General features: G+C 36.2%; 2 protein-coding genes across 2 annotated transcripts; one reads left to right on the top strand and one right to left on the bottom strand.

Moving 5' to 3' along the window:
- The first annotated feature begins 13178 nt into the window (after window positions 1-13178).
- On the top strand, window positions 13179-37600 carry SLC6A14 (solute carrier family 6 member 14). The gene is made up of 14 exons (XM_053579642.1): window positions 13179-13360; window positions 14320-14485; window positions 17411-17542; window positions 18910-19071; window positions 19896-20034; window positions 21196-21328; window positions 22875-23015; window positions 27116-27344; window positions 28958-29083; window positions 30297-30415; window positions 30876-30975; window positions 31258-31367; window positions 33282-33449; window positions 34889-37600. Exons 1-14 carry the CDS (start codon window positions 13313-13315, stop codon window positions 35033-35035), a joined length of 1920 nt encoding a protein of 639 aa, XP_053435617.1. The 5' UTR covers window positions 13179-13312; the 3' UTR covers window positions 35036-37600.
- A 180-nt stretch (window positions 37601-37780) lies between these two features.
- Window positions 37781-38918, bottom strand: CT83 (cancer/testis antigen 83). Its single transcript, XM_053579081.1, has 2 exons — window positions 38844-38918; window positions 37781-38080 (listed from the first exon to the last, which is right to left on the bottom strand). The coding sequence occupies exons 1-2, from the start codon at window positions 38916-38918 to the stop codon at window positions 37781-37783; spliced, it is 375 nt and encodes a 124-aa protein (XP_053435056.1).
- Between the last annotated feature and the right edge of the window lie 33171 nt (window positions 38919-72089).

Below are 72089 nucleotides of genomic sequence, written 5' to 3' on the forward strand. Positions count from 1 at the left end.
TATATCTGGAAAACCCCAGGGAATCAACTACAAAACTCCTAGAAGTGATCAAGGAATACAGTAACGACTCAGGATACAAAATTAACACTCATAAAAATCTATAGCCTTTATTTACACCAATAGTCAAGGGAAAAAAGCAAAGATTCTATTTCCTTTACAACAGTGCCAAAAAAGATGAAATATCTTGGAGTGTATCTAACTAAGGACGTGAAAGATCTCTATAAAGAGAACTATGAAACTCTGAGAACAGAAATAGCTGAAGATGTTAACATATGGAAAAATATACCATGCTCATGGCTGGGAAGAATCAACATTGTTAAAATGTCTATACTACCTAAAGCAATTTACAGATTTAATGCAATCCCTATTAAAGCACCTCTCTCACATTTTAGACGTGGAAAAATTAGTGCTTTGTTTTATGTGGAAACAGAAAAGACCTCGAATAGCCAAGATATTACTCAGAAATAAAAACAAATTGGGAAGAATCATGCTTCCAGACTTCATAATATATTATAAATCGATAGTGATCAAAACAGCATGGTACTGGCTCAAAAATAGAGAGGTAGATGTATGGAACAGAATTGAAGACCAAGAGGTGAACCCAGACACTTATCGTCATTTGATTTTTGATAAGCCTATTAAAAATCTAAATTGGGAGATAGATTCCCTATTCAATAAATGGTGCTGGATGAATTGGCTGGCAACTTGTAGAAGTCTGAAACTAGCCCACACCTTTCTCCTCTAACAAAAATTGACTCTCACTGGTTAAAGGACTTAAACTTAAGACATGAAACTATAAATATGCTTGGAGATAGTGCAGGGGGAATGCTTGAGGAAATTGGCCTGGGAGAATACTTCATGAGGAAGACACCCCAGGCAATTGAAGCAATATCAAAAATACATTACTGGGATATGATCAAATTAAAAAGCTTCTGCACTGCCAAGAACACACTATGTAAAGCAAATAGACAGCCCTCAGAATGGGAGCGTATTTTTGCAAGTTATACTACTGACAAAGGTCTAATAACCAGAATCCACAGAGAACTCAAATTTATTACTAAGCAAAAAACAAGTGATCCCATTTCATTGTGGGCAAGAGACATGAACAGAAGCTTCTCTGAAGAAGATAGGCGCATGGCCTACAGACACGTGAAAAAATGCTCATCATCTTTAACCATCAGAGAAATGCAAACTAAAACTACTCTGAGATACCATCTAACTCCAGTAAGAGTAGTCCACATCACAAAAATCCCCAAACAATAGATGTTGGCGTGGATGTGGAGAAAAGGGAACACTTCTGCGCTACTGGTGGGAATGCAAGCTAGTACGCTCCATTTGGAAGGAAGTTTGGAGAACACTCAGGGATCTAAATGTAGACCTGCCATTTGATCCTGCAATTCCTCTTCTAGGTGTATATCCAAAGGACCAAAAATCATTTGGCAATAAAGATATTTCCACCAGATTGTTCATTGCAGCTCAATTCATAATTGGCAAGTTATGGAAGAAGCCCAAGTGCCCATCGACCCATAAATGGATTAATAAATTGTGGTATATGTATAACATAGAATATTATGGAGCAGTAAAAAAATGGAGACTTTACCTCCTTTATCTTTACATGGATGGAGCTGGAAAATATTCTTCTTAGTAAAGTATCTCAGGAATGGAAAAAAGTATCCAATGTACTCAGTACTACTGTGAAACCAATTTTTAATCACTCACACTTGCATATGAAAAATGAAACACAACTTTAGGCTATGATGAAGGAGGGAAAAGTAGGGCGAGGGATGGGGAGGGGTGGGAGGGATAGTAGGGGGACCACAACTATGGAGCACATTGCAAGTACAAGTTGGTTCTATCATGTGTAGAAATCAAATGTCCTAATGCTATAATTGGGTAAATGAGATGAAAACTATGCTGATTAGTATGATGTAAGCACTCCAATTTGTACAAATAATCAACACACTAAAATGGGCATAAATGTATTTATGATCTATGTACAAAAGACTTATTAAAGTCTTTAGTAAAAATAAAAATAAATAATAAAAATAAAAAATAAATAAAAAAATAAGCATCTTTGTACCAAGCGAGGGCATTTAGTGGGATCTCACCTGATGTGTGCAATGCAAGGGTATTTAGTAAACTTCCCTCCTCCAAAGTGAGGGGCTCTCCTAGAACTTGAACTTTACCATGGAAGTGAGAACAATGTAACTTAAACATTTGTTCCCTCATATTTATTTGAAATAAAAAAGAAGTACCTTTCAACTTCTTAATCATTGAACTGTACCTATAATACAATCGACAGCAAATTTAAAGTAGGCAAAAAGAAGATAGAAAGAGCTTAATTAGACTCTACATTCAAGTGTCAAACAACAATGTAGACAAACACTCAATATGAAGTTCCATAAATTCTAAACAATTGAATTGCACTTCAGCTAATGAGCTCTGGGAGTGACAAATCAAAGCAGGTAGGTGAAGTTTACTTAAACATTCACAGAATGTTTTGACATTCAATGTATTACTAGGCTTTGTTTTTGTTTTGTTTTGTTTTGAGTTAGAGTCTCACTCTGTGCCCTAGGTAGAGTGCTGTGGCATCATAGCTCACAGAAACCTCAAACTCTTGGGCTCAAGCAATCCCCTTGCCTCAGCCTCCCAAAAAGCTGGAATGACAGGTGCCCAACACAACTTCCGGCTTGTTTTTCTATTTTCAGTAGAGCCTGGGTCTTGCTTTTGCCCAGGTTGGTCTCAAACTCCTAAGCTCAGGTGATCCATCTGCCTTGGCCTCTCAGAGTGCTAGGATTACAGGTGTGAGCCACTGCAATAATTTTTTTCCATGTCTTTGTTTCCTTAGGGTAGATTCCCGGAATTAAGAACTACTAGGTCAAAGGGTATGAATGTTCTTCATATTTTTAATACATGTTGCCAATTGCCTTCCAGAAATGTATACCAGTTTGTAGTCCCACAGCTATGTGAGTGAATGTAAATCTGGATTGTCAAACTACAAGAAATTACACAAGTACTGCAATAAAATTCAATTCTCATGACAGCCCAAATAAATAGAAATGAGTGCTACGTTGGTCATCTCTCAGCATTTTTTCATGTGCTGGGACTGAACATTTGCCCTTATTTATTCTGAAATATCCTCAGATACAATGAGGGTGTAGAATAAAAACTGTATGCAAAGTAAATTTTAAAATAATGCTAAAGGAACCTTGGAAAATTCTCAAGTGATTCTGTTTGTGATTATAACCCTGAAGGTTTCCTCTTACCTATAGAATGAAATCCAGATTTAAGTATCTCTATATTCAGGCTCAGCAAGCAAAAAATATCTATTGAGCCTTCTATGCTCAACATCACTCTTGAAGCTTGAGTCTGATAATCTTACTGTAGTGAGCCAACTGTTTATTCTACCTCCATCCCCACCACAAAATCTTTTGCTTTAATCAAACCTGTATTATGCTGCTTTGTACTCATTCTTGCCTGATTACAATTATCTTCTGTCGCAAGCCCTAATCCTTTAGCCCAGCTTTATCCTAAGTCCCCTGTGAAGCTCTCCCAAGCTATTACAATTACAACACTTAAGTCTTATAATTTAGTACTTGATTATTCATTGTCTTGTTTAAAATTTCTAATACCCTCTTGAGGAAGACTACAATATCTTTATGAGCAGCTTCCTCACAACACCTACTGTGGTGTATACACCATGTAGTCAGTCCTTTCTTTACTAGAAGTTTGATTTCATATGCAGGATGAGATTCTGAGTAAGGCTTCTCTGTCTTAGGTCAGCTCTGACTGAGGTGATTTCATTACAGAATTTCCAAAGGTCTTCATGTTATTCTAGTTGCAAGTATTAGTACAGGAGTCCCGAAGAGAGTATTACAGTGGGACTCTAGCAAAAACTAGAATTTGTTTCTGGATTTGCCATTCATATAGGGGACACTTGAAAGCACAATACCTCAGAGAATCTTATATTCCTTGTGTTTTAGGTTCTTCTTTTGTAAAATGGGGACAGTGACAACTTTGCTGTATCTTTCACAGTATTGGGAGAAATATATGCTAAGTCATACGTGAAAAGTTATATATGTGAAATGTGATAGTTTCCCCCTTTCTTCTTAAAGGGGGAGAGCAGTGCTCTAAAGGCACATAATAGTAAATGGGGCTCCAAGATAACTGCCTGGCAGAAATTGCAGAGGTTGGCAAAAAGAGAATACTGACATATTTGTGTTTTCTTTTAACCTCTGCTTATCTAGAGACCATCTTATCTGTTATTTGAGCAATAGCAGAACAGAACAGAGATGTCAGTGGAACAGCTTGAACTCTTTGTTTGGCATAGACATTATGTACATATTTTCCATTGGTCAAATGGATGCCACTAAGGATAGCCAGGCTTGAGTCTTCTTGCCAGTATGCTATCCCAGAAGGCTGCCAATTCATGAAGCTGTTCCCAGCAGCCAAAGGCTTTGATATGTACTACCAGTGGCAGGAGCTGAAGGAAGCTTGAAAGAGATTGAAATTCAATGTCATAACAGTGCAGGGGGAGCCATTCATTCATATATCTCCTGATGACCTCACATACACCCATGATTTGGATACCTGACATGTACAGGGCATTGATGGCCAGTCGTGTATTGGCAGTATTAGCTGAGGGCATATTATACCAGTAGCTCTTCCCAACTCCAACCTTGCTGAAGAGAAAGAGACTCTGAAGAGAGAGGGAGAAGGGAGGAATGAAGATCAGGTGTTATTCCCTCACTATTCCAGGTCCCTGGGATGGGGGGAGAAGATGAAGAGTAAATTGGCAATGAATTAAAGTTTTAAAAAGTTTTAGATTAGGCTAGACTTTTTTTTATTAAATCATAGCTGTGTGTACATTAATGCAGTCATGGGGTACAAATGCTGGTTGTATATACAATTTGAAATATTTTCATCAAACTGGTTAACATAGCCTTCATGGCATTTTCTTAGTTATTGTGGTAAGACATTTATATTTTACATTTAGTAAGTTTCACATGTACCCTTGTAAGATGTACTGTAGGTGTGGTCCCACCAATTAGGGTAGACTTTTTAATACCTAAATCTATCCAAAGAGCTAGGGCATAAGCCTAAGGTATTTTTAGTGGTCAGGAAATAGAGACTGAACATATTATGGTTGATGGATATAATCAGAAAACACAAGTCTTATATTTGTACCTATCACTGTTCAATAAATTGAATATCAATATAGATGCTTTCTTCTATTTTCTAAAGGGTATCCCAATCAGATTAGTTAATAGGATTTAGTACTAACATTAGGAAAAATTGCTATTTTTCTGGATTCACAGCCTTCTTTGCATCAAGAAATTATGTAGCAGCAATGTATTTTTTCCTTACTACTTAGAGAAATAGGACTAAGACACACTGCACCTATTTTACTTGGCATACCTCATTGGAATGAGCAACTCAAGTTGGTAAAATGATTTAATGGAAAGATCTTACGTAAGAAGTTGTGTTTTAATTTTTACTGAATTTCCAATGATATTTGCCAGTAAGTCTTAATCACACAGTTCCCTTCGTTCCTAGGCACAAAAGTTCTAAACAAATGAGTCAGACTGTAACTGAGGCATTAGCCAGTGTTGTGTAATTATAAGATAGGTGTTATCACCACTCATAAGTCTAAAAACAACAGTATCCCAATAACAGAAGGTCATGGGAAGCCTGAAATCTTAACCAGAAGTAACTTGTTGCTGCACTCCACTGATGTAAATCACTATACTCAATTATATAGGTGAATTCAACTTTATTTTTAGGCCCTCCTTCCCATGAGTATTGGTGGAAGTCCTGGTGTTGGTTTCATAACCTTATCTGATTATAGGTAGGAAAGACTATGAAACTAATCCAATTAGCTTATATACAGACTCAGCTCTCCTGTTTTCACCAGTCTCCAGAAAGGGACCCCCAGCTTAGAGCAGTGAAATATCTGGTAGGTGGTATAAGGTGTTTTCTGTTCAGTGTACTGACTAATGCTAATTTCCCTTTGTGTCATAAAGAGAGCTTGGCCAAGAGGGGGAGGGCTAGAAGAAGAGGAGACTCTCAAGATGAGGAAAATAGTTTGGAAGTAGGAGTGGGTGAGATATGACATAGCGTAGAGGAAGGAGAAATATAAGTAAACATCAAGAAAGAATAATTCTGAAAGGGGGCAAAGAAATAATAGAATAATCAAGAAAAGCTCAGGTGGGAAGCAGAAGCCCTTTTTTACTGAAAAAAGCTCAATTTTTTTTTTTTTAACAGAACTGGATCTGAATGCCAGTGTCTACATTTTCCAGCCCTATGACCTTGGACAAGTTATTTTGACTCTCTTTGATCGTTTGTTAATTTGTAAAATTATGATAAAAATGTTAATAGTACTTGTTTGGTAGGGTCATTGTCAGGATTAAAATTAACACACATTAAGTGCATGCCATAAGGTAGCTACTCAAAAAAGGAGTAGCTGACTTCGTCATGGTAGTTACTATTGTTAGAGACAGTCATGTTATTATTATTAGGGACAATTATTTGACAGTAATAAGCACAAATAAATCAGTTTCCATGATATTCAGCAATAAAATAAAGTACATCAGCAAAGTATGCCTCAGATAGTCAGCCCTCTAGATTTCAGCAAAAAAAAAGAAAGGGGGAGGGTCTAGAATGTTGCTGTGGGTGGTCAAGTAGAAAAGAATTGCATTATATAATTCACATATTGGGTATTCTCCTGCACATTTACTTTTACATTAAAGGACTTCAGCCAAGCAAGAAAAAATAAATGCTATATTTATACACATGATTGGTTTTGCTTGTAGCATTGCCCTTTCCAGTTCTTTAGAAAATGTAGTGATAAAATTTAACCTTTATCAATTAGAAAAAGATATTGAAATGCCTGCATACAAACACAGAAAATATTATCATAATTATTTTTTTATGTATTTTATCTCCCCAAAGGACTCCAACACATTTGCAGTTAAAGTTCATAATAAAACAATATTTTTATGCTTGCTTTTATTTAAGAAGTTAACAAGAGTAATTATTACATATGAATCATATGAGGTGAATGATTTCCTAAGGTGGGAATGCGAAAGATTTTGCATCCAGGTTTCTAAAGGACAGGAAGTTTAAGAGCTAAGGCACATAGTTCTGTTAACATATATATTTACAAATGTAAATCAGCAGCAGCGTACCTTTACAGCAAGGCATTTACAAGGAGAAATGTCAGTGTATTAAGAGTTCAAGAGTGAGGTCTAAATACAAGCATACTTGTCTTCACTTTATTGTGAGTTGTGAATATTTTCTTTAAAACAAATTAAAGGTTTGTGCCAACTCTGGTTGACACCATTTTTTCCAACAGTATGTTTTCACTGTGTCTCTGTGTCACATTTCGATAATTTTGACTATATTTCAAACTTTTTCACTATTATATCTGTTATGTGATCTATGATCAGTGACCTTAATGTTGTGTGTGTTCTGACTGCTCTATTGACTCTTTGTTCCCCTGTCTCTCTCCCTCTCCTCCGTCCTCCCTACTCTCTGAGACAAAACAATATTGAAATCAAGCCAATTAATAACTATACAATGGTCTCTAAATATTTAAGTAAAAGGAAAGGTCTCAGGTCTCATATCTCTTACTTTAAATAAAGAAGTAGAAATTAAAAAGCTTAGTGAGGAAAGCATGTTGAAAGGTGAGATAGGCTGGAAGCTAGGCCACTTGTGCCAGTTAGCCAAGTTGTGAATGCAAAAAACAGTTTTTCAAGGAAATTAAAAATGCTATCATAGTGAACACACAAATGAGAAGAAAGTTGTAATAGCCTTGTTGCCAATATGGGGAAAGTTTCAGTGGTCTAGATAGAAGACCAAACCAGACACAGCATTACTTTGAGCTGGGAGTGTCCAACCTGTGGTCTATGGGCTGCATGCTGACGTTGTGAGGACATCTTTTGCTTATCTCGGGTGTTAGATACCATAAAAAGTATGCATGGACTTTTTTTTTTTTTTTGCTAATTAGCTTTTTTAGTATTTGAGTATTTATTGTGTGATCCAGACAACTCTTCTTCTTCCAATGTGTATCAGAGAAAATAAAAATGTCAGACACCCCTGCAGGCATAAACTAAAGCCTAATCTGAAGCATGGCCCTGATTTTCTTTCATTCTGTGAGGAATGAAAAAGGGAAAGAAGCTGCAGAAAAAAAATTGGAAGCTAGCAGAAGTTAGTTCATGAGGTTGAAGGAAAGTAGCCATCTCTATAATATAAAAATGCAAAGTGAAGCAGAAAATTCTGATGTAGAAGCTTCAGAAAATTTTCAAGAAAATCCAGCTAAGATCATAGATTAAAGTAGCTATGCTAAGCAACAAATTTTTGTTTTAGTTAAAACAGCCTTCTTTTGGAAGAAGACCCCATCTAGGACTTCTATAGCTAGAGAGGAGATGTCAATGCCTGGTTTTAAGGGATATGCTCACTTGTTAGAAGCTAATGCAGCTGGTGACTTTAAGTTGAAGCCAGTGTTCATTTATTATGAAAATCCTCAGTCTCTCAAGAATTATGTTTTTGGGGTTTTCTTTGAGATAGAGTCTCACTCTTTGGACTAAAGTGCCATGGGATCACTTTAGTTCACAGCTACCTCAAACTTAGGGATTCAAGCAGTCCTATTGCCTCAGTCTTCCCAGTAGCTGGGACAACAGGCGCCTGCCACAGGCTGTTGGCTGTCTTTTCTCTTTTTAGTAGAGGTTGGATCTTACTATTGCCGGAGTAGGTTTTGAACTGCTGACATCAAAGGATCCTCTTGCCTCAGCCTTCCAGAGTCCTGTGATTACAGGTGTTAGCCACAACACCTGGCCTTCAAGAATTGTGTTAAATCTCCTCTGTCTATGCTCTATTAATGAAACAACAAAGCCTGGATGACAGCATATCTGTTTATAACATCGTTTACTAAATAAATATTTTAAGCCTACTGTTGAACACTACTTCTCAGATAAAAAAGATTGCTTTCAAAATATTACTGCTCATTGATAATGCACATGGTCACCCAAGAGATTGATGGGGATGTACAGGGAGATTACTGTTATTTTTATGCCTACTAATATACATTATGCAATCTGTGGATCAAGGAATAATTTTTGACTTTCAAGTTTCATTTAAGAAATTCATTTCACAACACTATAGTTGTCATAAAAAGTGATTCCTCTGATGAATTGGGCAAAGTAAATTGGAAATCTTCTGGAAACAATTCATCATTCTACATGTCATTGAGATTATGATTCATGATAAGAGGTCAAGATAGTAACATCAATGGGAGTTTGGCAGAAGTTGATTCTAAACTTCACAGACGACTTTGAGGGGCTCAAGACTTCAGAGGAGGAAGTAACTGCAGATATGGTGGAAATAAGAAAAGAACTAGAATTAAAAGTGGATTTTGAAGATGTGACTGAATTCCTGAAATCTCATGATAAATTGGACAGATGAAGAGTTGTTTCTTATGGATGCTTTCTTGAGATGGGAGCTATTCCTGGTGAAGATACTGTGAAGCGTTGTGCAAATGATAATGAATCAAGTGTAACATTCCATAAACTTAGTTGATAAAGCAGTGGCAGGATGTGAGAGATTACAATTTTGAAACAAGTTGTACTATGGACTATGGGTAAAATGTTATCAAATAGCATCTCATATTATAGAGAAATTTTTGTGAAAGGAAGAATCTGTTAAAGGGACAAACTTTATTGTTGTCTTATTTTAGAAAATTTCCATAGCCACCCCAACCCTGATCAGTCAGCATCCACTATTAGAAATGTGGTAATGTTGTTTCTTGATACTAGTGCATGGGAGTGGGTAGTTTGTAAACATTCATCATTTGTGTATTTTTGGTATGCATATCACACTACAGTACAAAGTTTATACTTAAAAAGCTTTATGGTATGATGTAGCTAATTTAATAAAAACATGAAACTTAACAGATTTACTTTCCTGGTTAAAAAGCACCAGTATAAAATCATGCATACAGAGTTATCTTTTTTACCCAAGATTCTTTAGCATGTTTTCCTCTATGTACTATAAGAAAGCAATGTGTGCATTCTCTGTTCATTCACTGGTTGATGTAGTAAGAGAATCATTACCTGCTTGGTTTACAGCAAGATTATGTATATGGTTGTCTTTCTTAAGTCTTCTTATAATCACAGCAAACATTTTTAGAAATAATTCACTAATATTTTAGTTAAGCATATAGTCTGATTTTTTAAGTATAGTGGCTAATGTCTTAACCTATAGGTTCTAAAGGCACAATTTATATATATATAAATTTTATTATGAAAATAATTTATATTATATTTACAATAGACAAACTACAGGGATTCATTTGCTCAGATTTTTAGCTGGTGAAATTTAAAAGAGTTCTTCCAGGAGAGGGCTAGAAAACAATATGGTCGCTCAATATGATATTGCGTTTCATGAGAATGTTCAGATGTCTTCTCATTTGTGTAAGCTTGCCAAATCCAAATAGCTAGAATAAATCTTTAAGTTAGGAATCCTCTTTTAGACACTAAAATGAAGACCAAAGGGATTTTCATGGTTAATGACATAAACTTAATCTCAGAAGATAAAAGAATGGGATGGAACTATTGAATCAGTTTTTATCTTAACTTTGTTTCCTGGAAAAAATCATAGTTATGAGCTGATTTCTTTTCTGCTACTTATGACTTATTAACAAAAAAAAGTTTCAATTGCTGATAATGCTTTTTTGTTTTTAAGAAGTGAATCAGGTTCATGGCTATGGTGTGTGTGTTCTGGAAGAAATAGTCCATATTTAAAAGACCACCAATAAACAACTCAGTGCACGAAGGTCATTAATTAAAATTTTGAGGTGGTTTTGCAAAACTAAAGCAGAGCTTGCCACATGTTATCCCCAAGGTAACAGTGAGTTTAGTATTACCTTTCAGACCATTGCCTAAGACTGAATTGCAAGGCATATGAATGGCCGTACTTTCTCTCTCCAATCTTGTTTCTTATGATTCCAATAACTAGCAGCTTCTTCTTTTGCTCTCTGATAGTATGCTTATTCATGTCTTTGTGACTGACTTTATGTAGTTCCCTCTTTCTTTTGCCTATTCAACTTCTATACCTCTTCCAAGTTATAAATACAAAAATAATTCAGAAACATAATTTGTTCATCAGTTAGTAAGTCAGGGACCAAAGAAGAGACACATGGTCCTGATATTTCCTGATATTTTGGAATGAATTCTAGACCAGTTGACCTTTCCCTTTTTTGGCAATAAAATCGCTAAATGGCCTGTCATTGTCAAATGTTCTAACAAACATTTATTGAGTGCCTGCTATGTAAAAGGTTCTGTGCTAGACCTTTAGAAAGTTTAAGACAGTGTCACAGCCCTCTAAGAACTCACAGTCTAGGGGACTATAAGCACAATATGAAAATGAATATAGGGTAGTGTAGGAATATGAAGGAGAGTCATCTCCACCTATTCTACAGTAATAGAGGAGGAACTATTGTGGAACAGCCTGGAGGAGGTGCCACCTAAGCAGAGTCTTAAAGGATGAGTAGTAGCCAAATGAAGAGGAGGGTGGGAATTTCCCGAAGAAGAAATAGTATGAGCAAAGGCACAGAAGTGAGAAACAGCACATTTGTGCACACACAGGAAAAGATACACAAGCTTGAGAGTTTGAGGCAGGAGCCAGGTAATAAAAAGACATGCTTGGCAATGAAAATAATATCCCCACAAACAAACAAGGAAACAAGTATATTATCTAAAATCTATCTTAAATTTTATGCCTCAGATGCCCTAACTCAGAAAGATGTTAGAAATTGCTCTACTGTATAGCAGGCAAGGAAAGTTGCTGGTTGTTCCCCCTACATACTGCCTACATCTGCCTTGTGATCTCCAGAATCTCTCTATTCCTATGATTCCTGTTCTCTTTTTATTCCCTTAGTTACCAACTGGTTTGCAGTACCCCTTGATGAGACCCTTTTATTTCTATGGGATTTTGATAGTGTGGTAAATGTTATTAGATTTGTTTTTCAGCTCCCCTGGTTTCTATATCTAAGACAGGCTAATAAGTCTTTCATCTTAAAGAAAGTCATACCAGTAGTATATAAGACTAATAGACAGATACTTATGTGTTGACACTGACACACACACACACACACACACAGACGCACTAACATGTCAATCTTTGTTATGTTCAAGACAAAGTTAGATCAAACGTATTGATACTTTCTTACTTCCCTTGTAGACTTTCCTCTACCTTACCTGCCTATATTCCCCAGGGCATACTTATATTTCAACTGGGAAATTCTTTTCAGTTAGTGGAAATACAGTACAGAATTTGGCTATCTGCTTGTTACTCTGTGGGCACAGATTTGTCCTGTGTTTAAATCCTATGACTTTTCTGATGGAACAGTACTGTATTTGTAAATAGCAATATAATAATTATTTCCTCCTTGTTTAAGCTGACATAGTTCCTCATAGTTTACTTTACAGACCTTACCTTTCTTGTAGAATAGAGTCCTTTGTTTGAGCTAGAATTTCTCATAAACCTGCTCAATAATTTGTTTGTGTTTGGCCTCTTTGAAATACTAAACAAAGCAATCCCTGTCAAAGGCAAATCTGTCCTAAAGGAAGAGAAAGGAGCCTGAGACATAGGCTCAAAGTTGCTCTTTTCAGGCGTAGCCAGCTGGGTAACCTTATCTCAGCTAGCTGCTTTTCAAGGTGCCCAATTCAGGGGCTTTTCCTCTGGAAGCAGCATTTGTCCCAGGGGATCAAGTGCTTTGTAGTGAAGGGCATAACTTTGGGAAATCCGAGGGCCTGAGGTAGTATGGTCCATTCAGGAGAAGCCTGGGGAGCACAACACTGTGCCCCTCCTCCTCCAGCAAGAGGGAAACCAGCCCTTGACCCCAGGACAGATACCAGACCTAGAGGAGAGATTAGGAGGAAGCTGGGAACCCAGGAAAGGAGACGAGATTGCAAAGGCACCTGCAAAGCTCTGAGTCAAAGGCTGTCAGTCATCTCTGCTCAGGCTATTCTGCTATTCCGCAGCCCAGCCCTTTCCTGGGGCCGGGATAGGGGATTGCTACATGTAGGCTTACCCAGGGGAAAAACCAGAGTCTCACTTTGGTCTCTTCCGGTATTTGACACGACTGGGTGCCCAGGAGGGGGAGGAGAGAGCTTCCCTTCATAAATGGTCCCACCCCTGGGCAAGGTGGCTCATTCTGGCAGGTAATAACAGAGGAGTGTGCACCTGCCACCAGTCAAGCTTAACTAGACTTCCAGAGGAGGCAAGGCGGATCAAGCGAGGGAGTGAGTGAACCATGGACAAGTTAAAGTGCCCGAGCTTCTTCAAGTGCAGGAGGAAGGAGGTAGGGATCTGGGAATTGTGGGAGGTGTGGAGGGCCTGAGAAGGGAAAACTTAATTGGGGGAGAGGTTGTCTGTTTTTGCTCTTTGTGGCTGTTCCTTGTTTTCCACATTTCTGTTCAACTATCTTCTGATGTGCCTGAGATGTCAGAAAAAAAAAGAGAAGAGTGCTCATTCCAGTATCTGGAAAACATAGGGCAAGGCCACCTCATCCTCTGCCTTGGGAGTACCCACAAAATCCTATTCTCTTTCCCTCTCCAGACTGTGTCCATATACTGGGGGTAAGTGAAACAGCACAGGTCCTTGTCTGACCTGAGCAACTCTTCATACCCAGGAGCTGCTAATAGTTTGGAAGAAAACCCTTGCTCCTCCCTCACCCAAAAGTGGCAAGAGAACTGCTCCACCTGGCGGGAAGGAGAACTTGTTTCTGTATATTATTCTGTGGCTTTTAGAAAAGCACTGATTTTACTCTCCAAGACAGAGAAGTTAAACTTCCCTTAACTCAAAACATCCCGAACTATCAGCCCATGAGATAATTCTATGAATTCTTTCTTTTTCGAACAAAAGCTACATTTGATTTTTCTTCTTGAAGATCTGTTATAATCTCCAAAGCATTAACTTCAACAGTAATTAATCATTTAGACTTTTACATTTAGAAGCTGATTTGTTCACTTACATTTGCCCTTCAAGCTGGTGCAACATTTAACGTTTTCACCAAAATGTGGATGATCTCCTTTGAAGAAGTAGTAAAAATATATACACATAGAACTTTTCTCATTCAAATGTTATAAATAAATGAAAAGTAGCTGTCATCAGAAATCTCCCTAACTTTAGAAAGAATTCCTTTTAGCCATTATTTTCAAAGTCTCCCCCTCTTCTGTTACTCTGTGAATTTGTGAAATTAGGCTTCTGTGGCATTTATAATATGTGAAAGACAAGGTGTTGACATTTTCTCTTTCCCAGAAAGTGACGGCTTCATCAGAGAACTTTCATGTTGGTGAAAATGATGAGAATCAGGATCGTGGTAACTGGTCCAAAAAATCAGATTATCTTCTATCTATGGTTGGATATGCAGTGGGATTGGGAAATGTGTGGAGATTTCCGTATCTGACTTACAACAATGGTGGAGGTATTCTCGTCTCTTTCATTTTCTCTCTAGTTCCAAGTGGGGTGTTGTATGGCTAGTGAGGGTATTTTAAGAGCTTAAGAAAGGTTTATGATAATTTTGTTTAATGGGAGGATGATAAAAAAGAATATTGCATTTATTATTAGTCTGGTCTACTAGCTCAAGTTAGAAAGATAGTTTCTAACTCAGTTTCATTCTCAGATGTGAACTTCATAAAAGTTTTATATTTAGCACTTGTTAGCTTCTGATGTTAAATCCCATGTAATCTTCAACTATAACTTATTCTGCCTTATTTATGCATGTTCCTGTGATAATGTCAGACTCAAGTTGTGTTTTTCTTAATTTATTGCTGAATCTAAGAAAAAAGCAGGGGAATCTAGGTTCTTTTATAAAGCTCAAATACATTGTTTGCTTAACTATAATAAGGCATTACATTTTGGTGACTTAAGTATGGAAAGAGATGATTTAAAGTAAAGGTTTAGTATTTTAAGCCACAACATGTGATTATATGTATTCCAAATTTGATTGACCATTTAGAAGATCCTCCTAAAATGCAATAGTTTAGTTCAAGGCTAGATGTTTTATTCCCATTAAGTAGTACTGTTTATACCTTGTAGATCATTGAGGTAGACTCAATTAGAAGAAGGAGGAAAAATAACTCTGAGGTGACACACAAAGGGACACAGAATGAATTGCACGATTCTCTAGCAATGTCAAAACAACTTTTCACTTACACCATATTTTATTTACTTGTAATTACATGTTCTATTAGAAGCATAGAGGTGACATGCCTATATATTTCATAACCAGGTACCAGTGAAACTGTGCCACTATAATTATTTTTCTTGGTACAATAGGATGTTGTATGGTGATATTTTAATCTTACGTTTCTTGTTAATTGGTTGCATTAAAACATTCACAGTAGCCTTCAGAGACTTAAGAAAGGAGCTATGTTTATTAAACATTTTAAGTGTTGAAAGCATAAATTCCATATCTAAAACCCAAGTTGTCAAGTCATGAATTTTGTATAGGCGTTAACTGGGAAATGTGTCAGAGATCATATTCTTTGTGGTGTCTATCTCCTAAGGTCCAGAGTGGTGAAGAAAAGCAGTCAGATTCTTTTCAAGCCCCTTGTACTCATGTCAATAATAAGAAACTCCTTCATATAGAATTCCTGAACTTATGTATGACTTGTGTACAATTGCCATATATTTTTGGGAATTATATTAAACTAATTTTAATAGAGAACTATAAAATACAGTCAAAATTAATATTATTTATTGTATGCTATTGTCTTTTTCAATGACTTTCTCTAAAAGTTAATATGTTCCATTGGTTCTCAGTTTTTAGAGATCACATCAATTGGGTAATGTATCATCTAGGAGCTCACAGTTGCTTCTTTTGTCCCAGGCTAGAAGAAGAACATGAAATTCAAATTTGTCAAATGTTAAGGTTTAAAAATATAGTCATATTTGAAAAACTATTGCTAAAATCTGGAAACACCTTTATTTGTAGATTCCTTTTAACTGTTTATGAAAGAGAAGTGTGATACCATTTTAATGTCTAACAGTATTAACAATTTGAGGCCACTATACAAACAACTTATCAATCATTGTTAATAATGAAATAATATAATGGATGAAATCCTGAAGAAAATAATCTTTTTCTTCTGAAAATACCTGTCCATATGCGATTGGTGAAATATTATTATTGTAGCTAAGCAAGATATTTGTATTATTTTTCTTCATATTTATCATTGGTAGAACTTAAACTTCTATTAGTCATAGTAATGATGGTATGTGTATTGCAACATTTATACTAACATATTTGTCCTTTTAGTCTAGTGACTTCCAGGATTAGCATCAAAGTAAAGTCACTTAAGTATGGGTACATAATAAGTACTTTATTGTCTCATTTTTAGTAGAATATATTTTGTAGGTTTGGAAAAATATAATTCCTATGTATGATCTTGTAGTATCACATGTAAAAAATACACGAGGAAAAACTGTAGCATGGGTAAATGAAATGTACATAATCTAAAATCCCATTTTTATCCACTAATCCCCACATTTCTTTTATTAAACTTTGCCAAGACTTTTAGAATATTTAATACGTTTAATATTCTGCCCATGCTTCAACCTATAAGTTAATAAAGGTTCTAATGAGCATTATTATGCCTCGAAGGTGGGAAAAATGAAAAATGTTTATAAATGGGAGGTCTGAATAACATGAGTGAACTATTCCATATGAATTTAAAAGTTAACTATGAGTATGTCTCAAAAATTCAGTTTCCTAACAAAACCAATAACTTATTAATATTGAGTAAAGAGTTTTGTGATAATTTGAGAATAATAAGGTTTGCAATAATTTTTAATCTGAAACACATTTAGTATTGACACCCTAAGTCTTAAAAATACACTATTCATTTTTAAAGAAGAAAGGTGGAAAACTAACATTGATCGTGGGCTATGTGCCTGCCATTTTGCCAAGTGTTTTCACATAAGACCTGTATTTGAACCCTTACCACAAACTGAGTTGGTATTATTCTTTCCTTTTATGGGGATCCCCAGGTTTAGAGGTTAGGTAAATTGCCCTAGGCCACATAACTGGTAAATGATGGAGCAGGTATTTTAACCTAAGTTCATCTGGCTCCAAAGCCTGTTATCATTCAGTTCTTCTGGCTCACTTTGTATAAGCTATTGATTTTAATAATCAGAGCAACTTCATTAGGTAATACTAGCAACCCATCATAGTTAAGAATTCCAAGGTTCAAATAATAAACTACTTTTTCAGAAAAAGTAATTTTAGGTCCAAACCCTGTATCTGATTCCATGATTTCAGGATGCTATTAAATGCTATGCTGGTTGTCAAAGTGTCTTCAGGGTTTTGAGACATAGTAGTGATTTGGTTCTTTTTTGCCTTTTGTAGGGGCCTTCTTGATACCTTATGCAATTATGCTAGCATTGGCTGGTTTACCTTTGTTCTTCTTAGAGTGTTCACTGGGACAATTTGCTAGCCTAGGTCCAGTTTCAGTTTGGAGAATTCTTCCATTGTTTCAAGGTTGGTATTAAAGTGTTTTCTTCAACACGTTTATCGGCCTACTTGTACATTGGCCTACTTGTACATCTTCGCTATGTAGAAGAAAAATGGGCTTAAAATACTGACATACTAAGGCAAAGAATCAAGCACTGTTGTTTTTCTGTATAGTCTGAGATGTAGAATTTCAAAATCAAATGTTAATTTTTATTTCTGTTTATACTGGGCTGCAGTTATAAGAAGGGATGGAAAGAACACTAAAGACAGTCCCAAGGGTGTCACTATTTTCCTATTTTTACTTTTTAATTCTTTTGGCACATAGTTCTGTTGTGCATTAATTTCAAGGGTTTGCCTTTTCTTCTGCTTCACATCCAGTATTTGAACTATGGCCTTTGCATATCTTTTACAATGCCTCAGTTAGAAAAGTTGAAGGGGAGGTCGCTATTTTTTCTTGGATTCTCCTAATAAGATAGGACACTGGTAAAGCTCTAAAATGCCTTGATTGTTCTTAAATATCCAATTGTCTTTTTTTCTTGAAGATTAGGTATAATTTTGGTATATGTTAGCTGCTGAAAACTATTTGTAAAAGCTTCATTGCATCATCAAAATAAAATTCATAAAGAGATGAATAGAATGCTCGTTCTGGAAGATTGGAGAAGTTACCACAAAAGCTAGTCTTAAACGTAATACTTATATTTCTAAACTGCATTTTGTAAAAGGTGAAAGATTTATACTATCTGAAGAAAAAGCAGAGTATCTAAACTGCATTTTGAAAATACTGAGTTAAAGAAACTTGGGAAGTTTAAATCAGGATTGTTACTGAATTACTGACTATTTTTTTGTTTTGTTTTATTTTGTTTTTACACATACTTGTAGAAATATTTCACATTCTTCTTTTGTGTCATTATTTTCGAGGCTTTTGTTTTCTAATTCTCAAAATGTTGATTTATAGATTAAGATGTAACCGTTGGTCAGTGAGTTAATAGTGTATGCATTTTGAATTTTTCTTTTTGTTTAATGTCTACTCTGCCTACTCTGACAAGAATTTGCAGATTTAATAAGAAAGAGTAATGGATGTGGGTTTTTCTGTATGTAAATTTGATGGGATTAATGCAAGTCTCTGCCCTTGCCTTTGATACCTTTTTCTAACTGGCAGAAAAGTTACCTTAGAAAGCCAATCATCAAAATAATTTTGTATTTGGAAGAAATCTGCCTAAATAGTATCAACTCCCACTTTCTTAGGGAAAAAAGGGAAAAATAGTTATTTGAAAATCTTTTCATTTTAAAATAATTTTTTTTTTTTTTTAGAAATTGAGATGCAGCCTTTATATGAATTGGCAAAAGATATTTCACTTGAGTTTATTTTTCATTTTAATTGTTCTTTTTTCTAGGTGTGGGAATTACAATGGTCCTGATATCCATTTTTGTGACAATCTATTATAATGTCATAATTGCCTATAGTCTTTACTACATGTTTGCTTCTTTTCAAAGCGAACTACCATGGAAAAATTGTTCTTCTTGGTCAGATAAAAACTGTAGCAGATCACCTATAGGTAAAAATCATTGATTTAATTTTTTAAATATTGTCAATGCCACATCAGACTTTTATGTTTTCTGAGTAAGCATAAAGGATTAAATCATTTTCTAATAAATTTAGGTATAATTTTAAGTAATCCATAGGTCATTGATAAAAGCAGAATATAGCATGTATAGTCTGAAAATTGATTAATACAGAGTGTTAATCTCTGGAAGTGGGAAGGGAGGATAAATCATGCCTAGGAGTATTTCTTATAGGCCTAAGTCCTAGGCAGGACTCAAAGAAGAAAATGGAAAAGTAATAAATAGAGGAAAGTGCTAACCATGATAGTAGTGTTTGCATCAGGAGACAGTGGATATTGTCTATATCATATATTGCTAATCTTTGGGATGATATAACATCAGTATTGTCTAGTCTAATAGTCTAATTGTAGACTATTACCACTGTGATTACTTATGCACATCAGAGGATAAAATTATAAATATTTAATCCTTTTGAGGAATTTAAAGGTATCACTTTGTATGTGTGGGTTAGATAAATCCACATACTAGAAATTCCTTAGAACATTAATTTCTAAATGAAACAATAGTTACTTCATAGCTGTTATTACTATAAATACAATCATAGTTAAAAGGGGTAGATTTTTATACTCTCAGCTTAGTAGAAAAGGTTTGAAACATGCATGGCTTGTTATATTCATAAGATTTCTATTTCACTTTCACCAAGTAACAATTTAGATGGCAGTTTGAATATTTTACCATTTACCATGCTTTTTGTTTAGGAAAGTAATCTTCTAAAACTAAGTACATATCTGTGTCTGTATTTTTAAATCATTTTTAGTAACTCACTGTAATGTGAGTACAGTGTTTGGAGAGATCATCCAAATGAATAAAAGCTGGGTAGACAGCAACAATCTTACCTGCATCAGTGGCAGTGAAGTTTATCATCCAGGACAGCTTCCCAGTGAACAATATTGGAAGTAAGTACACTAGATGATTTATTTCTAAGTAAGATGTTATTAAAATGTTCTCATAAACAGCAATGAAATATCTCTAGGCCTCTTTGTTAATTCACAGATATAGTAGAAAAGGAGGAATCATAGAAAATTATATTTCATTTTAGTTAAATGCTTAACTGTCCTAGGTAAATAGTAGTTAACTGCAAAATTAGCTCATAGTCAACAATTTGTCTTTTATAAATTAGTTATTAAATGGGCATAACATTTTCAATAATGATTCATGTCGTACATACTTGCTATAAGTTAGAGAATTGCTTTGAAGAAAAAAGATCTCCAAATCTGAAACTATAATGAACAAGTTCTAATGATAAACAGTTGAGTGATGAGTAATATTTGGGTCAAAATTTTCTTTAAAAGTTGTAATTCCTCATCAGTTTGGTCTACAATTAACATTGTATGGTAAGAATAGATATTTGGGATTTTATTTACTTTTAACCATTTTAAATGTTTGTTCTTTACTCTCCTTACTCTATACCATTATCCAACATTCTTGACTCTATTACCGAATGAGCTCTTCCTCATCTGCAAGTTAATGCCCTTTGTGAATCTTTTAAACATTAGTTCTTGGAATGTTCCCCCACATCAATCTTATAAGTAAGATATTAGATCCATGCATGTCCCTATGGTAAAACTCAGAATTATATAGAATGCTTCTGAAAAAGGTATGAATAATGAGACGATCTGGGTTTGATGATATCTACAAGTATGGGATAGGGAAATATTAAATACAATTCTAAATGTTTTCTTCATTATTTTAATTTGACAAAAATATTATAATAATTAAAATGAAATATTTTAATATAAGGTTAATTTGCTTACATAAAGAAGTTTGAAATGTTAGGGAAAGGTCATAGCTAAAGCGATCAGTAGGTCTTTTATTCTAGGGTTTGGAACTTTGGATTGGCTGCCCTTAATTCTGAAATTCAGAGATGGGCTGTTTAGTAAATTGTTTCCCCCTCCATATAATAGTATCTATCAGTAACAGAGTCATAGGGCATTGACATTCTCAGTAAGATACAATACTCATGACACTTCTCCCTGGAAGAAAAATATCACAAAATTCAATATATATTTTTTTAAGACAAGTGACTATGTGTTCATTAAAGGGCTTATGTGTTTCAGTAAAGTGGCACTCCAACGGTCAAGTGGAATGGATGAGACTGGAGTAATTGTGTGGTATTTAGCACTTTGTCTTCTTCTCGCTTGGCTCATAGTTGGAGCAGCACTTTTTAAAGGAATCAAGTCTTCTGGCAAGGTAATTTGGAAAACACATTAGATAGTGATGTAGCTACTTTCCAACTTCATTGTAGTTCAATGTCAAGCATATCAAACACATGTTTTTGTGATAATGGGACTATTGAAATGTATCAAAAGCTTTTTAAGTAGGCATACTAGCTCTAAGTAAATACAAAGATCACTAATATTGTAAACAAACAAACAAAAATTAGTATTTGAGTTGTTCAATTACTCAAAACTTAGACCTTTCTAGTTGATACAGCATTCTGAGGCTTCAGGGTATATATATATATATTTTTTTTCTGTCCCACTACATTAATAAGCATCTTGAATGGAATTATGTATTTCAGTGTTTGGTTTAGAAATTCTAGAGCCATGTTACGTAGAGTAATAGTACATGGGACTCCCATACTTGGAGCGAGAAATAACTATATGAGTATATATATATACTATGCAGTCATTTCTTAAGTTAAAGCTTGCCAAAATTGACTCAGAACCTTCTCTCTAAGTAAAGGGGCCTCTTCTGGAAAACATTCTGTTATATTTTCCCAATTCATTGTTGAATTTTTAAAATTTTCATTGAGCATAATGCCAATTTAAGGTTGAAACAAAATTTTCTCTGTGAGCAGTTTCACAGTACCCTGAAAAATGAATGTTTATGTGTTTTTAACTAGTTGACTGAAATTTCCTTAAAGGTGGAGAATAGGAATAATTGTAGTCTTAGTTTTGTATTCCTACTACAACATCCAGCACGTTCAGTTAACATTAAGTTGTACTGAGACGTGCCATTATAGCACAAACATACCATGAACATCACAGGTCCATTGGAAACTTTTCAATATGTTTTGAAACTGTTGGTTCTTTTTTGACATTAATATTGAAAAATGTCTATTAAATGCCATTTACCCAAGAAATTAATTTTCATTGGTCTGGATGACTTATTTAAAACATCTTCTTGGGCATAGTATCAAACATAGGACACGTATGGATCAAAAACATCATCCACATTAATGGAAACCCAGTCTCAAAGGCGATCTGCTCATATGGAACTACGAGCAGATAACAAGTCTTATCTAGAATGAAAGCAGTGGACTTGTATGTGTGTTATCAAACTCTCTTAATGGTAAGCTATAAGAATAACAGAAGCAAATTTAGTAAGTTTTTATTGGATTTGGACATTTATTAGGATATATTTTCATTCTCCTTGGGGGCTGTTTATTTACTAATTACTGTAGGGTTTAAAATCATTTCCCGTCTCATGTCAATGCAGCACTTCACTGAGAGGAAACACACAGTCTTCTTAGACTTTTGTAAGGCTATGTTTAGGAAAGCATTCTATCTATATTTCAAGTAACCACTGCTGATATATTGTTTATTTACAACATTAACTTGGGAAATATTACTTTATTCATCAAAATTCAAGACACTAATACCTTATGAAATCCTCAGCACCTTATTTTACTAATCTCAATTTGCTAATTATTTTACCTATTTGCTGTTATCTATCATAACCTATATCACAATTAAAAAATAACTTACCAATTTTTGATTGTTTATCTTGATAGGTGGTATATTTTACAGCTCTTTTTCCCTATGTGGTTCTACTCATCCTGTTAATACGAGGTGCAACTCTGGAAGGTGCATCAAAAGGCATTTCATACTATATTGGAGCACAGTCAAATTTTACAAAACTTAGGGAAGCTGAGGTAAGACCTAATTTGAATTTCAAATTATCTAAAGAGGTAAACCTTAAAAACAAATACCAAAATTTTTTGGTTCCAGATGAGTGTCATTAATGTTGTAGCTTACAAAAGAATATACAGTTAAATTTATTGGAGTTTCTATCCACTAGGATGTATGATTTAACTATTTAACATGACTTTAATGCTTTCTTACTGGAAGTGAGATAATTTTGAAAAGGATTTTAAAAGTCATTTTATTCTTATACATAACTGATTCTATTTGACCAGAGGATTGTGGCTTGTTACTCTGAAAAAGAATATTTCATGCATAAATACTTGCAAATTGATGATGAGGACTATGTAATTTATTCAATAAACTCACAATTACTTTCAAGATTACCACTGGAAGTTTAATGATCTAATATGCATCTTTTTTTTTTTTTTTTTTGGCCAGGGCTGGGTTTGAACCCGCCACCTCCAGCATATGGGACCGGCGCCCTACTCCTTGAGCCACAGGTGCCGCCCTAATATGCACCTTAAATGTCTTGAAAAGTTATCATCTCAAAAATTGTCAAATTTTGCTTAATGAATTATGAAGTTAAAACAAATTCGATATGGCTTAAGCATTCCATAAACAAAACTATTACTTCTAGGAGAAACCTAAACATATGCCATGAACTTGAATTGAGTAACTCTCTTTTAACTTTAGTGCTATCTCCAGATAAAGTATCATGAGTATCATGGGTAAATAAAATAATTTGCAATTTTGACTGCAAAGAGTATTAACACTAAGTGTACTCCAGATACTATGCTTCCATTGATATGGCCTAAGAATTCTTTTACTTCTTATGTAGTCATGCAACATTTTTCATACATATTAAGCTTCTGATCAGCTAAAAACCCATAATCATATGTTGAAATTTAAGAATCATTGTGTTAATATTATCTGGCTCACTAGTAGTCCTATTCAAAATGAATATCAGTTTTAGTCTGTTATGGTATTCTTCATGTAGCTCATGCTAATTTTTAGCCACTGCTGTTTTCTTTTCTAAATACTTATCATCAGATATATAACTATTTGTTATAGAATTTTTGGGGGTAGTCATTGTCAAATTTACCAACTTTTAGTGGTGTAAATATGTCATTTTTGAAAATGAAATGCCAATCTCTGGTCTTTGGTTACCTCTCTTGTGCTCAATAATTTTCACTAAATGATTAATTATAACACATCTAAGTTATTTTAGAACTATAAAATTTTATTATTTTCATCTTGGAGATTAATGTATTTTCTTTTTGAGACAGAGTATTACTTTGTTGCCCTCAGTAGAGTGCAATGGCATCATAGCTCACAGCAACCTCAAACTCTCAGGCACAAGCAAGCCTCTTGCCTCAGCCTCTTGAGGAGCTGGGATTACAGGTGTCTGCCACAATGCCCAGCTACTTTTTGATATGGGGTCTTTCTCTTGTTCGGGCTATTCTCAAACACATGAGTTTAGGGTAATACACCCGCCTCAGCTTCCCAGAGTGCTAGGATTACAAGTGTGAGCCACTGCACCTGGTGCATTCACAGACCATTTTAATTTATTTTTTCATTTATCTTGGGCCTCACTCTTTAACCTTGTTTATTAATCTCTTCCCAATTTAAAGACCATTTTCAATGGTGAATAAGAAACAAATAAAATGGAAGTTGGGATTCATCACCTTATCTTTCTTAGGTTATTAAATAAGATAAAATATGTTACTGCACTTTGAAAGTAGTAAACTCTTATATAAATTTGATCTAATATACAATTATTTAATTTTCTGTTTTATTATATTATTATAGTTGCAACATATTATCTAAGAAGTAGATTGACAATGTTTTTTAAACCTCATAACTTTGAGCATAGTTGAAAAGCACCTTTAATATTCTTTAAGTGGTTGTGGAAGAGGAGGAAGCTCAAAACCCAAGGTGTATCTGAAGACAGAGTGAGGAGGACTTGTGCTACCAGATAGGGAATAATATTATATTTCTGTAGTAATTAAATTAGTGAGTTGTTGGCATAGTTAAAGACATACAGAGCAGTGGTGCATCAATGAATTCATGAATCAGAAATAGATTAATGAATCTATGAAAATTAATATGTGATGGAGGTGCCAATGCAGATCAATGGAGAAAGATGGATTGATTATTCCATTGATATAACTCTGATTTTCGATTGATATCTAATTGATATAATTGATAATATCAGTTATCCTTGAACAACTTACATCTTATTTAGGAAAAAACAATGAATTAGAAATTCCACATCTTAATATGAACAATATCAATTTCAGGTGCATTGAAAATTTAACAAAACTTTGGTTTTTTTTTTAGAAAAAATATAGAATAATATTTTCACAACTTTGGCTTAAGTATTTTTTTAAAGTTAAAGAAATAAAGGATTATGCATATAATCAAAGATGGATAGCTTCAGCTACATTAAACCAACAACAAATGCTTTGGTTAGTCAAAGAAAACACATTGTAAAAAGGTCAAAAAATTAAGCCATAAGGTGAGAGAAAAAAATCAACATACAAAATAGACAATGGATTAGAGTCCAAATTACATAAAGAATTTCTAGAAATTAAGTAAGACAATCCAAGCAAAAACAACAGCAAAAGACATGAAGAGGAATTTATCAGGAAAAATTAAGTAGAAAATAAACATGTAAAAATGTTTACCATTGTAAGTAATCAAAACTCTTTTTTTATTATTTTTTATTTTTTATTTTTATTTTTTTATTTTTTTGGTTTTTGGCCAGGGCTAGGTTTGAACCCGCCACCTCTGGCATATGGGACAGGCGCCCTACTCCTTGAGCCACAGGTGCTGCCCCAAAACTCTTATTTCAGTCACTAGATTTAATCATATTAAAATTTTTGACCGTGTATTTATTGGCAAGGATGTGGAGGAATGGGAAACCTCATAGTCAGCTGCTGAAAGCCTTCTTTCTTTTCTTTTCTTTCTTTCTTTCTTTCTTTCTTTCTTTCTTTCTTTCTTTCTTTCTTTCTTTCTTTCTTTCTTTCTTTCTTTCTTTCTTTCTTTCTTTCTTTCTTTCTTTCTTTCTTTCTTTCTTTCTTTCTTTCTTTCTCTCTCTCTCTCTCTCTCTCTCCCTCTCTCTCTCTCTCTTTCTTTCTTTCTTTCTCTCTCTCTCTCTTTCTTTCTTTTTCTTTCTGTCCCTCCATCCCTCCCTTCCTTCCTCCTTCCTTCCTCCCTCTCTCTCTCATCCTGGGTAGAGTGCCATGGCGTCATAGCTCACAGCAACTTCCAACTTGGCTCAAACGATCCCCTTGCCTCAGTTTTCTATTTTTTAGTAGAGATGGAGTCTCGCTTTTGCTCAGGCTGGACTCAAACTCGTGAACTCAACCAATCCACTGACCTTGGCCTCCCAGAGTGCAAGGATTACAGGTGTTGAGTCACTATTCCCGGTCTTGATGGAAGTTTTTTAAAGAATAATTAGGCAGAATTTAGTAAAAGAGAGGATGCATTAACTCTTTGACATCCCAGTTTCACAGCTATATATGAGGAAAAATAAACAAGAATGTTCACACCTCAATAATACCAACAGAATGAATAACCTAAATGTCCATCAACAGGAGAAACAATAAATTGTGATACACACAGTAGGACAATACAGAAGTGGAAAAGAGTCATTAAACTACATTTTTAATTGAACCACTTGAATTGCTTATATTCTTCCATTTTAAATTATAAAATTTAAATTTTATATGGTTCAACTTGGGAATCAGTAAATCTTATAATATCGAATGAAAAAAGGGCAAGTTGTATATTGTTTACATGTGTTAAGATGACTCTTCTGTACATAAATCCCAAAACATGCAAAGCTAAATATAAAGAAGAAAGAAATCATGAACATGAAAGTCAGGATAGCAGTTACCACTGAGGGCTGGAATGGCAATATGATTAGGAAGGAACACAAAATGGCTTAAAAAGACTGGTAACATTTTATTTCCTAAGCTAGGTAATGGGCACTTGGGTGTTCATTTCATTGTTATTTATAATATATATTAAAATGTGTATGTGAAATATTTATACAAATGAAAAATGAGTATGTTTTCAAATATTAAATTATTTTCTCTTATAGGTGTGGAAAGATGCTGCCACTCAAATATTTTACTCCCTTTCGGTGGCTTGGGGTGGCTTAGTTGCTCTGTCATCTTACAATAAGTTCAATAACAACTGCTTCTCTGATGCCATTGTAGTTTGTTTGACAAATTGTCTCACTAGTGTGTTTGCTGGATTTGCTATTTTTTCTATATTGGGACACATGGCTCATATATCTGGAAAGGAAGTTTCTCAAGTTGTAAAATCAGGTATATCATGTTATATATTACTGACTTTGAGTAATTCAATGTAGCTGACTTATGAAACTCTAATATAGTTTCTAGCAATTTCCTTAAAACAATAATGATTTTTATGGTATTACATTTTCTTTCTCATTTCATCTTATGTAATTTGCTTGTCTTAATAATATAATAACTATTAGGTGTTCTGGGTAAAAAAGAATGTATTAGGGAATAATTTTTTAAGAAAATAATATGATCTAGATTTTGTTTAGTCCTTAATGTGAACCACTTTGACACAATTACAAATTTCAGGCATCATGTGACCCTTTTCCATGCATTATAAGAGAAAAAATGTATATACAAGTCCTTCTATGTACAATCACAGCATTGGTTCAGATTTTGTAAAACACACCATTATCGGCTCAGTGCCCATATACACCGAGGCTGGCGGGTTCAAACCCAGCCCATGCCAGCTAAACAACAACAATTGCAACAAAAAATAGCCTGGCGTTGTGGTGGGTGCCTGAGTTTGAAGTCTGAGGCAAGAGCATCAATTAAGCCTAGGAGTTTGGGGTTGCTGTGAGCTATGACGTCACAGCTCTCTATTAAGGGTGACAAAGTGAGACTCCATCTCAAAAAAAAAAAAGAAAAGAAAAAGATCAATATCATATAAATAGAGAATCAAGTAACTTTGAATGTCCAGCTGTGTCCAGCTTTAAGAAATATGATTTAAAAAATTTCTAACTTCAAAGACATTGGGTAGGGGTCCTTAATTATCTGGTTAAAGATTCTTAGGAAAAGAATCTTTAAGTAGGGATACATTAAAATTTTATTTATATTAAGTATCATTTGATAGACTGAATGATAACAGAATGTCAGAACTAGAAGGGACCTTGTGGTTATCCAGTGTCTAACACCTCATTGACAAGAGTAGATTGATGCACAGAAATGTTACGTGTACACTAAGTCTTACAAAAGGACAAATATTTAGGAAGTGATGAAGCCTAAACTAGAAGCTAATTTTTCGTGAATCCTAGGTCTTCCGAGAGGTTAGAGAAACGTAAAAACATTTAAATCTGAGGATCACATGGTAGAGTTGGGGAAAAATAAACAAGTTCTAAAGCCAACATCAAACAGAAACCAAGATTTTAATTTTAATTTCATTATATACAATTTTGCATATATCTATAAATTGATTAAAGTGTCACTACTTATAGAGATTCTAGAGAATCTCTAATTAGTTCCATAAATGTATCTTTTTTGATAGTATAATTCTTTTATGATTTCTAGACTGAGATAAGGCAACCTAATTTAGGTTTCTGGGGTTTAAGACTGTTGTTCTTCATCGATCTTAAAAAAAATTTCTCCAGTCAAAAAAATGCCATTAAGAGAGTTAGAATTTCTTATGAGAAATGCACCATATGCAAAATTTGTCTACTAGCTTAATTCATGTCACATGTTTACATCAACATAAAATAACCAATTCAAATGTTTTAAAAATTGAAATAGTTGGTAAAGAATATATTTCAGAGTTTGTATTGCCAAATTAAGATGAGATTTTTCTGGTATCTTATTTTGAAAATATTTAAATATGTGAATTTTCATGGTAACTATCTTAAAATTACACACTTTTTTCTTAGGTTTTGATTTGGCATTCATTGCTTATCCAGAAGCTCTAGCCCAACTTCCAGGTGGTCCATTTTGGTCCATATTATTTTTCTTCATGCTTTTAACTCTGGGTCTCGATTCTCAGTTTGCTTCCATTGGTAAGTAATATCTCCAGTGTTCACATACCCTACTTATATTTTATTCATATTTCTTCTACTTGAAAACGTCCTTTTCTTATAACTATTGCACCTTCTACCTGTTATCCTTAGAATGATCTTTCTGAAAATCTTTGAAAACTTAAATTTAAATACAGAAAAATACAAAGTACTCATGTGATTTACACTAAAAAAGGAATAAACCTTAATATTTTATCAGACTTATTTAAGTTTTTTAAAGAAAATAAATGTTATAGTAAATTTGAAACCCCCCATATTTTTCTCCTAAATACAATTCACATTCTTTCCTAGAATCAACTGTCACCATTGGTTGTTTGTGTTATTCAGTTCATGTTTATATGCATTTTATGTGCATCCAGAAATAGTACATTTTTGAAAATTCACATAAATATGAAGTTTCATAGCATACATATAAATCTGAAAATTTTTACATGTAATATAAATCTATGTTGATACATGGGCATACTTAGATCTAGTTTATTGACAATCTCTTTGTTGTCATATGATGGACATTTGGACTATTTCCAATGTTCCTTTTTACTATATACACTGATTTAATGAATATCCTTGCATATGCTTCTATGTACACATAGGGATTTTACCCAGGGTAAATAACTAGAAATTCTGAAATAGTTTTCAACGTATCACTCACTTACATAAAACATTTTCATAGTTTGCTCTGTTTATAGGATAAAATCAAGATTTTTATGATTGGCTTTAAAATCCCACAAAAAGTTGAAACATATTTCCTAATCTTTTCATTCCTATATCCTTCTACTCTTAGCCAGTTACCTATTTAATGAACATATTTGTTTCTTAAACCTACAATCCTTTGTCTCGTGGCATTTATTAAAATATTCACCTTATTTAAAAGTCCTATTAGAATTCTTCCTTTCCTATAACCCTCTTTCAAACTACTTAAACCCACAGGGGCCTGTTATCTTAGTTACTACTAGTAACAAACCTTATAAAATAGAGTAAAATCAACAAATAGAGTTGCATTTGATTTTCATCAGAACCAGCAATTGGTGATTACCAAGAGAAAGGACCCTGTGGATTTGAATAAGGGAGGAGTAGGAACCAGAGCATATTATCAACATACATTTGTAAATTTGATTAATAGAAGTTGAATTCTGTGATTAACCTTATTGGCAAATGACTTGATATGTAACATGCCATTTTTCCCCATCTGAAGAAACGATTACAACAACAATTCAAGATTTATTCCCCAAAGTGATGAAGAAAATGAGAGTTCCTATAACTTTGGGTTGCTGCTTGGTTTTGTTTCTCCTTGGTCTCGTCTGTGTGACACAGGTATACGATAGCATTTTTTCATAGACAAAATATTAGTTGGAGCATACTTTATAATCTGAGTAAGGAACCCAAGGATTAGAAAGATGTTCAAATCCAATTCTGACTCAGATCAAGGTTTTATGAGTTTTAGCCCAATTTTCCCCTATTATAACTGTGTTAGTAAGCATACTTTGTAAAGAAGAAGGTCCAATGATGGACAATTTCCCCAATTACAATAAAATTATAGACTTTATACATACAGTATAACTTTATTTTCTCCCCAGTGACTCAGTATTGAATAATAGTTTTTGAGAAATTTAAATTCACACTCGTATTTACATTTGAAATATTTCTTTTTGTGTTTTAGTAGAAGTGAAAGTAAGGAGCTATGTTAAGATAAAATTAATAGATTCAATTTTTTAAATAACTCATAAATCATAAAAATAATTAAAATACTGAGAAGTAATTGATTTTTTCATAGGCTGGAATTTACTGGGTTCATCTGATTGACCACTTCTGTGCTGGATGGGGCATTTTGATCGCAGCTATACTGGAAATAGTAGGAATCACCTGGATTTATGGTAAATAATGACAATAATAATTATTTGCAAGTTTTATTAAAATGTTTAGCTTTATTCCTTTTATTATGTTTACATAATTACACTATTAATAATCATACTATGATAACAGTAAAGCAGAATATACTGGGCAAAATATATTATGAAAGAAATGTAAATATAGGTGTATGCTTCATTGGTGTGCCATAGAAAGATGTTTAGATATAAAAAGATAACTGGAGTCACAGTAATTATTGGAGGAAAATATGAGCAAGCACTCAAGGTACTCTTTAATGTTTTGTTTAGGAGGGAACAGATTCATCAAAGATATAGAAATGATGATTGGAGCAAAGAGGTGGATATTCTGGCTATGGTGGAGAGCTTGCTGGTTTGTCATTACGCCTATCCTCTTGATTGTAAGTAATAATATACCATGAATTTGTATCAATAATATATACATACACATATACACACATTCACAAAGATATATTGAAACGCATTGGAAACAAAAGGCAAATTAAAGCTATAAATGAATACAAAGTTTTTCAGTATTTATGGCTGATACCTTCAAGTTGCCTAAATTACAATGACATTGTAGTATTCTTTTTGATACCATAGATACTGATTGCTGAAAAACAACACTCATCTTTTAATGTGTATTTTTTACTTTATGGGGAGGTATTTAGTATTTGAAATTATTGTAGTAAAAGAAATTCACTTGTGCCCGTAGAAACAATGGCATATGTTAATAAATTCAATTATTGGTACTGTTTAGGAGGTGAGGGAAAGCAAAAAAATGTCTTACTGGAGAGATATGACACATAGACATGAAATCAAATAACAGTTGACACTAAATGGTCAAACCTAAATAAACCCTTCATAGGATGGAGAACGACTATGAGCTAGAGATAATGGTGGGGTTGGGGCCATGTCAGAGCCCCAAACCAATGCATTTTGGTTTTCATTGCCTTCATGCTTCAAAGGTTTTCCTAGAAAAGATCATTGAGTAATTTGATCTAAGATTTGCTTCACATCTGAAGTATCATATTTGTTGGGCTTTAGGTGTTATTAAAGTGTTTTTAAAAAATATTATAAAATCAGTTTCAAGTCATGGTAGTTTGGAACTAGCCGTGCTAAATTAACATATTTGGATGCTCCAAATTCTTGCTAAATGACTGAATAATACCTTTTTTCTAATGTGACAAATCTCCATAATTAAATAATCCCCTACCAGTTTAGAACCAGCTAACTTCATTGATTATATAGGTACGAAATTTAAATTTAATTTAAAATTAAAAATTATGCAATGTTAATATATTGTCATGTATTTTGTATAAAGTCATGTATATTAGACACCACTATTCATTCTCTTGTAGTTATGTACAATTACAGTAATTATAAAACACATTTAAATTGTTGTAATTAAACTAAGTTAATGGAATTAATTTATTTTACTTTAAAATTAATCTTGCATGTCTATTTACAACGATTCTTACAATCTATTGTTTTAACATTAATTTTAGTAAAATAAAGGCAGCTAAAATTAGAGAAAGTTCTGGGTTATTTGGGGGTTTTGAGTTTTTTGTTTTGCTTTATACAATTTTAGGCAATTAGTTTTAATTCATCAACATCTCTAAGAAGTCTTTTAAACATGTAACCTGGCCTTAAAGTATTTTAATCTTTAAGATTCATATTTCACTATATTACCTAAGCATATACTGAGTTTGCTTGCTTGTTTCTGCTTTTTTTTTTTTTCTCCTCAGTAAGAGCCTGAAAGTGAAGTGTGCTTTGGTAAACAGTAGTGCGTGTAACTGCATGTGTGTTTTTGAGGTGGCAAATGAGGTGTTCTGTGTAGTGGGAAATAATAGAAACAACTGCTAAGCAATGAGGGAAGCATGTGCACTAAAGTCTCCTTTGAATTCTCATCAAATTAATTGAAATGCTGCCTAGTTTATGGTATATAATAAAACCATGATACTATGAATAAAAGTTAAAAAGCTTAATAACAGAAAATTTCAGATATTATTTTACTTTCAATCTGATATATGGCCAAGTATTTTATTGAAATATATGTTGAATAAGTGTTTGTATTTTTATGAATATATGAAGGTATTAATTTTGGAAGAATTTATTAAAAGTGGAAATAGAAGTTATTTAGTTTGGCTCATTTCTTATTATCTTCTGGCTTACTTGATTATTTTAATTGCTTTAATTCATTTTCATTTTAATTATATTTGATAAATTACATATGATGAATGAAATTAAATTGGAATATCTAGTGCAATAAAGTATAATATTGGGTTTTGTCTTTTTATATTTTACCTTCTCAGGCAATTTTTATCTGGTCACTGGTACAATTTCATAGACCTAATTATGCTGAAATTCCATATCCTGACTGGGGAGTGGCTCTAGGCTGGTGTATGATTATTTTCTGCATTATTTGGATTCCAATTATGGCTATCATAAAAATTGTTCAGGCTAAAGGAAACATCTTTCAAGTAAGAACATTAAATTAAAATATTTTACCCTTTTGCAAAGTACTTATCAAGATAAAGATTAATTTAGTTAATTAATCTCATTAATAATATGATTAATCTCATTAATAATATAATTAATCTCATTAATAATATGAGATTATATGAGACAAAATTAATCACTCTTTCCTTTTGGCTACTTCTATACCTGATATAATTATGTTACTAGTGCATAACATCATATTATATTCTCTCTATATTTGCATGTCTCCTGGTACTAGAGTATAAGCTCCTTGGTCTTGCTTGTTGCTGTATCCTCAGGCCTTATTACAATGCTTACAACATAATAGCTAAGCTACCTATACTTGTGTTGAGTTATTCCTGAAGATGTCACAAAGCAAATCACCTTTTTGTTTCATATCTATAACCACTCCTTTTAAAACCTCATTTGGTTATAATATATGTCCCAATAGTGCATTTAGACTAGAATTAGCCTGTTAAATTATCTTGAACCCTATTCAGACCCTGAGTCATCCCTTTTCCATGCAGGACCAGTGGTTAGAGTTGATTAGGTTATACCACAAAGACAAGGACAATGTAGACTTTGGAGTTAAAGATTTAAATAAATTCTGAAGTTCATTGAAAGCAATAGTTTGACCCTGGAGCTCTCTTTTCCTTAGTTGTTGAAATATTCCCAGGCCACACTGGTTTAGATCCTTACCTCACCCTCATCCCAATGCAAGAATGGAAATGCCTGAGAATTTAGTGTAGAGTATGCACTAACAACACTGTTACTCTAATGAGCCCACACTCTTTCTTTTGAAATTAGTTACATACTCAATTATTTTGGTTTAGTAGTTAATATAATTATATTAACAAGTAGTTAAATTTGATTATAATTTTTTTTCTTAGTAGGCTATACAATACGAAGAATTTAGGCTACCACCTTATTTTATTTTTTTTTATTAAGTCATTTGTCCATAGATCATGAATACATTTATGCCATTATGGGATTCAATGTGTTGATTATTTGTACAAATTGGAGTGCTTACATTCTACTAATCAATATAGCCTTCACCTCATTTACCCAATTACAGCGTTAAGACATTTGTGTTCTACACCTGATAGATCCAACTTGTACTTGCAATATGCTACATAGGTGTGGTCCCCCCCACTAACCCTCCCTGTATCGACCCACCCCCCCTTCCCCTCTCCCCCACTTCTGTCCTTCATCCTAGGCTATAGTTGTGTTTCATTTTTCATATGCAAGTGTGAGTGATTATAAATTGGTTTCACAGTGGTACTGAGTAAATTAGATATTTTTTTCCATTCCTGAGATACTTTTTACTTCTTATGATGGTCTTTGTTAGCAAAAAAATAAAATAAAGAATAATTTTATATTTGCATGTTTATGGATTGTAGTACTTAAATTCTAAGACAAGAATTTTTCTTTTTGCTTTTAGCGTGTTGTAAGCTGTTGCAGACCAGCTTCTGACTGGGGTCCGTACCTGGAACGACATCGTGGGGAGAGATATAAAGGCATGGTAGATCCTAATAAGGAGACTGACCATGAAATACCTACTATTAGTGATAGTAGAGTACCAGAATGAGATCTCATTTTAAAAGATATGTGGTTGTGTAATGTGATTTTTTTAGAGTAAGGGAAATTTTTATTTATTTGTATGTTAATTGAGTAGAAAATGTATATACTATGTTCATAATAGTGTGATAAGTTTTTTCCCATTTAAGCATGAATGTAACATAAAAATGTGAATCTATTAATATTTAGCTAGGTACTCATATTTCTCTTTAGATTATCTGTATAATTCCTACACATATAACTGTCTCTATTCACAATAACAATTTTGTAAATATTATCATAATGTTTTTCTAATGCATTGGAAACTTTATTTTGAGCTGATTACTTATAAAATAGTTGTTTTCTATTATACAAGTTTTAAAATATTATTGGCTCACATTTTCTTAATATACAATTTTTTGCCACAAAGCTGGGTGAAAAATAAATCAGTATATTTAAAAGAAAGTGTTAGAAACTGAAGGCCTCAATCAGAAATGGTATAAATGTATGGAAAAAATTACTGAATTTTATGAGGACTCTAATGCTTTTGAGACAGGTATTTCTAAAACTTCATGCATTTGCTCTATCTTATATATGCTATGTGAATTTAGTTAATGTTCTTTATTCATATAGAGTGATATAAGACAGAAATTTAAGGATCCTATGGCCAGTAAGTGGCAAATCTAGAAAATGGAGTTTCAATTACTTCCTTACTCATTTCCCCTATACTGTCTTCCTTAGGTTACATTTGGAAGAAAAGTATGATCCATTTAATTTCTATTGTGTTTCATAAAATTAAAAATTGTTCATTATATTCTCTGAAATCTAGGTTTAATTTCAAACCAAAATGTTAACTAGCAAAGGGCTTTAATCAAATCTAGCATTTTATGATTGTGATACATGGCTAATAGAGCAAACAGAATGATTTTGTTTTATATGAATAAGTTATTGATTATGGGTGATAACTGGTTTACATACTGTTAAGAGATAAACTTCAAACTTGGCAAAAATGAGAGAAGTCAAATTATAAAGTACTATGTCCTGGTTTTCTCATAAAAATAATGAAATATATTATACCATTAATAGCTTTGGATATTTATTATAATCCATAAAACATTATGACAATTGGTTTAAATGTCACGACCTCGGATGACAAACACCAACTATATAAGGAAATTCTGACCTATTATTAAATTTCTTAACTTAGTCTTCAGGGAATGTATGGAACATTTTCTGTGTGTATGTGTACCTGAATTTTTCTAGAGAGTCCATAGTTTTCATCAGAATATTCTAGAGACCTGTGATCCAAAAAAGTTTAAGAACCACATATACTACTTCTGGCTTTTGTGCTTACCAAGTGAGTGACAACAGAAGGAATAGTTTTCTTACATATTTTAAATTCCTTTTCCTCTTTTTTTGATTGAAGATGAAGGAGAAATGGATTAAGGCATTTTCTGTAATGTATACTGGTAATTTACTTTAGAGAGAGAGAGTATGAAGGTAGTAGGTAAATAGGTTGGCCTAAAAATGGACCATCCCAGTGAGTTGTGTCGATGTGTGTATACATAGGATTAACTTATGTTTGATATTTTGAGGGTTTTCATTGAGGGTAGGTCTAAGGTTGCTGCTGAATTTCAAGAGATTGTTCATTCTGTAATTATACTGAATTTTATAAAATATTATTTGAAATAGATAACTAGAGCTTAGACTTTTTTCTTAATTATTATCCACAGTATGATACATGCATTCCACCATTACATTTTGGTGCTGTGTGGGGTATGGATTTTTCATCAATCAGAAAAACGTAATTTTTCTATAGGTGACTCTTGTACTTCAGGGAAGATTTTGGCATCTTAAATGAAAGAATATATAATTGGGGAGAGAGAGGAGGTGTGAAAGGGGAGAAATTCCCTTTGAAATCAGACCACAAAGAGTGGTTAAGAGTTTGTGTCACTATCTTCACAAGTGTGTAAAGCACAGGTCTTAAGGGAGTGCTTAGCATATTGTAGAGTTTTCAATGATAGCTCTTATTATTACACGGTGGCAAGATACAACGCTGGCAAGAAACAGTATTCTGCATAATGGAAAAGAGTTCTATCAAGTTCCATTTATTTTAATGCAAACTTGAATTATAGTGTTGTACTGTAAACCATTAGGAAAACTGATTTTCACACTTGAGTGAAATTAAAATTACTGTTTTTAACTATATTTTTACTGTAGCTTAATTTTTCTCTCTTTTTTTTTTGAGACAGAGTCTCACTATGACACCCTCAGTAGAGTGTGGTGGTGTCACAGCTCACAGCAACCTCGTACTCTTGGTCTTAAGCGATTCTCTTGCTTGAACCTCCTAAGTAGCTGGGACTACAGGTGCCCACCACAACGCCTGGCTTACTGTAGCTTAATTTTTAAAACTTTTATGTTCTACACTTGACAGATTTGAATTGAACCCTTGCCATATGCTCCATAGGTGTGGTTCCACCTTTTATCCTCCCTCTATCAAACCTCCCCTTTCCCCTCCATGCATAAATGTATTCATAAATTATGTGTATTTGACTTAATAAAAATAAATTAATTAAAAATAAAACTTTTAATTCTTTCTCTGTCATGCTTCTATTCCTTCCCCAGTATATTAGCATCATGTAATCAATTCTTTAAAAAAAATGTGAATAAGAAATCAACAAGTATTTAGATTTTTGTATTTTATTTGGCATCTCTTCACCATCTAAACAATGCATTCAGCATAAACACATAATCAATGAATCCACTCAAAGTGTCTTTATTGATTTTCTCTACTGTCCTTACATTTTGTAAGTTTTTCAGTGGATTTCCGGTTAACTAATGCACCATTTAAACCCTTTGTAACTAGAAAATGTTCCAGTTCAGCCAGCTTGTATTCCACGATCCTGAGATTTACCAGTATTCGCTTCTGCATGGCTATCGAGTGTGGGAAATTGTTTAAGATATCCCGAGAAAGGTCGTTAACCGAAAAACTCCCATCAATACTGATCTTAGGCGACCCAGTAGAAGAGTTGCTTATTACTGCAAGAGAAGTTGAATTTGGTGATATAGTATTTCTCTGTAAAGTAAGAAAATTATATATATTTAGTCTATTGAATTTAACAATTTTGAAATACTAACAACTACTCAATTAGTCTTGGTTACCAAAATAAACTGATTTATCTTAAGAGCTAGAAATTAAAAATGTGTTGAAAGACTAAATCAATTCAGAAACATATTCTTGCAAAATGTAGATGGATTAAAAAATAAGTGAAGGAAGACATATAATGCCAAAGTACCATATCCTTTCCTTACATTTCTTGGGTAGATTAGTAGGTCTACAAACGGATTTTGTCTTTAACTCTTATCTAAAAGCACCTTACTTGTGGCTTTAAATGACGCCAGGAAATCCATATTTTTCCTAAATTATTTGTCAATGGCTAGAAAGCTCCCACACCAGGAGGAAACAGACACACAGTGAGAGGAATAGGAGAGAAAAAAAGATAGTACAGATTCTTAAATTGAGGCAGTGATAGTGGGGAGGCAGTGATGGTGGGGAATGGGCATTTTCAGCTTCATTTTAGTACAGGTGAGTGAAAAGCTGACCATATCACTTAAGGACCTGGAGCTTTTCATAACAGATCACAGCTGTTGAATTACTGGTCAAAATGTAGGACTCACAGGAATACAGAATAAAAGTTCTTGGACTCTTTCAAGAAAAGAGGAATGTGGTGATCTCCCCTTAAGTTTTATTTTACTGTTTTTCTATGCTCTACCCCCGCCCCAATCCACACACTTATCTTGGCTCATCAAATTCCCTTCTCCCTTGCATATATCTTTACCCGAAACCGAATTTTCCAGACGACAATCATAAAGGTGAACATCATACAGCTCGCTAGAACCCAAAAGATGCCCATCTCCTCTTTGGCCTCTTATCTCTTCCCGGGAACTGAGATACTCAGATGGCAGTTGGGAAGCAGGGGGCCGCTAGCCTCCCGGATTTGGGATGCTACGTGCCAGGGTGCTAGGCGTCCCGCACTGCCTGGTGCAAGTGAGATGTTCTGGCGTATCTAGGATTATATAATGGAAAAGACGTAAGACCTCACAATTGGTTGCACGCGTGGTGATATTGCACCACAGATGACGTAAAACTACCAAGAGGTGAAACCCCCACACTTAGTAACCTGCCACATGGTTAGAGTTGGAGCCTCCGAGATGAGAGTGAAGGACAATGACGGAGTTTGGGACTTCCAGGAAGCTTAAATGAGGCAGTACACATTCTAAATAGACTAAATATAAGTGTTCCTACTTCCTTTAAAAAAAAAAAGACATTGTTTGCCTTTGCTACATTATTCATTCTAAAACAGGATAGAAATGTACTATAAAATATAGTCCACAAATTCTCTCTGCCAGAAAATGTCTCCTCCACACTTCCATTGCTATTTTAGGACTTATTCCAAACTTAGTCATATTGGAATAATTATGTACATTTGTGCCACTGCACAGTTTAAAAAGTAATTTCAGGGACATTTTCTCATTTAATTCTCACAACAGATTTATACTAAAGGCATTTTTAATGCTGTATCCATTTTTGCAAATGCAGAAAGAGGTTCAGGTGTTAAACTCATTTAAAACTAGTAGTAGAATAAAAACTTGAATCCGTGGAGTATGAACTCTAAGATAAATTAACCCATGCCCTCAGCCCCACCCTTATCCCAGTGACTTCCACCTCCAATCGGACCTGTGAACAAACAAGAAGTTGAAGAGCGTATGTGGATTTTTACTAATGGGAAGTAACATATATAGTAATCTTGAACTAGACAAATTAGAAATGTTCCAGAAATTAAGTTAAATGTATAAGATGATACTGAACTAAAGACCCAGAAATAAAAACAGTAGCCAGGGTAATCTTAAGGTAAGTGTTGAACTGGAACTCACTAACTCTACTTGAGGAACAACTATCAGTCATACAGGTGGGAAAGAGAATAATCGTATTTTTAAATTGTTTTGTGCCATGCCATTTCCTAATTATGAGTTCAAAGCTTAAAGTTTTATTCATGCAACAAATATTTATTTATTTATTTTGTATTGCTTGGAATTCATTGAGGGAATAAAGACTTAGGTTACACTGATTACATTTGTTAGGTAAAGTCCCTCTTGTGTCATGCAGCCAAGAGGTATGCCATACATCCTGACCTCCATCCCCTTCCATCCTCCCCTCTCCCCAATCCCTCATTCCCTTATACCCCACCTTATATTACATCATTTACTGCTTTCATATTGAAATTGAGTACAATGGATTCTTGTTTTTACATTCTTGGGATGCTTTATTAAGATGAATGTGTTCCAACTCCATCCAGGTTAATACAAAGGATGTAAAGTCTCTATCATTTTTAATGGCTGAGTAGTATTCTGTGGTATACATATAACACAACTTGTTAATCCATTCCTGTGTTGGTGGGCATTTAGGCTGTTTCCATGTTTTGGAAATTGTAAACTGAGCCATGATTAACAGTCTATTGCAAATGTCCTATGATAAAAAGATGTTTTTTCTTCTGAGTAGATGCATAGTAATGAGACTGCAAGATCAAATGGGAAGTCTAATTTGAGTTCTTTGAGGATTCTCCATGCTTCCTTCCAAAAAGGTTGCATTAGTTTGCAGTCCTACCAGCAGTATAAAAGTATTCCCTTCTCTCCACATCCACTCCAGCATCTGCAGCTTTGAGACTTTGTGATGTGGGCCATTCTCACTGGTGTTAGGTAATATCTTAAGGTGGTTTTGATTTGCATTTCTCTGATGATTAGAGATGATGAGAATTTTTTCATGTTTGTTAGCCATTTGTTTGTCATCTTTAGAGGAGATTCTGTTCATGTCTCTTGCTCAGTGATACATGGCATTCTTGGCTCTTTTTATGTTTTTAAATTTGAATTACCAATAGATTCTAGTTTTCAACCCTTTGTCGGATTGATACCCTGAAAATATCTTTTCCCATTCTGAAGGTTGTCTTTTTGCTTTACTTGTTGTGTCCTTAGCTGTGCAGAAGCTTTTAAGCTTAAGTCACATTTGGTAATTTTGGTTGTTGTGATGGCTGCTGAAGTCTTCGTCATAAAATCATTCCACAGTCCAACATCATCAAGAGTTTTTGCAGCACTTTCTTGAAAGATTTTTATTGTTTTGTGTCTTAGATTTAAGTCACTTAACCATTTTGAGTCAATTTTTGTAAGTTGTGAAAAGTATGAATCAAGTTTCAGTCTTTTACATGTGGTTATCCAGTTCCCCAGGAACCATTTTCTGAATAGCAATTCTTTCCCTCACTATATGCTTTTGCTTGGTTTTCAAAGATCAGATGGCAAGTAGAGACTGGTTTCAACCCTTGGTTTTCCATTCTGGTCCATAAGTCTGTGTCTCTATTTTTGTGCTAATACCATGCAGTTTTGATTACTGGGGACTTGTAATACAGCCTGAAGTCTGGTAGAATGATGCCTCCATCTTTTTTTTTTATTACTAAGAATAGTCTTAGCTATATGAGATTTTTTCTGGTTCCATAATAAATGAAGTAGAATATTTTTCATTTCTTCAAAATGTAATGTTGGTATTTTAATGGGAATTACATTGAAGCTGTAGATTTCTCTGGGTAGAATAGACATTTTGACAATGTTGATTCTTCCCAACCAAGATCATGGTATGTTCTATTTGTTAGTGTCTTCTGCAATTTCATTTCTTAGGCTTTCTTGATTCTCTTTGAAAAGTTCTTTCACTTCTTTTGTTAGGTATATTTCTAAGTATTTCATTTTCTTTGAAGCTACTGTGAAGGGAATTGTATCCTTGATTTTCCTCTCAAATCGGTTGTTATTGATATATACAAAGGCTACTGATTTGTGGATATTGATTTTATACCCTTGTGACATTACTGAATTTCCTGCTGACTTCAGGAGTTTTGCAGTTGAGTCTCTTGGGTTTCCTAAGTATAAGATTATATCATCAGTCAAAAGGAAGAGTTTGACCCTCTTCTGCCCCCATGTGGATGCCCTTTATGTCTTGCTCTTGCCTAACTGCACTGGCTAGAATCCCCAGGACTATGTTCAATAATAGTGTCAATAGTAGACATTCTTGTTTGGTTTTAGTGTAAGTGGTAAAGCTTTCATTTTTATTCACTCAATTTGATGTCAGCTGTGGGTTTGCCATTGATGGCTTCAATCAGCTTGGGGAATGTGTCACCAAAACTGAGGAAAGAGGATCACTTGAGCCTGAGTTGGAGGTTACTGTGAGCTGTGACACCATGGTACTCACCCAGGGTGACAGCTTAAGACTCCGTCTCAAAAAAACAAAAAAAATTTTGTGTGGGAGGAAGTCTAGAATGGTTTAAACCTCATTTCCCCTAGTCAGTGGCCACTATAGATTAAATTGTGTCTCTTCAAAATTCGTATGTTAAAGCCCTAAATCCAAATGTGATGGTACAGGTTCAAGGACATCTTTGAAGATGTGATAGAATTCTGTTGTGAAGCAGTCTGGTCCTAAATTTTGTTGTTGTTGTTATTGGAAGCTTTTTTATTGTTTCCATAATCTCACTGCATGGTATTACTTTGTTCAAGAGATCTATTTCTTCATGGTTACATCTAGTAAGGTGGTGTGATTCCAGGTATTGGTCCATTTCCTCCACATTGTCAAATTTCTGGGCATAAATTTTGGTAATAGTTATAAATAATCTCTTGTGTCTCTGTGGTATCAGTTGTTACTTCTCCCTTTTCATTTCTGATTGAGGTTATTCAAGATTTTACTTTTCTATTTCTGCTTTATCTAGCCAATGGTTTACTAATTCTATTTATCTTTTCGAAGAACCAACTTTTCTTTCATTTATTTATTTTTGTTATTTTTTTTACTTCTTCTATGTTTGGGATTGGATTGTTCTTCCTTCTCCATTTTTTTAAGATGATTCATTAAGTTATTTATTTGTTCTCTTTCTTTTTTTTTTTTTCTTTTTAGATGCAGGCATCTAATGAGATAAATTTCTCTCTTAGGATGGATTTTGCAGTGTTCAACAAGTTTTAGCAGCCTGTGTTCTCATTGTTGTTATACTCAAGTAATGATTTCCTCTTTTGTCTCCTCCTTGACCCTATTATCATTCAGGTAAGGTTGTTTAATTTCCATGCTTTTGTGCAGGGATGGCAATTTTTGTTTGAGTTGAGTTCCACTTTTATTGCCTTGTGTTCTGAGAAGATACAAGGTATAATTTTAATTCTTTTGATTTTGTTGAGGTTTGAGTTGTGTCCTAGGATATGACCTATTTTGGAGAATGTTCCATGGGCCAATTTTGTTGAAGTTTAATTTGTGTCTTAGGATATGATCTATTTTGTGAATGTTTCATGGGTTCATGAGAAGAATATATATTCTTTAGCCTTGACATGGGGTGCTCTGTATATGTCTACCAAGGTCAGTTGTTCTAGGGTCACATTAAGTCTCTTGTATTTTTGCTTAGTTTCTGTTTAGAAGATCTGTCCAGCTCTGTAAGGGGAGTGTTAAAGTCTCCTGCAATTACGGTGTTATGAGTTATTGTATTGCTCAAACTAATTAAGGTCTGTTTCAAAACTCTGGGAGCATTTATGTTGGGTGCATAGATGTTTACAATTGAAATGTCTTCTTTGTTGTATTGTTCCCTTGACCAATATGGAGTGTCTATATTTGTCTTTTTTCACTTTAGTTGCTTTAAGTCTACTTGTATCTGAAACTAAGATTGCAACCCCTCTTTTCTTCTGATTTTCAATTGCCTGAAATATTGTTTTCCATCCCTTAACCCTGGGTTTCACTATGTACTTCGAGTCTAGGTGTGTTTCCTGTGGGCAGCATATTGATGGCGTGTGCTTTTTAATCTAATCAGACAGTATATGTCTCTTCAGTAGGGAATTCAAGCCATTAACATTTACTGAGAGAACTGATACATTTGATGGAGTTTTATTCATCTTACTTAGTGAAAGTCCATTGGTTAGTTTTATTTTTTGAGTCATTGTAGAAGCTGGGATTTTCCTTTAGTTTCTAAGTGTTTAATTTAGTGATGGTCCTTTGCTATGGTCAATGTGGATAATAGGTATAAGTATTTCCTATAGAGCAGGTCTTATGGTGGCAAACTATCTTTATGTTTGCATGTCAGTAAATGATTTGTTTTCTCCAACAATTTTAAAGCTTAGCTTCTCAGCATGTAGAATTCTGGGCTGCAATTTTTTTTCTCAAGAAAGTTAAATGTAGATGACCATTCTCTTCTGGCTTGTAAAATTTCATTTGAGAAGTCCACAATCACCCTTATGGATTTCCCCCTGTAGCTCAATTAGCACTTACTCCTAGCAGTTTGCAGAATCTTCTCTTTCTTCTTGACTTTGAAAAGATTCATGACATTGTGTGTTGGAGAAGCTCTATTTGAGTTGAGACAACCTGGTGTCCAATATCCCTCTGAAACAAGTGTATCGGAATCTTTGGTGATTTGGGGGAAATTTTCATATGTGATATTCTCTAGTAGGGCTTCCATTCCTCTGGGGTGTTCTCCTTCCCCTTCTGGGATACCTATACCTTGTATATTTGAATGTGTCATGAAGTCCCATAATTCTCTCTCTCAGAGTGAATGTTCTGCTCTCTCTCGCCCTCTCTCTAACTGCCTGTGCTTGCTCAAGAGCTTTATCCTCTTCTTTTGAGATTCTTTCTTCTGCATAGTCTAATCTGTTATTGATACTTTCTATTGTATCTTCAAGTACTTTGATTGGCTGCTTCAATTCTTTCAGCTCTGCTTTATCCTTTCTATATACTTCATATCATTCATCTCATATTTGATTCTGTTTTTGTATTTCTTTTTGGTTATTTTCCACATTCTCAGCAATTTTCTTCATAGATTTCACCATTCATATTTTAAATTCCCTTTCTGTGATTTCTAGCATTTCTTTATAGGTGGAATCCTCTGCAACAGCTATCTCATGATTCCTTGGGAGCATTGCTCTTTTCTTGTTTTTCATGTTGCCAGGATTTTTATGTTGTTCTTTCTTGTGAGAGTTTTATTTTTGTCTATTTTCTTGCCCTACTGTTTCCTTTCACTTTCTTTGCTCTTTAAGTTACTGCACTTCTGACCTAAGGTGTTGAAGTGTCCTTTTGATAAAGGAGTAAAAGAAAGAGAAGCTTGAAGAACAAGAAGGGATAAATGATAAAAAAAAAGAAAAGAAAAGAGAAAGAAGGGGGGATGTAAAAGGGAAGATTGACAAAAAGAAGAGAAGACCAGAAAGAGAGAGAAAATGAGCAATAGTGGTGTATAATAGGGCACTTTGACCCACAAATCACAACCTCTGGTGGAGGTTGGGTTGAGTGGGTCCCTTCATGTCTGCAGCTTTTTCCCAGCCTAAGCAGACACATGACTGCACCTCCAACTAATAGAAAAAAATATATATAAATCAAACCAAAACAAACTAAAGATCTTAAAGGGGGAAAAAAACAAATCACAGGGGCATAAAAGCTAGCAAAAATGAAGTCCTTATTAAAGAAGGCAATAAGGAAAAATTATATTTACATGAGAAAAAAATGAAGAAAAAAGAAAAAGAAAATCTAGGCGGAAAAAGTTGAAAAAAACTTTTTTTAAAGCGTCAATAGAATGCTTCTTAACATTTTATTGTGTATTTTTCAATCAATGTTGATAAGTTAATTTAGTATGAACATTTCCTTTATTTAGTTTGCCTAGATTTTTTTTATTGTTGTGGAATCTTTGGGGGTACATTGAGCCAGGTTATACTGCTTGTGTTGAGGTTCCTCTAAGAATAGTGTCCCTCCCCCAAGGGTTGTGTCACACACCGAGGCCCCATACCCCTCTCCCTCCTTCATTTTCTCCCTTCTCCCATTGCTCCTCCCCCACCATGTACTAGTATCAATTGTCCTCATATCAGGATTGAGTACATTGTATTCCTGCTTCTCCATTCTTATGATACCTTCCTAAGAAGAATGTATTTCAACTCCATCCAAATTAATACAAAAGATGTAAAGCCACCAGCCTTTTTAGTAGCTGTATCCATAGTATACATATACCACAGCTTGCTAATCCATTCCTGGTTTGGTGGACATTTAGAGCTATCATAAATTGAACTGCAATAAACAGTCTAGTGCAAATGTCCTCATGGTAAAATGATTTTTTTTTCTTTTGGGTAGATGCCAAGTGATGGGATTGAAGGATAAAATGGGAGGTCTAGTTTGAGTTCTTTGAGAATTCTCTATACTTCCTTCCAAAGGGTTGTATTACTTTGCAGTCCCACCAGCAGTATAAAAGTGTTTCTTTCTCTCCATAACCAAGCCACCATCTGCAGTTTTGAGTGTTTGTGATGTGGGCTGTACTCATGGGGGTTGGGTGATGTCTCAGGGTTGTTTTGATTCACATTTCTCTGATAATTACGGATGATGAGCTTTTACTCATATGCATGTTAGTGATTCATCTATCTTCCTTAGAAAACATTCTATTCATCTCACTTGTCCATTGATACAGGGCATTGTTGGCTTTCTTTTGTTGCTTAATTTGAGTTATCTGTAGAGTCTATATATCAAGCTTTTGTCTGATTCATAATATGCAAATATCTTTTCATGGGCGCAGCACGTGGCATCAGCAGTCTTTGTCTTGGCAAGGTGTGGCACACATCCTCAACGGTTTCTGGCTGGTGGGCGTGGTACATAGGCATGGAGAGCACATGAGACTGGCCGTGCGGGGGCAGGGCACTTGGTCATGCAGGCTAGGAGGGGTGGTGCTGCTCATGAGCCTCCTCCTTCAGTCTCTACAGGGATTAGGGATCTGGTTTATCTAGTGAGGGGGGAAGTCTGGACTGAAATTTCAGAATGGCAGGGAAAATGTTAGTTCAATTTTTCTGCCTGGTAAGAGAATGTTCAGAGTCACAACAGGGTCCCTCTGGAGGAAGTAGTCCCCAATTTCTACTGTTCTCACCCGTGGGTTGAGAGAAGAGATCCTCAGTTCACTACTCGCCTATTGAAAACCCACAGGAGCAAATGAAGAGCAAAAGGAAAAGGAAAAAAGAACCTGCAGCTTTCTTGGGAAAGGGGTCAGGTACTTTTCTTTTTTTTTTTTTTTTTTTTTTAATTTTTTTATTAAATCATAACTGTATACAATGATATGATTATGGGGCATCATACACTCACTTCATAAACCATTTGACACATTTTTATCACAGTGGTTAACATAGCCTTTCCGGCGTTATCTCAGTTACTGTGCCAAAACATTTATATTCTACATTTACCAAGTTTCGCAAATACCCCTGTAATATGCACCACAGGTGTGATCCCACCGATTCCCCTCCCTCTACCCACCCCCCCCTTTCCCACTTCCCCCTATTGTTAAGTTGTAGCTGGGTTATAGCTTTCATGTGAGAGTCCCAAATTAGTTTCATAGTAGGGCTGTGTACATTGGGTATTTTTTCTTCCATTCTTGGGATACTTTACTAAGAAGAATATGTTCCAGCTCCATCCATGTAAACATGAAAGAGGTAAAGTCTCCATCTTTCTTTAAGGCTGCATAGTATTCCATGGTATACATATACCACCATTTATTAATCCATTCGTGGATCGATGGGCACTTGGGCTTTTTCCATGACTTAGCAATTATGAATTGGGCTGCAATAAACATTCTGGTACAAATATCTTTGTTATGTTGTGATTTTTGGTCTTCTGGGTATATGCCCAGCAGAGGAATTACAGGATTGAATGGCAGATCTATTTTTAGATCTCTGAGTGTTCTCCATATATCTTTCCAAAAGGAATGTATTAATTTGCATTTCCACCAGCAGTGCAGAAGTGTTCCCTTTTCTCCGCATCCACGCCAACATCTCTGGTCTTGAGATTTTGTGATATAGGCTAGTCTCATTGGAGTTAGATGATATCTCAAAGTAGTTTTGATTTGCATTTCTCTGATGATTAAAGATGATGAGCATTTTTTCATATGTCTGAAGGCCGTGCGCCTGTCTTCTTCAGAGAAGTTTCTCTTCAAATCCCTTGCCCAGCCTGCGATGGGATCCCTTGTTTTTTTCTTGCTGATGCGTTTGAGTTCTCTGTGGATTCTGGTTATTAAACCTTTGTCAGAGTTATACCCTGCAAATATCTTCTCCCATTCTGAGGGCTGTCTGCTTGCTCTGCTTACTGTGTTCTTAGCTGTGCAGAAGCTTTTTAGTTTGATCAAGTCCCAGTAGTGTATTTTTGAAGCTGCTTCAATTGCCCGGGGGGTTCTCCTCATGAAATACTCACCCAGACCAATTTCTTCAAGGGTTTTCCCTGCATTCTCCTCTAGTATTTTTATAGTTTCATGTCTTAAGTTTAAATCTTTAATCCAATGAGAGTCTATCTTAGTTAATGGTGAAAGGTGTGGGTCCAATTTCAGTCTTCTGCAGGTTGCCAGCCAGTTCACCCAGCACCATTTGTTAAATAGGGAATCTTTTCCCCACTGAATGTTTTTAATTGGCTTGTCAAAAATCAAATAGCAGTAAGTAGCTGGATTCATCTCTTGGTTCTCTATTCTATTCCAGATATCTACTTCTCTGTTTTTGTGCCAATACCATGCTGTTTTGATCACTATCGATTTGTAGTAAAGTCTGAGGTCTGGTAGTGTGATTCCTCCTGTTTTGTTTTTATTTCTGAGTAATGTCTTGGCTATTCGAGGTTTTTTCTGATTCCATATAAAACGAAGTAATGTTTTTTCAAGATCTTTAAAATATGACAGTGGAGCTTTAATAGGGAGTGCGTTGAAATTATATATTGCTTTGGGTAGTATGGACATTTTGATAATGTTGATTCTTCCTAGCCATGAGCATGGTATGTTTTTCCATTTGTTAACATTTTCAGCTATTTCTTTTCTTAGAGTTTCATAGTTCTCTTTATAGAGATTTTTCACGTCTTTTGTTAGGTAAATTCCCAAATATTTCATCTTCTTTGGCACTACTGTGAATGGGATAGAGTCCTTAACTGCTTTTTCAATTTGACTGTTGTTGGTGTATATAAAGGCTACCGATTTATGAATGTTGATTTTGTAACCTGAGACGCTGCTGTATTCCTTGATCACTTCTAGGAGTTTTGTAGTAGAGTCCCTAGTGTTTTCCAGATACACAATCATATCATCTGCGAAGAGCGAGAGTTTGATCTCTTCTGACCCTATATGGATACCCTTGATCGCCTTTTCTTCCCTAATTGCGGTGGCTAAAACTTCCATTACAATGTTGAAAAGCAATGGAGACAATGGGCAGCCTTGTCTGGTTGCTGATCTGAGTGGAAATGATTCCAATTTAACTCCATTCAATATGATATTGGCTGTGGGTTTGCTGTAGATAGCCTCTATCAGTTTAAGAAAAGTCCCTTCTAGACCAATTTTCTTGAGTGTTCTGATCATGAAGGGATGCTGGATGTTATCAAAAACTTTTTCTGCATCAATTGAGAGAATCATATGGTCTTTGTTTTTTAATTTGTTTATGTGCTGAATTACATTTATAGATTTACGTATATTGAACCAGCCTTGAGACCCTGGGATAAAACCAACTTGGTCATGATGTATAATTTGTTTGATGTGTTGTTGGATTCTGTTTGTTAGGATCTTGTTGAATATTTTTGCATCTATATTCATTAGTGATATTGGTCTATAATTTTCTTTTCTTGTTGGGTCTTTTCCTGGTTTGGGGATCAGGGTGATATTTGCTTCATAGAACATGTTGGGTAGTCTTCCTTCTTTTTCTACATTTTGGAACAGGTTGAGTAATATAGGTACTAATTCCTCTTTAAAGGTTTGGTAGAATTCTGACGGGAAACCATCTGGTCCCGGGCTTTTCTTTTTAGGGAGGTTTTGTATAGTTGATGCTATTTCTGAACTTGATATGGGTCTGTTCAACATTTCCACTTGATTCTGGTTAAGTCTTGGAAGGTGGCGTGCTTCCAAGTATCGGTCTATTTCCTTCAGATTTTCATATTTCTGAGAATAAAGTTTCTTGTAATATTCATTAAGGATTTTTTGGATTTCTGATGAATCTGTGGTTATTTTGTCTTTGTTGTTTCTGATTGATGATATTAGAGATTTTACTCTTTTTTTCCTGATTAGGTTGGCCAGAGGTTCATCTATTTTATTGACCTTTTCAAAAAACCAGCTTTTTGATTTATTGATCTGTTGTATTATTCTTTTGTTTTCAATTTCATTTAATTCTGCTCTAATTTTGGTTATTTCTTATCTTCTACTGGGTTTGGGGTTGGAATGTTCTTCCTTTTCCAGTTGCGTGAGATGTCCCATTAAGTTAACTTCCTCTCTTTCCGTTCTCTTGAGGAAGGCTTGCAGTGCTATAAATTTCCCTCTTAGAACTGCCTTTGCAGTGTCCCAGAGGTTCTGATAGCTTGTGTCTTCATTGTCATTTTGTTCCAAAAAATTGGTGATTTCTTTCTTAATCTCATCTCTGACCCAGCTATCATTCAGCATAAGGTTATTTAACTTCCATGTTTTTGTATGGGTATGCAGATTCCTGTTGTTACTCAATTCAAGTTTTATTCCATGATGGTCCGAGAAGATGCATGGAATAATTTCTATTCCTTTAAATTTACTGAGGTTAGACTTGTGACCTAAAATGTGATCAATTTTGGAGTAAGTTCCGTGGGCTGATGAGAAGTATGTGTATTCAGTTTTGTTGGGATGAAATGTTCTGTAGATGTCTGCTAAATCTAAATATTGGATGGTTAGGTTTAAATCTAAGATTTCTTTGCTCAGCTTCTTTCTGGAGGATTGATCCAACACTGCCAAGGGAGTGTTGAAATCTCCAACGATTATGGAGCTGGAGGAAATCAAGTTACTCATGTCTGTTAGAGTTTCTCTTATAAATTGAGGTGCATTCTGGTTGGGTGCATAGATATTAATAATTGAGATCTCGTCATATTGAGTATTACCCTTAACAAATATGAAGTGACCATTCTTGTCCTTCCTTACTTTTGATGGTTTAAAGCCTACTGTATCTGCAAGTAAAATTGCAACACCTGCTTTTTTCTGATTACCATTTGCCTGAAATATGGATGACCATCCTTTCACCCTGAGTCTGTATTTGTCTTTTAAGTTGAGATGTGACTCTTGTATGCAACAAATATCTGGCTTAAGTTTTTGTATCCAGTCAGCTAACCTATGCCTCTTTAGAGGACAGTTTAAGCCATTCACATTGATGGAGAGTAAGGATAAGTCTGGTGGAATTTTGGGTATTGAGTTTTTCAAAGGTCCAGTGGACATTTTTAATCCTTTCGCCAGTGTGGAAGTTGGAGTTTGATCCGAAGTTTCTGAGTGAGTTTACTTTTGTGGTATAGGATTGGGTTGGTCATTGTGGAGGATAGGTCCGAGAACATCCTGAAGAGCTGGTTTACTTATGGCAAATTTTTTCAACATATGAATGTCATTGAAGTATTTAATTTCTCCATCATAGATGAAACTCAGTTTAGCTGGATACAAGATCCTGGGTTGAAAGTTTTTTTGCTTTAGGAGATTAAAAGTTGATGACCAGCCTCTTCTTGCTTGAAAAGTTTCAGCAGAGAGATCTGCAGTTATTCTAATATTCTGACCTTTGTACGTTATAGTTTTCTTTCGCCGGGCTGCTTTGAGAATCTTCTCTTTCATGTTAACTTTAGTGAAGCTAATTATGATATGTCTGGGAGATGGCTTATTGGGGTTGAATCGTACTGGGGTTCTGAAGCTGTCTGCTATCTGAATTTCAGATTCTCTAGGCATGTCTGGAAAATTTTCTTTCATAATTTCATGTAGAAGGGCCTCTGTGCCCTTGGCTGCAACTTCATCAGTCTCCGAAATTCCTATAACCCTTATGTTATTTTTTTTCGAATTATCTGAGAGCTCTCTGAGTGAGTGATCCGTTTTTGCTCTCCATTTCTCTTCCTCTTTGAGAGATTGGGAGCGTTCGAAGACTTTATCTTCAATGTCAGAAATCCTTTCTTCTGCTTGCTCCATTCTGTTACTGAGGGATTCTACTGTATTTTTCATATCTTTGAGGGCTGTAAGTTCTTGTTTCAGTGTGTCTAAGTCTTTGGTGGTTTTGTCTTTAAATTCGTTAAATTTTGAGACAGTTTTTGAATTTCTCCTCGAATTCCTAATTCCATTTTATTAATCTTGTCTGCAAACCAAATTCTGAATTCGACTTCTGACATCTCAGCCAGTTGTTTATGAATGGGATCTTCAATCATATCTGCCGTATCTTTTCTTGGGGGGGTTGATCTATTCTGGTTATTCATGTTACCAGAGTTTTTCCGCTGATTCCGCCCCATGGTTTACTCCCTTTGGTTTTTCCCCTGGGGTTTTATCGAGGGCCCGTACAGTGTTGTGGCCTGAGAAACTGGGGCCCTGTCTGGTGTGGTGGAGCAAAGTGGTTCTGTCTTGTTTTCAGCTGGTTTCTGTTCGATCCTATTGCAACTTCTACTCTGGCTTGAAGTCTCAGCTGTGTGGAAAAATCAGCAATTAAGTCACCCCGCCTGCCCACCTCTGGCCCCAGTTGGAAAAGGAGAATCAAACCTTCCTACAATCGCACACCCAGGGCACCACCTGAAAAGTCCTCAGTCTATTAGCCCAGTTCAAAAGGTCCGAATCAACTGTCTCAATCGGCACTTGTCTCAGGTGGAAGGGTTCAAGAGGTCTCTGGGAACTGGATCACAGGGGCCTGGTGACTCCTCTGAGACAGCTCACCCCAGTGCAGCGTGGAGTCAGGAGGAGCCACCCCGCAAACAGAGCAGTCTGGGAAGGTTGACGTCTCCTTCCCCACTTTGCCCCTCCGTCGGACCCAGTCACTGGTATCTCTGCAGATGGCTAACCCAGTTGCCTGCAGTGAACAGACACTCCAGGGGTTTGCACCTGCCTGAATCGCGAGGAAGTCTGCCAGGCCCCCGCAGACTGCCTCTATCTAGCAGGAGGAGATGGGGCCTGACATCTTTGAGTGTTTGATGCAGGTGATGGGAAGGAGGTGTTCACTCAGGCTTAGCCCCGTCCCTGATGGATGCTGCTAACAGAACAGAACAGAACAGACAACTTTGTGAGGTTCTGTCTCTGTTCCTATCGTCGCCTACAGGAGACGGGCTCTTTTGAGTTCAAACGTCTTTGCTGCTGGAGAATTGCGTCTGAACACCTCTCTGGGTCGGCCCCGCCCTGGAGGCTTCTGGGTTTGTGAGCCGTGTCACCGGTGGCCTCCTCTGGTTGCCCAGGGAGACAGGGGGTGTGGCCTCAGAGTATCCAGAAGTGAGCGTTCTTCCGTTAAAGAAAAAACGGCTGTTGATCTACCTGCAGGGAACTGCTGCTCTGGTGTGGGCACTCAGGCGACCCTTTTCTCCTCTGTCCCGCGCCCCAGAGTCAGCACTGAGTGGCCACAGTTTGTGCTGGGTCCACACCCCTTAAGAGATCCCCCAAGAATCAGAACTCTTGGGGGATGGGCCCCCAGACCCGGATTGGGAGTGGGGCGGGGGGAAGCTAGAGTTTCATTCAGTTTCACGCAATACTACGGTCCGGGGAGGGCTCCTGCACTGCACCGCAGGGAAGTGCCGCCAAGGCTTGATTTCCCCTCAGCGGAGTGCCCTCTCCTCGCTCACGTGTCCCAGAGTCAGCGCTGACCTGACGCAGCTCAGGCACTGTGCACTCCCCTCGAGAAATCACCCAAGGAGCTGAACTCCTGGGGGATAGGCCCTCAGACCCCGAGTGAGAGTAGGGGGTTCTCAGCTCTCAGCGGGGAGGCCAGAGTCTGATTCAGTCTTGGGCCCCCTATGCCCGGGGAGGGTTGGTGCACTGCACCGCAGGGAAGTGCCGCGAGGCGTGACTCCCCCTCAGCCCGGTGCCCTCTCCTCACTCGGCGCGCCTCAGAGTCAATGCTGACCAGTCGCAACTCGGGGACTGTCCACTCCCCTTGAGAAATCACCCAAGGATCTGAAGTCCTGGGGGACAGGTCTCCAGACCTCAGTGGGCGGGAGGGGAGCGCCGGGGATTCAGGGTTGCCGGCAAAGGATTCCCAAAGTTTTATTCAGCCCTATGTCCGGCAGGAGAACGCCACGGCACCCCAGTAGGGGAGGTAGGTCCAGTTTTTAGAAGGTCTCTCCCGTGGAGTGTAGTGGGAGGGGCTTTATTTTCTGCCCGCTTGTTCAATTGTGGGGCTCCAGAGCCGGTCTCATGGGGGAGGGGGTCTCCCGTCCGCTTGGTGGTGGATTTTGTACCTTTTGTTTGCGTCCTTGTGATCACAACTTGCCTCAGCGGTGTTGATGTGCGTTCTTCAGCCTTCTCTCTTGGTGAGGCTCAAGTCCACCAGGATACTTACTAAATTCCTGTCCCTTAACTCTCCTTCTGGACGGGAGCCTTTGTTGAAAGCTGGCTTCAGTCCGCCGTCTTGTCTCCCCTACTTTTCTTTTCTGTTGAGTTTTGTACCTGAAGATTGTTGTCTTGGAATCGCAGCTTGCTTCAGCAGGGGTGAACTGCAGTTATCTCACTTCTTTCTTGCCTGGGCTCCCTGTCTTCAGCTTAATTGGATACTTTCTGGACTTTATCTTTTTCTCTAAACAGGAGCTTCTGTTGGAGGCTGCTTCCAGTTGGCCATCTTGCAAGAATTTCCTTCTGAGCTCAGAATTTGGATAGCAAATAAGATCAACAGAATGGAGTTAAATATGGAATTAGAATTTCATGGAGTAATTCATAAATTATCTCAAGAATTCAGTGAATTACGAGATTAAATCACCAAAGATTTTGACAAATTGAGGCAAGAATGTGTAGTGCTCAAAGGTCTTAGAAATATAGTAGAATCCCTCATTAGCAGAATGGAGCAGACAGAAGAAAGGATCTCTGACATTGAAGGCAAAGCCTTTGAATGTTCCCATATGTTCAAAGAAGAAAACAAAGTGGAGAACAAAAATGGATCATTCTCTCAGAGAGCTCTGGGATAATTCAAAGAGATCTAATATTCATCTTACAGGAATTCCTGAAGATGATTAGTTTGCTGCAGAGGACACAGATGCTTCACTTCATGAAATAAGCAAAGAGAATTTTCCAGAGGTGCCAAGAGATTCTGAAATTCAGGTAACAGACAGTTTCAGAACACTAGCATGACTGAACCCAAATAAAAATTCTCATAGACACATTATAATTAGTTTATCCAAAGTTAATATGAAGGAGAAACTTCTGCAAGCAGCCAGATGTAAAACAAAACAAAACAAAACAAAACATAACCTACAAGGGGAAGAACATTAGAATGACTGCAGAAATTTATGATGAAATCTTTCAAGCTAGAAGAGGGTGCTCACTGACCTTTAATCTCCTTAAACAAAATAACTTTCAACACAGGATTCTGTATCCAGCTAAACTGAATTTCACTTATAATGGAGAAATTAAATACTTTAATGACATTCACATGTTGAAGAAATTTGCCATAACCAAAACAACTCTTCAGGATATTCTCAGACCTATGCCACATAATGAATAGCACAATCCTCCACCACCGAAGGAAACTCACTCAGACACTTTTGATCATATTCCAACTTCCACAGTGGCAAAAGGATTAAAAATGTCCACTGGACTATCAAAAAAATTTGATACCCAAAATACTATCTGGCTTTTCAATACTCTCAATTATTGTGAATGACCTAAATTGCCCTCTAAAGAGACACAGGTTGGCTGACTGGATACAAAAACTCAGGCCAGACATCTGCTGCATTTAAGAATCTCACCTTACCTTAAAAGATAAACATAGACTCAGGGTGAAGGGATGGTCATGTATAATTCAGGCAAATGGAAATCAGAAAAAAAACAGGCATTGCAATTTTGTTTGCAGATACAATAAGCTTTAAACCAACAAAAGTAAGGAAGGATAATGATGGTCACTTCATATTTGTAAAGGTCAACACTCAATATGATGAGATTTCAATTATCAACATTTATGCACCCAACCGGAATGCACCTTGATTTATAAGAGAGACTCTAACAGACATGAGCAACTTGATTTCCTCCAATAACATAATTGTCAGAGATTTTAACACCCCTTTGGCAGTGTTGGATATTTCCTCCAATAGGAAGCTAAGCAAAGAATGTTTAGACTTAAACTTAACCATTAAACATTTGAATTTAACAGACATCTATAGAATATTTTATCCTAAAAAAGCTGACTTCACTGGTTTTGTATGATGCCCCATGATCGCATTAATGTACACAGCTATCATTTAATAATAAAAAATTAAATTAAAAAAACAAAAACAAAACTGACTTCACATTTTTCCACTCAGTTCGTGGATCATCCTTCAAAATTGATCACATCTTGGGTCACAAGTCTAACCTCACCAAATTTAAAAGAATAGAAATCATTCCTTGTATTTTCCTGGACCATTGAGGAATAAAATTACAACTCAGTAACAATAGGAATCTGCATATGCATACAAAAACATGAAAACTAAATAACCTCTTACAGAATGATATCTGGGTCTTAGATGAGATTAAGAAGGAAATTATCAATTTTTTAGAAGAAATTGATAATGAAGACATGAACTATCTGAACCTCTGAAATGCCACAAAAGCAGTCCTAAGAGGGAAATTTATAGTGTTGCAAGCCTTCCTGAAAAGAACGGAAAGAGAGGAAGTCAGTGACTTAATAGGACATCTCAAACAACTGGAAAAGGAAGAACATTCCACCCCTAAACCCAGCAGTAGAAAAGAAATAACTAATAAAAGATCAGAACTAACTGAAATTGAGAACAAAAGAATCATACAACAGATCAACCAATGAAAAAGTTGTTTTTTTGAAAATGTTATAATAGATAAACCTTTGGCTAACCTAAGTAGAAGTAGAAGAGTAAAATCCCTAATTTCATCAATCAGAAATGATAAAGGCCAAATAACAGACTCTTCAGAAATTCAACAAATCCTTAATGAATATTACACAAAACTCTATTCTCAGATGTATGAAAATCTGAAGAAAATAGGTCGATACTTGGAAATATGCCACCCTCTTAGACTTAGCCAGGAAAAAGTGGAAATGTTGAACAAACCTATAACAAGTTCTGAAATAACATCAACTATAAGAAATCTCCCCAAAGATAAAAGCCTGAGACCAGATAGCTTCATATCAGAATTCTACTAAACCTTTAAAAGGAACTAATACCTACATTATTTAACCTTTCCAAAACACAGAAAAAGAAGGAATACTTTACAACACATTCTATGAAGCAAATATCACCCTGATATCCAAACCAGGAAAAGACCCAACAAGAAAAGTAAATTATAGACCAATATCTCCAATGAATGTTGATGCAAAAATGTTCAATGAGATCTTAGCAAATGGAATCCAGCAAAACATCAAACAAATTATACATCATGACCCATCACGGTGGGTTTCATCTAAGGGTCCCAAGGATGGTTCAATATATGTAAATCTATAAATATAATACATCACATAAACAAATTAAAAAACAAAGATCGTATATTCTCTCAATTGGTGCAGAAAAAGCTTTTGATAATATCCAGCATTCTTTCTTGATCAGAACGCTTTAAAAAATAGACATAGAAGGAACATTTCTTAAACTGATAGAGGCCATCTACAGCAAACCCACAGCCAATATCATGTTGAGTGGAGTAAAATTGAAATCATTTCCACTCAGATCAGGAACCAGGCAAGGATGCCCACTGTCTCCACTGCATTTTAACATTGTAATGGAAGTCTTAGCCACTGCAATTAAGCAAGAGAAGACAGTCAAGCATATCTAAATAGGACCAGAGGAGATCAAACTCTAGAATTAATTGAGGAATACAGCAGCATCTCAGGATCCAAAATTAACACTCATAAATCTGTAGCCTTTATATACACCAACAATAGTTAAGGGGAAAAAACAATCAAGGACTCTATTCCTTTGATAATAGTGCCAAAGAAGATGACATATCTGGAAGTGTTTCTAACTAAGGACATGAAAGATCTGTATAAAGAGAACTTTGAAATTCTGAGAAAAGAAATAACTGAAGATGTTAACAAATGGTAAAACTTTTGCTCATGGCTGGGAAGAATCAACTTTGTTAAAATGACTATAATACCTAAAGCAATCTACAGATTTAATGTAATCCTCACTAAAGCATCTCTGTCATACCTTAAAGACCTGGAAAAATTAGTACTTTGTTTTATATGGAAACAGAAAAAAACTTGAATAGCCAAGACATTACTCAGAAATAAAAACAAAAATTCAGGAGGAATCACGTTTCCAGACTTCAGACTGTACTATAAATCGGTAGTGATCAAAACAGCATGGTACTGCCAGAAAAATAGAGAGGTAGATGTATGGAACAGAATTGAAGACCAAGAGGTGAACCCAGACACTTATTGTCATTTGATCTTTGATAAGCCTATCAAAAATATAAATTGGGGGAAAGATTCCCTATTCAACAAATGGTGCTGGGTGAATTGGCTGGCGATTTGTAGAAGACTGAAACTGAACCCACACCTTTCTCCTCTAAAAAAATTCACTCTCACTGGTTAAAGGACTTAAACTTAATACATAAAACTATAATAATTCTTAGATAGAGTGCAGGGGAAACACTTGAAAAAATTGGCATGGCAGAATACTTTATTAGGAGGACATCCTGGGCAATTGAAGCAACACCAAAAGTACATTACTGGGATCTGATCAAATTAAAAAGCTTCTTCATAGCCAAGAACACACTAAGTAAAGCAAATAGAGAGCCTTCAGAATGGGAGAGGATTTTTGTAAGTTATATTTCTGACAAAGTTCTAATAACCATAATCCACTGAGTACTCCATCTTATTAATAAGAAAAGAACAAGTGATCCGATTTCATTGTGGGCCAGAGACATGAACAGAAGCTTCCCTGAAGAATACAGGTGCATGGTCTACAGACACATGAAACAATGCTCATTATGTTTAACCATCAGAGATATGCAACCAAAACCACTCTGTTTTACCATCTAATTCCAGTAAGAGTAGCCCACATCACAAAATCCCAAAACTACAGATGTTGGCATGGATGTGGAGAAACAGGAACACTTCTGCAGTGCTGGTCGAAAGCAAGCTAATACGTTGCTTTTGGAAGGAAGTTTGGAGAACACTCAGGGATCTAAATGTAGACTTGCTGTTTGATACTGCAATTCCTCTTCTACCTATATATCTAGAGGACCAAAAATCATTTGTCAATAAAGATATTTGCACAAGATTGTTCATTGTAGCTCAATTTATAATTGCCAAGTTATGGAAGAAGCCCAAGTGCCCATCGACCCATGCATGGATCAATAATTTGTTGTATATGTATACCATGGAATACTATGCAGCATTAAATAACATGGAGACTTTACCTCTTTTATTTTTACATGGATGGAGGTGAAAAATATTTTCTTAGTAAAGTATCTCAGGAATGAAAAAAAAATCCAATGTACTCAGTACTACTGTGAAACCAATTTATAATCATTGACACTTCCATATGAATAATGAAATACAACTATAGCCTAGGATGGAGGAGGTAAGGGGAGGCAGAGGGTAATGGAGGGTGTGGGTCAATAGAGTGGGGGTTAGTAGGGGGATCACACCTATGGAGCATATTGCAAGTACAAGTTGGATCTATCAGGTGTAGAACACAAATGTCTTAATGCTTTAATTGTGTAAATAAGGTTAAGGCTATATTGATTAGTAGGATGTAAGCACTCCAATTTGTACAAATAATCAACACATTGAATCCCATAATGGCATAAATGTATTCATGATCTATGTACAAATAACTTAATAAGAAAGAAAATTCCCTTTCTGTCAGATCCATTAATTCTTTATAGAATGAGTCTTCTATAAATGCTGCCTCATGGTCCCTTGAAAAAGTTGCTCTATTTTGGTTTTTCATGGTGCTTGAATTTTTCTGTTGGTTCCTCCTCACATGTGTTTTCTTCTTGTTCACGTCCTTGTGCACCTTTTTCCTTCTAAGTTCCTCCTTTGCTTCAAATTACCCCTCTCAGTGTTTATGTGATGAAGAGGCCTCTTGGTGTGAGGCCAAAATGAGGGGAAAGGTAAGCAACAAGTAGGGAGAAACAGTGGGAAAAGAAATAAAGAGTTTACCTCTTTCATGTTTACGTGGATGGAGCTGGAACATATTCTTCTTAGTAAAGTGTCTCAAGAATGGAAGAAAAAGTATCCAATGTACTCAGCCCTACTATGAAACTAATTTATGGCTTTCACATGAAAGCTATAACCCAGTTACAACCTAAGAATAGGGGGAAGGGGAAAGGGAAGGGAGGGAGGGGGGAGGTGGGCAGAAGGAGGGAATTGGTGGGATTACACCTGCGGTGCATCTTACAAGGGCATATGTGAAACTTAGTAAATGTGGAATGTAAATGTCTTAGCACAATAACTAAGAAAATGCCAGGAAGGCTATGCTAACCAGTGTGATGAAAATATGTCAAATGGTCTATGAAACTAGTATATGGTGCCCCATGACCACATTAATATACACAGCTATGATTTAATAAAAAAATTAATTAAAAAAATGAAGGAATAAAAGAAAAGAAAAAGAATGAAAGAAAAAAGGAGCAATGAATAACAGATGGAATAAAGAAAATCTTAGAGAACAGAAAAGAAGGAGGTCAGGAAGAGAGGTTGAGAATGATGGAAGAAATGGTATTGAGCAGGGCGGTGCTAAGGCCGCACTTGTAACTCAAGCATTTTGAGGGGGCTGGTCTGGGAGGGTTCCTCAAAATCAGGTGGTCCTTACCCACCTCAGTGGAACCAGAATCTTCACCTGCCCAAAGTAGGAAGGGAAGGAAAAGAACAAAAAGGAAGTTAACTATGAAAAAATCAAGTAAGAATGAAAACAAAGTAGAAAATGTCTGCAGCGTGTTCTTGCCTATACTATTTTACTAGGGCCAGAGGTAGAAAGGTCTCTTAGCTCCCTTGAGCCAGATCATTACTGTGGCCTATTTGCCTGACCATAACCATGTCCTTCCAGCTCTCAGAAATAAATAAATAAATAAATAAATAAATAAATAAATAAATAAATAAAATTTAAAAAGAGAGATAAAAACGAAACTATATTAAGATAAGAATAGGTATAGGAAATTAAAAATGCCTTTGTATCTATTCTAGAGCCGATTATTAGGAGAGATGAGAAAGGTAGGAGAGTCTCTGTCTGAAGAGAGAATGTACTAGAGTGAAATAAATGAGGCTAAAACACTGTAAACAAAAAATACATAAGCCCTTGATTTTGATGAAAGTAAAAATAGAAATTAAGAAAGGAACCCAGCATATGATTAAGCAAGAAACGAAATACATCAATACAAAATATTGAAAAGTCTAAATAACCCAAAATAAGTAACCTCAGTAAAAAATAAATGAAATAACAAAAAAAGAAGAAAAAAATAATACTAACAACAGAAAAGAAAAAAGAAACAAAATGAAAAAACTGTATATATATATATATATATATATATATATAACATATACGCATAAAAGCATATATATGTGGCGGGAGGGCCCAACATTAGTAGGAATATATTTGTGTTGCACTACATTGCTGAAACATCATGTGGCGCTGTAGTTTTAGGGGACAGACAACATAGTTAATAACCTCCCTCTAGAACTCGGGCATATACCAGATCCCCAACTTAATTGTCCACAGTGATCGCCTGATTATTTCCTCAGCATTCAGGTTCCACTGGGTTTGGAACTCAGATCTCTCTTGAATCCTTCAGAGGCAGGTCTCACCATGCCCCCAGACAATAGTTATCATGGGGTTGTGGAGTCCCTGATCCTGCCACGACTAGGAGACTGATCCTAGCAGATGGCACTAAAATGGCTATGTTCCTATAGGGGACTTGGCCGCACGACCTTCTCGTGAAGTTATTATTATAGCTGACCCCTTGCTGTCAGGACCTTCCCAGACTGACGGTCTCTACCTTTGCCAAACCGGTGGCTAATCCACTCTAACCAGCCCTCAAATCTGGCTGCAATATGCTGTTCGAGTTTGCCCTCTCTTCCAGGCAAGCCACTCAATGCACTTCCCCTGAGAACCAAAAGCTTCAAAACAGCTTCCAAAAAGCTTTCTCACATTCTGTACCTGTGTGGCTCCTGCAGGCGGCTGGTGCTTGGGGCTCCGACTGGCAGCCCGCACAGGACTTGCCTAACATGTCAGATCTCCGCCCTACTGCTCAAGTTCATGTACAGTAACCAGCACCCCACTGCCTCACAGCACACCTTGAGCCACAGCTCCATGCAAAATCATCTCTCCAAACACCACCTGACTAACTCTCATTTCTCAGTTGCTCTAGGAGAACTCGGTCTGACAGTCTGCCTGGTTCACCATCTTACTCTGACCCCTATTGAAAAAAAATTTCTTTAAGAAGAAAAAATTATATATATATATATTTATTTATTTATTTATTCCTGGGCAACGAGTGATCTTCTTGAGTATGAAATCTTAATCACAGCCCTCATATAATGGTATACAATAGACAGTGGAAGCCGCTGCTTATTTATTTGCTCTCAAACGCCACTGGGTTGGGATCCTGAAGCTCTCTTCAGCCCACTTAACAGACACTACTGGACCTTTCCAAACCATATCCTTTGGCTAAGCAGTAGCTTTCCCAGGAAAGCGTGTGTAGCTCAGATCTCTCCAGACATGGCTGCAGCTCATCATTTGTGCCAGAACCGGCATTGCTCTGGGACCCTGAGGGCAGAGACTGCGAGGCAGCTTTCCCACAAGAGATGCACCTTAAAGCTTGGCTCCAACCTGCTGGCTCAGTCCCGGCCTCTGGGCACTTTTCAAAGTCACTTGCCCAAGCTCTACCAAGGTAACTCAACCAAATGCCCAAGTGCAAAATAACAAACCAAAAAAAAAAAAAAAAATGCAAGGAAGACCTTCCCTATCTGCAAACTGTTGCTGCCATTGCCACTGAAGCACTGCAGCCACTATGGCCAGCTGGCCTCTGCCTGAACCAAAACACTTGCTGCTGCTCTACTGCTTTTCTAAAAATTAATTAATTAATTAATTATTTTTTTATTGTTAAATCATAGCTGTATACATTTGTGCAATCAAGGGGTACAATGTGCTGGTTTCATATACAATTTGAAATAGTCTCGTCAAACTGTTCAACATAGCCTTCATGGCGTTTTCTTAGTTATTGTATGTAGACATTTTTATGCTCCACTGCTTTCATTCCCCTCTTTGGGTCCTGAAGTCTCCTGCTGCTTCTCTGTGCACCTGAAGAGATGTTTCTGGGGAAAGCCCATAAGTCAGAGGTACTCGGAGTCTTCTCTCCCCAATCTCATCAAGACTGGCTGCACAGAAGCTGTGTCTAGTCTGCCATTTGCTCGACCTCCACAACAAATATTTATTAAATACTTCTTTGGGGGAATTCAATTATAAGTGAAAATAACTTTTCTCAACTTGGAATGTGTACTCACTCTAGTGAGGGAGACAGACCTTAGTGAAAGTTGCTGATTATGGGGTTGCACCTTGGCTCAAAGGAGTAGGGTGCCAGCCCCATATACTGGAGGTGGCGGGTTCAAACCCAGCCCTCGCCAAAAACTGTGAAAGTTGCTGATTATGTATGCATTTAGTCTTGGAAATGGTGAGTTTGAGGTGCATTCCTGCCAGCAATGAATGAAAGTTCTGTTGCTCCAATTTTTGCCAACATTTGGTATTGTCGGTGTTTTAGATTTTGGCATTCTAATATGGGTCTAGTGGTGTCTCATTGTTTCTTTAATTTGGATTTGTCAGATGATGTCTGATGCTAAATATCTATTCATATGTGTATTTGCCATCTGTATGCCATCTTTGTTGAGGTGTCAGTAAAACATTTTGACAGATTTTAAAATCAGATTGTTTTCTTAAAACTTCTTTGTATATTTTAGGTAGCATATCTTTATCAGATATCTGTTGCAAATACTCTATTCCCGTTGTTGGCTTGTCTTTTTATTACAATGACAGTGTCTTTCACAGAGCAGAAAATCTTAGTTTTAGCAAAGACCAGTTTATTAATTTCTTTCATGGATTGTGCCTTTGGTATTGTATCTAAAAAAGTTATTTCAGGTGAGCAAGGTGGCTAATGTCAGTAATCCTAGAACTCTGGGAAGCTGATTCAGTTGGACTGCTTGAGCTCACAAGTTGGAGACCAGCCTGAGCAAGAGGAAACCCTGTCTTTACTAAAAATAGTAAAAGTAGCCAGGCATTGTTGCAGGCACCCATAATCCCAGTTTCTAGGAAGGCTGAGGCAACAGGATTGCTTGAGCTCAAGAATTTGAAGTTTCTGTGAGCTATGATCCCACAACATTCTACCCAGGGCAAGTGAGTGAGACTCTCTCAAAAAATGAAAAGCAAACAAACAAAAAAAGTCATTTCCAACTGCAAGATCATCTAGATTTTCTCCTATTTTATCTACTGTGAGTTTTATAGTTTTTCATTTTACATTTTGGTCTATGATCAATTTTGAGTTCATTTTTATGAAGAGTCTAAAGTTTACATATGTGTTTATTTTGTGTCTGTGGATATCCACTTATTTCAGCATCATTAATTGAAAAGCCAGTATTTTCTCCATTGTATTGACTTTCTCTTTTTGTCAAATATCAGTCAACTATAACTGTATTTATGTAGGTATATTCCTTTGTCCCTCTTGTTTCATTGATCTATTTTTCTATTCCTTTTGCAGATACCACACTGCTTATTATAGCTTTATAATAAATTTTGTAGCTGGATAAGATTGATTTTTCAATGTTTTTCTAATCTTTTGCCGTTTTCAATGTTTTTCTAATCTTTTTATAAATTTAAAAATAAGTTTGTAATTAGCCACAAAATAACTTGCTGGAATTTTAATTTGGATTGCTTTGAATCTATCAATAGGTCTTGGAGGAAATGAAATATTGACAGTATTATCTTCCTATATATAAACATGAAATATTTCTCCAATAGTATTCTTTATCTAATTTTTATTTATTTATTTATTTTTATACATTTTTTATTTTCTTTATTAAATCATAAACACATATATCATGTATACATTAATGCATTTATGGGGTACAATGTGCTGATTTCATATAGAATTAGGAATGCTTACATCACACTGGTTAATATGTACTTCATCTCATTTACTTAACCATTATGTTAAGATATTTATACTCTATACTAATGGATATGACATGTACCCTTGCCTTATGCACCATAGGTATGATCCCACAATTCATCCTCCCTCTGCATTACCTCTACCCTTACCTCTCATCCCCCTTCCTTCCTCCATCATCTTGAGCCATAGTTGTGATCTAATCATCACATGAAAGTGTGAGTGATTGTAAATTGGTTTTATAATAGTATGGACTACATTGGATATTTTTTCTTCCATTCTTGAGATACTTAACTAAGTAGGATATGTTCCAGCTCCATCCATGTAAATGTAAAAGAGGTAAAGTCTCCATCTTTTTCTAAGTCTGCATAATATTCCATGGTATACATATACCACAATTTATTAATCCATTCATTGGGTGATGGGCACTTGGGCTTCTTTCATGACTTGGCTATTATGAATTGAGCTGCAATGAACAATCTGGTGTAAATATCTTTGTTATAAAGTGATTTTTGGTCTTTTGGATATACACCTAGTAGAGGAATTGTAGGATCAAATGACAGGTCTACTTTTAGATCCCAGGGGAAGGTGACTTGCTGAATGATAGCTAGGTCATAGACAAGATTAAGGGGAAGGGAGTGGATGGGTTGATGGAGGCCCACCCCCAGATATCCCATAGCCTCTCCTCCTGTCTTCCTGGGCAACCAGATGAGGCTGAGCATCTTCTCAGATGGCAACCACCATGGAACAGACCTGGGACTGAAACACAGGCCCCGTGAGTAAAGGGTTTGCCTGAGGCAGCACTGACCTGGGTGGAACACGGGGACTAGAAAACACACCCGCAGAGCCGGGAAACTCCCAGGGTGGGGCTGATCCAGAGGACCGCTTTACTGAGCCTAAGATGCACCTGGCTCTCAGGGGATCATCAGCCTATAGACAAAGGAGGCCAAAAGGATACAGCAGACAACTGATCATGCTGCAAATACAAACCTGCAGAACTAAAGGCAGGGCCTGAGGCACAGATTCTGGGAACTCAAATCAGCCTCTCCTCTGCAGAAGAATCTAGCAGGGTCAGAAACAAACTCCCACAGGGTTGTTCCATTCACCCAGTAACATAAACTAAGGGTGGGGCTGAAACTGAGTGAACACCTCCAGCCTCCATCAAGTGCCCGAGGTTGACAGGCCACACCACCCCCTGCTGGATAAAGATAGAGAGTCGCGGCCTAGACGAGCAGACACAGACTACCCTGTGACTTAGGCAGGTGAAAACCCCTGGAATATCTGCTTACTGCAGACAACTGACTGGGTCACAACCCTGTGGGGATAGCAGTGACTGGGTGTGACAGAGCTGCTAGGTGGGGAAGGAAGCATCAATCTTCCCAGACTGAGCTATTTACTGGGTGGCTCTTTCTGACTCCATGCAGCACTGGAGCAAGCCATATTAGAGCAGTCACCAGACCCCTGTGATCCAGTTCCCAGGGACCTCTTGAACTCTCCCACCCAAGGCAGCTGCTGACTGAGACAATTGGTTTGGACCTTTTGAACTGAGCCACTCACCTGGGGACTATCCAGGTGGTGCCCTGGGTGTGTGGTTGTAGGAAGGTTTGATTTTCCTTTTCCATTAGTTGCTTGTGGTGGGTGGGGTGACTTAATTGCTGGTATTTCTCCACAGCTGAGACTTCAACCCAGAGTGTCTGTTTCACTAGGGTCAAATAGAAATCAGCTGAAAACAAGACAGAACCTCTACACCAAACGGGGCCCCAGTTTCTCAGGCCACAGCACTATATGGGTCCTCGACAAAACACCAGGGGAGAAATCAAAGGGAGTAAAACAATCATGGGGCGGAATCAGTGGAAAAACTCTGGTAACATGAATAACCAGACTAGATCAACCCCCACAAGGAAAGATATGGCAGATGTAATTGAAGATCCCATTCACAAACAACTGGCTGAGATGTCAGAAATCGATTTCACAATTTGGATGGCGAACAACATTAACAAAATGGAACTAGGAATTCGTGGAGAAATTAAAAAGCTGTCTCAAGGATTTACTGAATTAAAGACAAAACCACCAAAGACTTAAGACACACTGAAGCAAGAATTTGCAGCCCTCAAAGATATGAAAAATACAGTAGAGAGGGGAGGAGGAGCAAGATGGTGGCCGAGTAACAGCTTCCTTGCATCTGGGCACCGTGAGTCTGGGGAGATAGGACTCCAGGCATCTATGGCTGGTGGGATCTGCCTATCATCACCCCTCTGAGGATACAGGGAGTCAGTGAGAGACTTCTGGACCCCAAGAGGAGGACTAAAACAGTGGAAAAGTGGCAAGTGGTCGCGTGTGTTCAATCCGTCTAAACCCACCTGCAACTGTAAGTTCAGTAGCAGCGAGACTGCAAACCAGAAAGGCCTTACCTGTGAATTGTTTTGGTGTCTTTGGACTTGGCACTCAGTTGAACTCCCTTGGGGAGAGCCTGAGCGGGAGTGCGGAGAACTTTGTCCATTGTCTAGGGCCCCAGTCTGAGCCGCTGAGCCAGATGGAGCTAATAGTGTTTGGCTGTGGGCCACAGGAAGCCATTGTGAGCTATCTGCCCCGACAATCTCTGCCCTCAGGGTCGCAGAGCTAGAATCAGGTGGGAGCTGGTAACCCAGTGACCAAGTAGCCTAAGGGTAGGGTCTGAGCCACCTTGCAGCCCTAACCCTCAGGGGCAGAGTGAGACTAGTTTTGGCACACTGGGTAAGTGGATAGCCACTTCAGGGGTGATTCCAGCGACAAGCACTTTCCTGGGAAAGCTTCTGCACAGCAAGTTTACAAGTTCAAAGTGCCTTTTAAGTGGGCTGAAGAGAGGTTTAGGGTGTCTACGTGCTGGGGTTTGAGAAATCAGCAGCCTCCAGTCGTATCAGAACTGTGATTAACATCTCATACCCCAGAAGACCACGTGTTGCCCAGACAATATTCAATAACATATACATAATGCTTTGTTTTGTTTTTGGTTATTTATTTTATTTTTTTTATTTTTTTGGTTTGGTTGTTTTTTTTTTGTTTGTTTGTTTATTTTGATGTTGTTGAAGCTGTTTTGTTTTTAAGTTCAACATTTTCCATACAGATCCTTTTTCTTTCTCAATTTTTCTAGTTTAATTATAATTTCCCATTGCTGCCTTTTTCAATAACTAGAAGTTCATTTTTGCTAGTGTTTCTACCGCTATTATTTGGTTTTCCACCCAATTTTATCCCGTAAAGTTTTCTGTTTGCTTGTTTTGGTTTGATTTATAGCATTTTTGTGTTTCCTCTCTACTTGGTGGAGGTGGGGTACAGTGTCTGATCAGGTTAGCAAAGAGCTCCTGACCTCAAGGGAACCACCCAACTGGGCACCCCCAGAAGGTGGGTTTTTTTTAAGGTTGTGTCAAAGTACCCTACTGTACACCTATATTGCTCTGTCTCCCTCTTTCTGTGCCTCTCTTCTTTTTGTCAATATTCCTTTTACCCACCCCCTCTCCTTTCTCTATTTTTCTATTTTTTTTCTTATCACTCGGTCCTCCTTTCTTTCATCCCTTTTTTGCTCTTCAACCTTCTCACCCTTCTGGTCCTGTAACCCATAGTACACAGGCATGAGAACTTAAAGAGCAAGAGGAAGTGAAAGGAAAATTAGGGCAAGGAAACAGATAAAAGAAACACCCATGAGGAAGAATCAGCAGAAAACTCCAGGCAACACGAAGAACCAGTCCAGAACAACCCCAACAAGGGACCATGAGGTAGCTACTGCAGATGATTCCACCTATAAAGAAATGTTAGGAATGACAGAAAGGGAACTTAGAATACACATGTTGACAACAATGAAAGAAATGATGGAAACAATGAAGGAAACTGCTAATAAAGTGGAAAATAACCAAAAGGAAATCCAAAAACAGAATCAAATCAGAGATGAACAATATGAAGAATATAAAAAGGATATAGCAGAGCTGAAGGAACTGAAACAGTCAATTAGGGAACTTAAAGATGCAATGGAAAGTGTCAGCAACAGGTTAGACTATGCAGAAGAAAGAATTTCAGATATAGAAGACAAAGTACTTGAGATAACTCAGATAGTAAAAGAGGCAGAAAAGAAGAGAGGGAAAGCAGAACGTTCACTGTCAGAATTATGGGACTTTATGAAGTGTTCTAACATGAGATATAGGAATTCCAGAAGGGGAAGAAGAATGCCCCAGAGGAATGGAAGCCATACTAGAGAATATTATAAAAGAAAATTTCCCAAACATCACCAAAGATTCTGACACACTGCTTCCAGAGGGATATTGGACCCAAGGTCACCTAAACTCTAACCGAGCTTCTCCAAGACACATTGTGATGAACCTGTCCAAAGTCAAGAGAAAACAAACGATTCTGCAAGCTGCCAGGAGTAAGCGCCTGTTGACCTACAGGGGGAAATCCATCAGAGTGACGGCAGACTTCTCTAATGAAACTTTCCAAGCAAGAAGACAATGGTCATCTATCTTTAATCTACTTAAACAGAACAATTTCCAGCCCAGAATTCTGTACCATGCTAAGCTAAACTTAAAAATTGTCGGAGAAATCAAATCATTTACTGATATACAAACATTGAGGAAATTCGCCACATCAAGACCAGCTCTACAGGAAATACTTCAACCTGTTCTGCACACTGACCACCACAATGGATCAGCAGCAAAGTAAGAACTCAGAAATTAAAGGACAGAACCTAAACTCCACACTGATGGAAAAGATAAAACTAAGCAATGGACTCTCACAAAATAAGACGAATAGAATACTACTACACTTATCAATTATCTCCATAAATGTTAATGGCTTGAATTCCCCACTGAAGAGACATTGATTGGCTGACTGGATTAAAAAACACAAGCCATCCATTTGCTGTCTGCAAGAAACACACCTGGCTTCAAAAGACAAATTAAAGCTCCGAGTCAAGGGTTGGAAGACAATTTTTCAGGCAAATGGAATTCAGAAGAAAAGAGGAGTTGCAATCTTATTTTCAGATACATGTGGATTTAAAGCAACTAAAGTCAAAAAAGACAAAGATGGTCACTTTATATTGGTCAAGGGAAAAATACAACAAGAAGACATTTCAATTCTAAATATTTATGCACCCAATTTAAATATGTGCTCCCAGATTCTTGAAACAGACCTTACTCAGTCTGAGCAATATGATATCTGATAATACCATGATAACAGGGGATTTTAACACTCCTCTTACAGAGCTGGACAGATCCTCTAAACAGAAATTAAACAAGGATATAAGAGATTTAAATGAGACCCTAGAACAACTGTGCTTGATAGACGCATATAGAACACTCCACTCCAAAGATAAAGAATATACATTCTTCTCATCACTCTATGGAACATTCTCCAAAATTGATCATATCCTGGAACACAAAACAAATATCAACAGAATGAAAAGAATTGAAATTTTACATTGTATCGTCTCAGATCATAAGGCACTAAAGGTCGAACTCAACTCTAACAAAAATGCTTGAACCCACCCAAAGGCATGGAAATTAAACCATGTTCTGTTGAATAACAGATGGGTGCAGGAGGAAATAAAACAGGAAATCATTAACTTCCTTGAGCATAACAACAACGAAGACACAAGCTACCAAAACCTGTGGGATACTGCAAATGAAGTTTTGAGAGGAAAATTCATCGCTTTAGATGCCTACATTCAAAAAACAGAAAGAGAGAACATCAACAATCTCACAAGAGATCTTATGGAATGGGAAAAAGAAGAACAATCTAAGCGTAGTAGAAGAAAAGAAATATCCAAAATCAAATCAGAGATCAATGAAATTGCAAACAAAAAATCATTCAGAAAATTAATGAAACAAGGAGTTGGTTTTTTGAAAAAATAAATAAAATAGATAAACCATTGGCCAGACTAACGAGAAATAGAAAAGTAAAATCTCTAGTAACCTCAATCAGAAATGATAAAGGGGAAATAACAATTGATCCCACAGAGATACAAGAGATCATCTAGGAATACTACCAGAAACTTTATGCCCAGAAATTTGACAATGTGAACGAAATGGATAAATATTTGGAATCACACCTTCTCCCTAGACTCAGCCAGGAAGAAATAGAGCTCCTGAGCAGACCAATTTTACGCACTGAGATCAAAGAAACAATAAAAAATCTTCTAACCAAAAAATGCCCTGGTCCAGATGGCTTCACTCCAGAATTCTATCAAACCTTCAAGGAAGAGCTTATTCCTGTACTGCAGAAATTATTCCAAAAAAATTGAGGAAGAAGGAATCTTCCCAAACACATTCTATGAAGCAAACATCACCCTGATACCAAAACCAGGAAAAAACCCAAACAAAAAGGAAAATTTCAGACCAATCTCACTCATGAATATAGATGCAAAAATTCTCAACAAAATCCTAGCTAATAGATTACAGCTTATCATCAAAAAGGTCATTCATCATGATCAAGTAGGCTTCATCCCAGGGATGCAAGGCTGGTTTCACATACGCAAGTCCATAAACGTTATCCACCATATTAACAGAGGCAAAAATAAAGATCATATGATCCTCTCAATAGATGCAGAAAAAGCATTTGATAAAATCCAGCATCCTTTTCTAATTAGAACACCGAAGAGTATAGGCATAGGTGGCACATTTCTAAAACGGATTGAAGCTATCTATGACAAACCCACAGCCAATATTTTATTGAATGGAGTAAAACTGCAAGCTTTTCCTCTTAGAACTGGAACCAGACAAGGTTGTCCTCTGTCACCTTTACTATTCAACATAGTGCTGGAAATTCTAGCCAATACAATAGGCAAGACAAGGAAATAAAGGGAATCCAAAAGGGATCACAGGAGGTCAAACACTCCCTCTTTGCTGACGACATGATCTTATACTTAGAGAACCCCAGAGACTCAACCAGAAGACTCCTAGATGTCATCAAAAAATACAGTAATGTTTCAGGATATAAAATCAATGTCCACAAGTCAGTAGCCTTTGTGTACACCAATAACAGTCAAGATGA

This window comes from Nycticebus coucang, chromosome X (assembly GCF_027406575.1).
Source record: "Nycticebus coucang isolate mNycCou1 chromosome X, mNycCou1.pri, whole genome shotgun sequence".
In the NCBI taxonomy this organism is placed as follows: Eukaryota; Metazoa; Chordata; class Mammalia; order Primates; family Lorisidae; genus Nycticebus; species Nycticebus coucang.

Bases quoted from the DNA above. Each gene is read 5' to 3' on its own strand.
- SLC6A14 (XM_053579642.1), top strand. From the start codon at position 13,313: ATGGACAAGTTAAAGTGCCCGAGCTTCTTCAAGTGCAGGAGGAAGGAG. The intron at 21,329-22,874 runs GTAATTTGGAAA...TTATCTTGATAG, and splicing joins GAATCAAGTCTTCTGGCAAG to GTGGTATATTTTACAGCTCT. The intron at 29,084-30,296 runs GTAAGTAATATC...CCCCATCTGAAG, and splicing joins TTCTCAGTTTGCTTCCATTG to AAACGATTACAACAACAATT.
- CT83 (XM_053579081.1), bottom strand. From the start codon at position 38,918: ATGGGCATCTTTTGGGTTCTAGCGAGCTGTATGATGTTCACCTTTATG. The intron at 38,081-38,843 runs GTAAAGATATAT...CTTACTTTACAG, and splicing joins TCTGGAAAATTCGGTTTCGG to AGAAATACTATATCACCAAA.